Source organism: Physcomitrium patens, chromosome 8 (assembly GCF_059467195.1).
Source record: "Physcomitrium patens ecotype Gransden chromosome 8, ASM5946719v1, whole genome shotgun sequence".
Classification (NCBI taxonomy): domain Eukaryota; kingdom Viridiplantae; phylum Streptophyta; class Bryopsida; order Funariales; family Funariaceae; genus Physcomitrium; species Physcomitrium patens.
Genome location: NC_143417.1, coordinates 18,017,992 through 18,090,080, shown reverse-complemented (window position 1 = coordinate 18,090,080; position 72,089 = coordinate 18,017,992). Strand labels below are relative to the sequence as shown.

Below are 72,089 nucleotides of genomic sequence, written 5' to 3'. Positions count from 1 at the left end.
TAAATAATTATAAAAATAAAAATTTTATTTTAATAATAAAAACCTTTTATATTTTAGAAGGTTTATACACAAGGCTTTTTAAAGCATGTAAAAATGCCATAACGTCTTTTGTAATACCAAACCATAACTAATCATTTACCGATAAGTTCGATTTTCTATAAATTCAAAAAAGATATATTATCTTCTTAAAAAAATCTATCTTTAAATTATAATTTTTTATAGCTTCATATCTCCATCTTTAATATGTATATAAAGTCTTGGCTCCTTAAAATTCCTTTACTTTGCATAAAATGCCCAAATCATAGCAAGATCCTTTCAAAATATTTTTCTCTCACAAAAGATTTTTTTCTTCTAAATTTTAGAATATCATATTTCTTGATCCTATTATTAAATTTTGAATTTTTTTTTAGATAATATAGCATTTATCTTTAAGCTTAAGCTTTATTACAAATAGAAAAAAAAATATAAATTTTCTATAAATTATTTGATATCTTAAAAATCCTAGTAAATATTCTAAATTCTAATTTATAAGCATCCAAATATTATTTTCTTCACATCTCAAAAATCCAAAATCCAAATATTAAAAAATTTGATGTATAATTTAATAACATATTAATACATATTTATAAAATAATTTAGTCAAAGATTCATTGAAATACCTAAGATATGGCTAGAACCAAATCCCTCATAAAATTGATTCATTAAAAAGCCTCAATTTGAAAGTGCTATCTTTAAGTAGTCATTTCTCCTCCAAATCGACTTCAAAACTTCTATTCTTAATATGTAAAATATAGCTCCTTAAACCAAATTTTCAATTTCATAATTCAATCTTCAAGAGTCCTTTAAAAGTGTGCAATATGCTCCAGTAAGTGATAGTAGATACAAAATCAACACCTTAACTTTGAGCACATATATCTTCTTCATAAAACTCCAAATTACACAAAAATAACACTAGAATCATATCCAAAATCCTAAACTTGACAATTCTAATCTTTTATGTTCAAATTTCTTCTAGAAAGTAATGTTAATCTCTAATAAGGCCTCATGTTGCTTCCTTGAATTCCATTAGATATGAATTTCGACCAATAAGAAGAGATTTTCATCATCTATCTCTATTCATCCATATAATTGGCCTAACTACTTCTTTTTGTATAAAAATCCTTCTCTAATCTTTTTTCAAATAGATTTTACATAATATGTATCCTAAACATTAAATAAAAGAAAAAAATAAGATTTTAAAAGTAACCAATGTCTAATAAATTTGGCTCTAAATATATAAAATCTATTATCAATATAAAATCAATCTTAATAATAGACTTTTATATTAACTTCTTCAAAGTAGTAATCTAATCAGATTTTATAACCAATTAAAATCTAATAACATGATTCTCATTATATTATATAATAAATTATATATATATATATATATATATATATATATATATATATAAATTATTTTCACATAATAGTCAAATCACAATACAAAAATAAATCTTCTAGTGTCAAGTTCTTTTGACTCTATATTTGTGATAGTAGATTAATTCACTAAGATGGCAAATTTTTTACTATGTACAAAACCTGTTATAGATGAAGAAACATCTAATCTTTTCTTCAATAATATCTATTGCTATCATGGATTATCAATGGATATTATATTGAATAAGAAGACACAATTTATATCATGATTTTGGAGAATTCTTTTTGAGATTTTGAAGATCAACATAAAACTATCTTTAGCTTTTTATCTTCAAACTGATAGCCAAATAGAACAAGTAAATCAAGTTTTGGAGAAATATTTGAAGTGTACTATCAACTATCAATAAAATGATTGAACGACTCTTTTATTATTGGCAAATTTTACTTGTAATAATATGATATATTCTTCTATTCAATAAACATCTTTCTTTGCCAATTATGATTATCATCTATGATTAGATGCTTTTGACTTTTCAAAAGTTGATAATTTTAAAATAAAAGATTTAGCAAATTTTTTATAAGAGCTATATTTAATAGTAAAGGCACAACTAAAAAAACTCAAGAATGATAAAAAATCAATGTAGATGCTTGATATAAGAAACAATTTCAATTCCATGTTAGTTATAAGATATGGTTACTTTATCATAATATCAAGATTATTCATCTTTATAATAAGTTATATTATTGTAGACTTAGACCATTTTTTATATATAAATAAATTAATCTAGTTGCTTATTAATTACATCTGTTAAGGTTTATACATATCTATTTGTTATTTTATGTATCTCTTCTTGAGCTATATAAGACAATAGATATATGAGAAAGATGAAAAATACCACATCCTCTTATAGAAGTGGATAATAACTAAGAATATGATTGAAGTAGTCTTAGACTTAAGGCAATAATGAAATAGGTTAGAATACCTTGTTCATTGATATGGATATGATATTAGTAAATATACATAGAAGCTAATCAAGAATCTCACAAATATAGTAAAAAAAGTTGATATTTTTTGTCAATATCTATCAATATTAAGATAAAAGATAGCAATACTTTACTATAAAAGAACTGGAATTCATAAAAGATTACATTTGTCCTTTTATCTTTGTTTGTAGTTTTTATATATTTGTGGCTCTAAAGAGATGGAGATTCAATAACTAGAAAATTCAACTTGAAAGCCATTATTTGTTGGTTTATTGGATAAGAGATTATGATTATCAGAACCTTCAAGATGAAATAATCAAGATAAAGATCCTCAAGAACAATATGTTCTTTCTTAAATAAATGACAAGATACAATGTGTTTGATATTACAACTTTGGAATAGATTGCCAATTTTTGGTGATTTCATTGGAGGTAAGAACAACTCTTGATGGTGTTACAAATATTTTATTTGAAAAAAGTTATGAATACCTCAACAATGATCAAATAATAGGATGGTCTTTTACCTTGAAATAAGAAATTATTGATGGTTGGAAGGACCTATCAACTACCTTCAAAAGAAACAAAGATCAAAGTATGTGGCAAATATAATTTTCTGCATCTTAGACCTCTTTAATATATGATCACGACTTCTTATAGAATTCATTCTTAAAAAGAGAGATAATTTTACAAATATACATATTTACTCTAATATTTATTTAAATATTATAAATAAATAAAAATAAGTTAATTTAATAATATCTTATAAAAAAGCTTCTTAGAAGCTTCATAGATGTAGTTTCACTTTTATATGTATCTATAGGTGATTGTTAGGTTAGAAATTTGACCAACAACTTATCCATGTATTGTACATTTTTGTGTTGTGATTTGGCTACTATGTGAAAATAATACACATAAATATTTAATATACAATTTACTAAATGATATGATAAGAGCCATGTTAATGGATTTTAATTCGTTGTAAAATTCAATTAGATTACTACTTTAAAAAGAAGTTGTTTAAAAGAACTATTATTAGAATTTATATAATTTTATTTTCTTTTGATAGTATCTTTTAAGATTAATTTTTATTAATAGTAACTTTTATATATTTAAAGTTATCTTTGTTGGACATTGGTGACCCTTGAAGTCTTATTTAATTTCTTTCATTTGATGTCTAGAGCATATATTATGTAAAAATTATTAGAAAAAGGATTGGAAAGGGGTCTTGGTAGCAAAAAGAAAAGTTAGGACATCCATATCGATAAATGGAGATTGATGATAAAAAACTCTATTCCTATTAGCCAAAAATCATGCCCAATGGACTTCAAGAAGGCTATCTGAGGCTTTACTAGGAATTAGGAGTACTCTTTTGAGGTCATTCTAACTTTGGAGGTTAAGATCAGTAAGTTTAGGTTTTTGAATATGGTTTTTGTATAAATTTTATGTGATTTGGAGTTTATATGAAAGAAATATGGATGCTCAAAGTTAAAGTGATGATTTTATACCTACTATCACTCTTTTGAAAATAATGCATGCATGCAAAAAGCAATGAAGGATCAAAGACCAAATTTAGAGAGAATACTTTCTTAGCTATAATTTCTTGATGAATTCTAAGTTGGTATAAAGGAGATATTAGAAGTTGAAGTTAATGCTTCAAATTTAAGAGTAGTAAGTAACTTAATTAACTAATGGTTGTATTTTGAGCTATATCTTAAGCAATTTGATAAGATTTTGGCTCAAATTTTTTAAAAATGTGTATATCATTTTTTTAACTTTATGCACAAATTTTATGGTGTTTGAATTTTGGATTTTTAAGATATAAAGAAAATAATAAATCTTAAACTTGGCTAAGCTTCACTTTTGTACTAAATTAAAATTAAACTCTCTGCAACTAGATATCTCATGTATTTCTATATTGCAAGTCATGAAACATGATAACATGTTGATAGCTTATAGTAAAAGCTAACAATATGGTGTACACATAGAAAATTTGTCTTGAAAGTTAAGACATGTGTTGGAGGTCTTATAGAATGTTGTTACATAGTTTCTACTTAGATAGTATATATGGAGGTAAAAGTGAAGCCTTCTTCAATCTTCTCAATGCCTTTATAGTCCTTAGTCTTGTTTCAAGACTTTTTGATTCTTTTACCTTTTGCAATAACCATTCCAATTTCAATACTATATTAGTTTAGACTTACATAAGATTATATTAGTTTTAAATATCTATTTTTTTGAGTTGTACAAGAGTGTATTGATTTTTTGGTTCTTTTGGATTTATGTCTTTGGTATTTTTAAAACATTCTAAATTATTTGTAAAATATTAAAAACTTAAAAAAACATATTTTTCTTCTATTCTAAAAATTTAGAAATAAAAAACTATACTTCAAGATGTAAGAATATATATATATATATATATATATATATATATATATATATATATATATATATATGTAATTCAAGTAGAATTTTTTAAATATTTTATTCTAAATGAAAAATTTACAAATATATTCTAAAAAAATAGATAATATTATGAATTTGACATCTTTAAAAATTATATGTGATGTCTAATGTTTTTTAAGATTTATATACTATTATTAAATATTTATTAAAAACTTCTTTCAAGTTATTATTTTATTTATATAATTAATTTCTAAAGATAAGTTAGAATAGATGTAAGATTAAAAAACAATATTTTGAGATTAAAAAATAAATTTCAACTTAATATCTATCTTATGATATTTAGATCTTTTAAGCAATTTTTTTAATAAAAATAGATATATCTAATTTTATATTTGATACAAATTTTTATTATAAATCAATAAAAATTTTAGATTTTTACATACTTATTAGAGCAACATAAAAATTAAGCACAACATATAGATAATATATTAAATTTTCATAAAATTAAAGGTTAAGATATACTTCTTAGATTTGAATTAAGTAAAAATAGTATTAATGGTTAAAATAATTTTATTATTAGATATAAGCGATTAACAATAAATACATGTTTTATTAGAAGTTGAGACTAAAATTACTTCAAAATGTACTCAAAAACTTTAGCCATGATGTTACATCAAAATAAAAATAAAAAAGTCTCAGAAAAAAAAAGCGACTTTTTGTAAAGAATCTTAAGATAATTGAAAATAGAAATGAGTAAGTAGAAGAGGATAGAATTTTTTTTAGCAAAAAAAAATATTAGAATTGAGCTTTGATATACTAAGAATATATATTAGTATTTAATTAAGTAGTAACAACTATTAGAGATTGGCTTCACAAATCTATTTTATAATTTAAATTGTACTTTTTAATAGATGTTAAATTTAAATAACCACTCTATTGATATATATTAAAAAAAGAAGCATAGCTTGATTCAATTAGATATATTTATAATTTAAATTCTTAACTTAATATATTTATTAAAAAAAAAATCATATTTCTCTTAGATTATAAAGTGCATATTTTTTAATTAAAAAATATTAAGATTTAAAAACTTTGTTGAAGTTGGATGTTTGTCTAGGACATATATTATAAAGAATTAAAGAGTAAAACTATTCTTTTATTATTATAAAATTATAGATAATTTCTCAAAGACGGTATATTATTGTGACTAAAATGACCATTGTAAAAGACAAAAAGACTAGAGATTCTTGAAACCACAAAAATAACAAGAAAGATATTAATAAAAGTGAAAAATGCCTAATTTTTGCTTCTATTAATTCTATCTAACTAAGAACTATGTGGCAACTTTCTATAGGTCCTTCAATTTGTATCCAACTTGTAAGACACATGTTTAATTTTTTAAAAATTCTTCTATATATGTGCCACATTTCTAATTTATTGACTAAGTTTTCAACCTACTAATGACCTATAAATACATAAAAGTAAATTTTACATCTATGAAGCTTTTAAGAAAATATTTTACAAGATCTTATCAAACTTATTTACTTCTAATAATTTTTATTCAATTTATTTAATATAAATAAATATATATGTTAGAGACATTATCTTCTTTTCTAATAATAAGTTCCATAAGAAGTGGAAATCACATATTAAAGAAGTCATAAATACAAAAATTTGTATTTACTACATGTTCTAATTTTTATTATTTTTAAGGTATATAATAGGTCTTTATAGCTATTAATAAAGTCTTGTATTAGGGCTAAAAGACTACTTTGTAATTGATTATTATTAAGGCCCTTATAACATTAGTACCAAAAAGTCACATTAGATTTAAGGCATCCATCAATTTTGATGAGTACATTAACATTAACAAGACTTATTTTAAATTCAAGATATTATAGATTTAGATTGTCTAATTGGAAAAAAAAAGTAGAATGCAAAGCGTTAGGTAGAATAGTTAATTAAGATATGGCACTATTTGAAGGCCTCAAGGATAAGTGATATTGATATAAATTTTTTTCATGTATTAGTATTAAAATTTAGAAGAACAAAAGTAAAAATGGCAAAATTTTAGTAGAAAAAATAGTATGATGATGTTGTTGGGACACAAATTACATTACAACAATGGCCTCCCATATCTTGAAATATAGAATGTATCAAAATTAATGGTTATAATGGCCACATTGTCTTACTAAATATATATACATTTCCTAATCATAAGTGATGTAAATATAGATCATTATTATTTGAGATATACAAAGAGATTACAAAGTAGAGTTGAATTATAAAGATAGTATACGATGAAAATACAACTGCATTGCAATAGCAATGCATGAAAAAAATATAATTACATGAATAGATGTTAAATAGCTATTCATGTGAGATAGTATAAATCATGACATATGAGAGAAGGAAAAAAGTGTCTTACTAAAATAAAATAGGAAATTTGATTATAAAGAAATATCTAGACAAAAATAGACATCATTAGAGAAATATAAAAAAATGAGAGAAGAATCCTTTTAAAAATAAGGACATAAGGATTTGATCAAGGATAATTTTATTTATCTTATAATCTACGTAATAATCATCCTATTTCAAGATTGATGAAAAGAAGTTAATATACTTACTAAATATATGCCTAGCATCTAAAATATATCCTTGTAACTTAATAATGTGTATAAAAAGTAATATAAATCTAACTACTAAATCTAAAAATTGAACCTTATTTGAGTATAAATACCACATATCTTTATTTTAATTTTATTGTATATATTCTATTCCTTCAACTTTAATGATTTACCTATAAGTGTAGAATATATGACTTTAAGCATAAATCATTATTAGATTGTAAATTAAAAAAAAAAAAAAAAATATGAAGATAAAAAATTAATAAAATTTTTAAAAGATAATATGAAAATTTTGGAGATAAATTACCTCCAAGATATTTTTTTAAGTTTTTTAAGAGGCAAAAACTATTTTTAAATGAAATATTTAAAATATTTTTATAAATAGATCTTATTTCTAATTATATCACTAATTATCAAAATTCTCTTCTAAAATTATGATACCAAACATATATCTCATTATCTATTTTAAAAAGAACTTATTGTTCTTGAAGCTTTTCATGTCTATTTTGTTGTTTTTTAAGTTATAATTATATCAATTCTTTATTGAGTAATTTAGAAAAAATAACTTTTAAATAAAATTTATAAATTGATGATTTTTAATCTTTTCAATGCTATAAATTATTAATTGGTATTTAATAGAATAGTAAATTAAATCAATAAAAGTGTCACTATGATGTAAATCATGAGTAGTTATTGTATAATTTGTAATAATAGTATTTAATTAGATGGATGATTATTATGATAGGATGATTTTTAATCAAAATAGATGAAAACTTTAATTAAGGCAGAGATTGGAATTAAGATGGCAAATAGGATTTAAAATTAATAAAGACTTTCAACCCTCTTTCTTTTTACTCTCAAAGGTGTTATTATTATTATTATTGTTGTTGTTCTTGTTGTTATTGTTGTTATTATTATTATTATTATTATTATTATAATATAAATTTAGGATGATATAAAAGATTAGAAATATAAATAGAAAGACCAAAAAGAAGACATATGAAGCCAATTTAAGGCTAAAATAAATAATTTTATAATATTATATGATCAATATTAAAATCCATGAAATTGAAAGGATAAAACCATATCATATGTATTAGATCTTATGTTGTATGGATAATTTTGAGTCATTCTAGTAGGTGCATTTAATAAATTGAAGGATTTTAAGTATAGGTATGTATTAGATCTAAGTAAATAAATCAAGTCTAGGTGAAGATTTAATTTTCAAAGATTAAGGACCAAAGACAGTGCTTGAGATAGTAATAATGCAGTAATTTTTTGTTTTGAAGGTTTGATAGACACATAATTGTTATCATCTTTCAAGGAAGTCTAATTTATTTTTATTTTTATTTTTATTTGTACTACATGACTCAAGTATGTCATAACTAGATTTGATTAAGATTTAATTTAAGATTTAGGATTTCATAAGAATTTATACTTTATATATTAAATCTTATATTGTATGGAAAAAATAAGGATTATCAATAAAAATTAAAGATCAATAATAAATATAAGAAATAATAGTAATAATTTTAGATTTATTCATCAAATAAATGATTAAATAATAAAATCATAGGTAAAAAAGATTGGATTAAAAAAACAAAATGTTCATAAATGGTGATAAGAACTTGATAATCAAAGTTAAGAATTTGGCTGAGAAATTAGATAAGTAAATCACAAGATCTGGAAAAAAGAATAAAAATTAGAATATTAAAGAATAAAATAGTGCAAATTTACTAAAAAATCTAAAAAATAATATTAAAAAGACTAAAATTACTTCTAAAAAAAAATTATAAAATTGAATTATCTCATAATTTAATAAAAATTGTAGTCTAGAAACAAAAACTTGAAAATCTTAAGGATGATAAAAAAATTTAAATAGAAGTAATAGCTATTGATAAATAAAAAAAATAACCAAAATATAGTAGAAAATAAATATACAAGCTAAGAATAAAGTACACAAAGGGCTAGTATACAATAGACTCGATGAGAGTTGAAACAAAAGAATCTACAACACCTATCTAAAAAATCACATGAAGAGGCAAATTTAGCTTATTAGTAAATCTAGACAAGTTAATTTAATACTATTAGAAAGTATCAAGAAAGAGAAGCAGGAACTATACTATAATGGAAGGAAGCTACAAAGAATTGAACAAAGATAAAATAGCTAAAAAATAAATAACAAAAAGATTGGCTAGATATGAGCTTAGGAAGTAGTGGGATCAATTAAAGCAAACAAGATACAAAAAGAGCATTGCTAAAGATAAGACCAGTGACTTGATAGATATGGACTTGAAAGAAGAAATTTGAAGCTAAAAAATACTATTTAAAATAAAAATGAAGATTATATTAATAATAAATAATTTTAACATTAATTTTAAAAATTAAAAAAGAAATGAAGAGAGTAAAAAAAAAAAAAAAAGGATTGTTGCAATCATAAAAGACCAAAAACAATAATTCTAAGAAATAAAAAATAAAAAAATCCAAAAATATTAATGTCATAATATAAGATTGGTCACAATCTTAAATTAATACTAAAAAAATATTTAATAAGGACTTAGTGAAGACTTGGACAAGATTTAGGACCTAATTAGAAATTAGTATAAATTTGGTTAAGACTTAGTTAGGATTTGATTAAGATTTAATCTAGGATTTGGTTAGGATATTAATAGGATTTCATCAGGATTTGGTTTGTATTTGATTAGGATTTGATTAAGATATAATTAGGATTTGATTAGAATTTCATTAAGATTTGATCTAAGATTTGGTTTAAGATTCAATTAGTATTTTTTTAAAATTTGGTTAGAATTCAATTAAAATTTTTATTTTTGATATTTTTTAATATTTTTTATTACATATATTTGTTTCAGGTTAATTTATGATTTTTTTTTATTATTTTGTAAGTTCTTTAAGATTCTTTTTTAATTTAATTAAAAATTTATTAATATTTTTATAATTTAATTAGATTTTATTTAAGAATCTATTAGAGCTATTAGAATCTTCTTGTTGCAAGTTCCATTTTACCTTCCATAGCCAAGTGCTTGATGCATTCTTAAGTAAATTTCATGAAATATAATAATATATTATTGTATAATAGTATAGCCATTAAGTAATATATATATATATATATATATATATATATATATATATAGATATATATTATAAAAGAACCTAATTAAAAAGATATAGTAAAAGAACATAGATAAAGGATAGGCAGGTAGTAAAATCTTGTAGTATTAGAATTTTATTTTATAAAAATAGATTCTAATTACTTTGTATGGTCATAAATAAAAAAAATAAAATAGATTAAAAAAATAAAGAATATAAGCATATATAAGAAGGAATTAGAAGTTTATTTTAGTAAAAATTATCTCAAAAAAATAAGAATTGATATCCAAATGGAATTAATTACCAACTAGGATCAAAATTAGATTTTGAGGCACAAAAGCAAGTACCTATGCTATTTTTAGGATTCTTTTATTAATTAAAGAGCAGAATTTGAGAGAGACTTGAGAAAAGATTTTTGAGAGTTGATCTCATGTCATTTAGATTAATATTGGATTTTGAAGGATTTTCAAAGTTAATAATATATTCAATGAGTTTAGATTTTGAGAAATAAAAATAAATTTATAAATTTGAGGATTTTGTGAATTTTGTAGGATATTTATAGATGAAATTTTGGTAGTTTATTATTGTACTTGTTACAAATGTATATGAAAAATTTGAGGTCAATCAATCAATTAGATTGAAAAGTACAAGAGTTTTGTAGATTATAGTCTCAAAAATTGGGGTTTAAAATACCAATGAAGATTTCTAAGATATTTATCAATCTACTAGTTAAATTGGAATAAAATTTTGCTCAAAGGTAGTTAGTTTGACTTCCAACGATTGTACAAAGTTTAAAACCAATTAAATAGTGAAATTAAGAAATTGTAGCTTAGCAATATCAACATCAAAGTTGAAAAAAGAGGCCGGTTGACACTCAAGTGGAGTTTAAGTATTGTCATCTATTTGGTATATACAATCTTTTTCAAAAAAATTGCGCTTGTTACTTACTTAGTTTTTGCAAAGTATGCAAATTTTGAATTAAAATCAATAGTTTAAGCATTAATTATTTAATTTTCAATCTTTTGTAGGATTTATTAAGAATTTATTTAAGATTTAGGATTTGATCAAAGATTAATTAGGATTGATTTAGGATCTAAAATTTTATTAACATTTTTTAAAGATTTGATTTAGTATTTAATTAGAATTTAGGATTTTTCTAGCATTTGATTAAGATTTGATTAAAGTTTTTTTAGGATTATATTAGGATTTAGGATTTTATTAGGATTTGATCTAGGATTAGAGTTTGATTAAAATTTTATTAGAATTTAGGATTTCATTAGAATTTGGTTTAAGATTAGGATTTAAAATTTTATTAGGATTATTTTAGGATTTAATTAGGGTTATTTTAGGATTTAATTAGGATTTAAAACTCCATTGGAATTTAATTAAGTTTTGATTAGGATTTGAAAAAGATTTTATTAGAATTTTATTAAGATTTGGTTTAAAATTTACTTAGGATTGATTTAGAATTTGTTGAAGATTATATTAGAATTTGATAAGAATTCAATTAAAATTTCTATTTTTGATATTTTTAAAAGATTTATTTAATATCTCTTTATGATATTTTTATTATATATTTTTTAATAAGATTAATTTATAATTTTTTTATATTTCTTTTATAAGTTCTTGAAACTTCTTTTGGATTTAATTAAAGATTGATTACCATTTTTATAATTTAATTAGAATTTATTTAAGATTCTATTAGAGTTGTTAAAATCATCTTATTGAAAGTTCTATTTTTCTTCCACAACTAGATGTTTAGTGCATTTTCAAGTAGACTTCATATAATACAATATAATTTGATGAATCCAATATGAAAAGCTTGAAGTGGAAGATATTTGGATTTTTTTGGTTTATTTGAATTGTCAAAAAAGAAGATAAGAGCATAAAAAGAAGAACTTTTGGTGGTACTTCAATTGATGCTTCAAATAGAGTTGAAAGTAGAGCTACAAGTGGAAGGAAAGGTATATATTTTGATCCCAACTCTACAAGTATATTTGAGGCTTTTGCTTTATTTATGCAACAATAAGAATTTAAAGATCACAAAGAAGATATAACAAATAAAGCATTACAAGAAATTGTGGAAAAATTTGATCAATTTAAAGAGAAAGATATTACAAAATATTTAACATGTTATATAAAAGAAATGGAATTGAAGCATATTTCTGAAAAGGAGATAGTTCAATTATTTGAATTAGTCTCTATACCAGAAATAAGAAATCATGTAAAGTCCATTATAGGACATTTTGGAGGTTCATGGGAGAAATTTTTTCAACCACTGAAGGATGAGTTCTTTTTAGAAGATAATGATCAAGTTACAAAGAAGTCTTTTTTGAGTAGATTGAAAGACCTAAGAAAGATCTTCAAACAACAAAATTATTAAGAGTTTGAAAGACAATATTCTTATTAATCAAAGAAATAAAGATAATTATTAGGTCCAAGAAAAGTAGAACTATTTCTTAAAGCTACTAATAGAGAGTTACAAGAAAAGTTGGAAATTTTGCTTAAAAACAAAGAAAAAGAAGAAGAAAAAGAAAAAGAAAAAGAAAAAGAAAGATTGATAATAAATTAGAAGGAAGTGGATGAGGCAATAGGATTGCTTGCAAAGAGAAAAAGGAAAAATGATAGAATGGATATTCAAAGATCATTGCAAATATCAAAGATAAAAATGCCTATTAACCATCCTATTTCTATAATTCAACCTTCAATAGTTACATCAAAGAAAGAAGAAATGGATATTGATGAAATTATATAAGAAATGAAAGATTTACAAATAAAATTTGTAAAACTTAAGGAGAAGAGTGAATCATCAAGAATATCAATAAGACAAAAATTGGAACCAATGGAAGGTGTAGTATATAAATGCATGTGATGTAATAGCATAGATCATTAAAAAAAGGAGTGTGAGGATTTTATAGAGGTACTACATAAAAGAGTTATTTTTCAAAGATGGTATAATATACTTATAAAAAATAAAAATAAAATAAAAAATAAAATTAAAGAATTTTTTTGTTAAAAGAAAAATAAAATTATTTATAATAGATGCTTTTAAAGTACATACAATCTCAAGCAACAAAGTATCAAAATATTAGATAAAAGCATATCTTAGCAAATATTTAAGTATATATCTTGAATTTCTATGAGGATCTAATTCTTTGTGGTCATATATAATGAATTATGCTATATATATATATATATATATATATATATATATATATGTATATATATATTTAAAACATGTTGATAATAATATTTAACAAATTAATAGGTGAAATGAACTAATAGATGGATTATTGATTCATGCTCATATTGCAAAGAGTCAACATGAAGCATTAATAGAAGAAAAACAAAAGAAAAATAAAAATGATGAAGGGCCATCAAAAAGAACCACAAAGAAAGAGAAATCAAGACAGCAAAAGAATCCTATATATGAAGAAGAAACAAAGAATATTTCTAAAAAAAAAAAGGAAGAAATAACAAAGGCTCTTACTTATAAATTACAATCAAATATTGAAGTTTCTACAAATTTAAAGAAGATATTAAAAGACTAGATTTTTAAAAAAAAATGTTGAATTTATAATTAGTGAAATTCTAAGAATTGCAAAGTGTGAATTTTATGAAGTTATTATTAATACAATAAAGAAAAAAATAAAATCTATATGAATCCTAAATTATACATCAAAATTTTATTTAATTAATGTTTGGTTTTTTGATAAGATATAATGTTATTTATTTTCTAGTTATAAAAAAATAAAAAAATGGGCCTAAATTATGAACCAATGCTTTAAATTATTAATTTGATTTTAATAGAATTTAATAATAAAAAATTAGATTCTAAAAAATATTAATTCTTGTTTAAGATGAAATTATTAAGAAATGTGGATATAGTTGTAGTTAGAATATGGTGAAAAATAATAAGAAGTTATTCCACTCTTGAAGCCATAAGAGATGGTGAAGGAAGAAGATAGAGAGTTATTTTTCTCTTGAAGCCTCAAGTAATGGTGAAGGAAGAAGATAGAGAGCTATTCTATCTTTCAATTGTTCTTTCTGTGATAATAAATCAAGTCGACTCCTAAAAAATCTCTTTCAAAATTTAGTAATTTTTTTTATACAAATTTTAATTAAATAAATTATTAGAGACTAAAAACTATCTATTAATTGATATCCATAGTGATTTATCATTATTTTATAATAAATAGATATCAACCATTAGTTTTTTTTGCAAATGGTACTAATTAGAGATTATGGAGGTATAGATTGACCTCTTAATGAATAATGGTACTAAACATATTAATTGGTAGTTAAAATTCCTTATAATAGGATAAAATGACATGCAAGTTATACTACTTGCATGGATTAGTCAATGAAAAGGTTCTTGAATTAGTTCTTATTTACAAATTATTGACAAGATAATTATTGATAAATGGCTTGAGGGCTTGGATTTATAAGGTCCTCTCAAAGCCTTAGTCTTCATCTCTCTCTCTCTTCCACCTTTGGTTTGAACCCTTGGTAAAGGTGGTCCATTGAGGTACCAAAGAGTTGTAGTATTTTTATTTATTGTAAACTTATAAATTGTTTGTTTTATATCCTTGTTGGTCCTCTCAGATCTCACCATAAATAAGATCTTTTTTTTTGTTGGACATATTTATTGTATAGGAGAGAAAAAATTAGTAAAATTAGGCAAAAGAATCATCAAATTTGGAGTTGAATTTAAAAAGTTATAAAGATTTGAAGTTAGAAGGTTTTCTAGTGGTGTTGCTACTCTATCCTAGAAGTTTCTTGCTGTTGCTCTACATTGTTTTCATTCAATGATATTATTTCCATCCAATATTATTATTTTTATCTAACTATGTTGTTTTATCTAGCTGTACTCTTCTCATCTAATAGCACTATTTCCATCCAATAATGTTATTTTCATCTAATAGTACTATTTTTATTCAATTATATTATTTCATCTAATTATGCCTATTTTCATTCAGCTATGTTGTTCCATCCAATTTCTTATTCTCTCTTTTTTTTTCTCATTCAGCTACTTCCATTTTGTTATTTCTATTTCATTCTTTTTATTTTATTTTATTTTTTTATCACTTGTTTTAAATTACATCAAATGGTAACCATTGCTTGGAAGGCATCACTTAGAAATTTGAAACTACAACCACTTAATTAACTACCAAACCATTAAAATAATCAAATAATTAGTTTTTACTATTTTTGAACTTATTGTATACTTATTTTTCTTTTTAAAGTAGATGAAAAGGATTTTTAGCTCATAATCTATAGGAGATATTATGACATCAAATGCACAAGGAGCAAAGGCAATGAGAAACAATGTAGATAAAGAGGACAAAATATAAAATTTTGGAGATGTTTTATAAGTTAGATTTACAAAAGAAGAAGATGTGATTCAAGCCTTTGGACATTATTCTTGAAATCATTGAACAAGGGCTACTATGGAAACTTTAATAAAATTAGGAAAGTTAGAAGAACAAATTATAGTATTAATTGATCATGGTTTTGAAATCAATTTGATGTCAAAAGAATAATATAAAAAAGAAAATTGGCCTATTGATATTGAATATGGATAGATCATAGATCAACAAATAATTCAAAAGGAGATTTATATAAAACTTGTCCAAATATTAAAGTAATGATAAGAGATGTTATTTATGAATAAAATTTCTTTATATAAGATAAGTCTATATATCCTATTATATGTCAAGGACATAAATCTCAAAAAAAATAAAATCCTTAATATACTCTTGTATCACTAAAAGAATTAAAAAGTTATCCAAAGATGATATAATAATGAATTAGAATGGCTATTGCTAAAAATAAGAAAACTAGAAAGTCTTGAAACAAGACTAAGGACTAGAAAGGCATTGACAAGAATGAAGAAGGCTTTATTCTTGTCTCCATATATATTATTAACTAAGAGTTACGTGGCAATGTCCTATAAGACTTTCAAAACGTATTGACTTTATAAGACACATATCATAACTTGTAAGAAAAAAAATTTATATGTACACCACATAATTAGCTTATTTTATAAGCTATCAATACATGATTATCTTATTGATTAAGTTTCCAACCTACCAAACAATTACAAATACATGTAAAGTTAAAATAGTATCTATGAAGCTTTGTGAAGGACGCAAATTGGAAGAAGATAAACTTATAAAATTTGTGTGTTAAGGACACAAACTTGAAGAATATATATAAACTTGTGGAATCTATATCAAAAATAAAGTGACAAAATAGAAGAAAATATGTATATTCAAGGAAGAACTAAAATGGCTATTACCAAAGACTAAAAAATATAAGACTCTCGAAACTAGACTAAAAGCAAGAAAGGAATTGAAAAGAATAAAAAAAGCTTCACTCTTGCTTCTATATATAGTATTTAACTAAGAAATATGTGCCAACATGCTATAAGACCTCTAATACACTTCCAACTTGCAAGTCACATGTCTAATTTGTAAAGCAAGTTTCCTAGGTGTGTACCATATGTCCAACTTGTATTACAAGTGGTCAACATGTCAACACGTGGCTTCTTTATTGGCCAAGTTTTCAACCTATCAATCACCTATAGACATGTACAAAGACAAAGCATCATCTATAAAGCTTCTAAAAGGCTTTTCACAAGATATTATCATATTTATCTACTTTGACTTACTTCTACTTATTCCTATTATTTAGATAATTATTAGGATAAATATGTATGTCCGTGACATTATCTCCCTTTCTAGGGACGAATTCCACAAGGAGCAGTTATTACATATTGATGAAGTCTAAGATGCGTCGAACTATATTTGTTATGTATTCTGATCTTTGTTCCTTTCAAAGGTAGTTGATAGGTCCTTTGAACCATTGATAATGTTCCATACCAAGGTGAAAAGATCACCCTGATATTTGATCATTATTAAGGCCTTCATAACTTTCTTCAAACAAAAAATTTGTAATGCTATTAGGAATGGTTTCTACTTCCAAAAATATCACTAAATACTGAAAATCCCTTCCAAGGTTGTGGTACCAAACGCATTGTAGCTTGCCATCTATTCAAGAAAAAATATGTCATTCTTAAGGATCTTCATCTTGATTTTGCCATCTCAAAGGTTGTAATAGTCACAATGTTTCATTTGGCAATTCGGCAAATGATAGCTCTTGAGTTGAATTTATTGGTTGTTGATTCTTTATCTCCTAAGTACTAAAAAATCCAAAGAAATAATGATATAAGATAGAATGAAATCTCTATTAGGATTTTTTTGCTTTATAATAAATAATTTCTTAATTCTTCATCTTGATTTTGATGGATGTCATTGATAAAAAGCTTTAATTTTGACTAATGCATTTGCTAGATTCCTAGATGGCTCCCATGTACATTCATTAATATCATATCTATGCCAATGTACAAAATATTCTAACCTATTTTGGTACCACCTTGAATCTAAGACTTCTTCCACCTTAAATTCTTCATTATTATCCACTTCTATAGGAAGTGCTGGTATTTGTCTCCTTCCTTGTATATCCATTGTCTTGTATGGTTCAAATAAAGATACATAGAATACAAGATGGATTTTCATAGACTTGGTAGGTGTAATCGATGAGCAATTGGATTGATCTATTTACAAATAGAAAATGGTCCAAGCCTATAATAATCTAGCTTATCATATGAATGAATAGTTTTAATATTATGAAAAAGTAATCATACCTTATCTCCCACATGAAATTGAGATTATTCCTTGTGATAGACATCTACGTTGGCTTTTTGTCGTTCTTAAGCTTTTTTTAATTGTGTCTTCATTGTTGCATGTAGCCCTGACAATCGATTTGCCACATCTTCTGCCACATGATTATCAACTTTTGAAAAGTCAAAAGTATCAAATTATAGATGATAACCGTAATTGGCAAAGAAAGGTGTTTGTTGAATGGAAGAATGTATTGAATTATTATAAGAAAACTCTACCAATGGCAAAAGAGTTGTCCAATTAACTTGTTGATAGTTGATGGTACACCTCAAATACTGCTCTAAAACTTGATTTATTTGTTCTATTTGTGCATCAATTTGAGGGTAGAAAGTCAAAGATATTTTTATATCCATATTCAATATCTTAAAAAAAATTCTCCAAAATCTTGATAAAAATTGTGTTCTATTTGATATAATATCCTTTGATAATCCATGATAGCCATAGATGCTGTCAAAGAAGAGTTTAGCTATTCCTTCACCTGTAATAGATTTTATACATAGTAAAAAATGTGCCATCTTAGTGAAACAATCTACAATCACAAATATGGAATCATATGAATTTGAAATTAGAAGATCTATCATAAAATCCATAGAAATAGAAGACCATGATTGTTCTGGTATAGGTAATAGTTGAAAGAGTCTATAAGGTCAATGACAAGAAATTTTTTTATCTTGAACAAACATCACATGTTTGTACAAATTCTTTAATAGCCTTCCACATTTGAGGCCACCAAAAATCTCTTAATATAAGCTCCAAAGTCTTATCATATCCAAAATATCCTATTATAGGGAAATTTTGACAAGCTTTAAGAGCACATAATCATGCTTCTCCTTTTAGAACATATAAATGTTTTTTAAAATAGAGTAGGTTCTCTTTAAACTCAAACTAAGAAGCATCTTGAGACTTAGAGGAATTATTTTTATTATCATGAATAAGAAGGTTTGAGGACATACTTGCTTAGATCTGCTTGAAAAAAGTCAAATCAACAGTCAATGTTGATTTCATTGCTCGAAGATGAAATTATTTTGACTTCAATGAAATTATCTTTTGTTGGTCAAAAGTTGCTTCTCCTTCTTTTGGTGTAAGATAAGAACGACTAAAAAAAGCATCAAACAAATCTTATTATTTTCTTGGCCAATAAGTGATATTGAATTTGAATCTTGACAAAGATATGCTCCAACGAGCTTGGCGATGATTCAAAACATGTACCAACATGAAATACTTGAGATTCTTATGATCCGCATACACAATGACTGAACTTGAAACACCTTCTAAATAACGATGCCATTCTTGAAAAGAATCTATGATTATAAGAAGTTTCTTATTATAGATCTCATAATTAAACTTGACTATTAAAAAATTTCTTGAATGAAATGCTACTAGATGAAGTTTGTCATTTATTCCTATTTATGATAAGACTACACTTAAAGTAAAATTAGATGCATTTGCCTCCATAAAAAATACTTTAGAAAAGTCAACACAATGCAAATTTAGTGTAGAAATAAAAGCTTTCTTTGAAGCTTCAAATGATGTTTTTGCTTCTTTATTCTACTTGAGCTTATCTTTACAAGTTAAGCATGTAAATGGCACTCCAACTTGAGAAAATTTCTTGATGAAGATTTGATAGTAATTGGCAAATCCCAAAAAGCATTATATATTTTTTATTATTTTTGAAATCTTTCAGTCCATGATTGTGTGAATTTCTTTAGGATCCATTATTAGACCATTGTTTGAAATGATGTATCCTAAGAAGTCAACTTGAGTAGTATAGAATATACACTTTTCTAACTTGGTATACAATCCCTCATTTCTAAGTTTTTGTAACACACGACAAACATAAACTTTATATTTTTTCTGTATCTTTAGAGTAGATTAAAATGTCATCTAAATAACAGACAATAAAATCATTTAGAAACTCACAAAAAACATCATTCACAAGATGTTGAAAAGTAGTTGGTATATTTGTGAGTCCAAAAGATATGACAATATATTCAAAGTGTCCATACCTTGTTCAAAATGCAATCTTTCATTCATCTCCTTCTTTAATACAGACCAAATTATATGTTCTTTATAGATCTATTTTTATATAGATCTTAGCTTGATTTAATTGATCAAAAATTCCAAATATCAAAGATAGAGGATATCTATTCTTGATAATAATCTTATTGAGTCCTCGATAATCTACACACATTTGCAACAATCCATCTTTTTTCTTCATAAATAAGATAGGAGGTTCTATAGGAGATTTTGAATGATATATGGAATTTTTGGCCAAGTTTTCATCAATGTACTCCTTGAGTTCAGTCAACTCATTTTGTGATAAACTATAGATTGGACCAAATGGTGGCTAAGTTCTTTCTTTAAGATCAATTGAGCAATCATATAGATAATGCTTTAAAAGAGTATTTGCATTCTTTTTTTCAAAAATATCTTTAAAATCTTCATATTGACTTAGAATTTTACTTGAAATCTTTCTATTATTTAAAACGGGTGTGGCATAAATAAAAAAAGATGATCCTTCTTTTGCAGCATGCAAAAAAGCTTTTGCACCTACAAATACAAGTTTGGCTATACTAGATTCATGGCTTTCTATTAGATTAGAAAAGCTCTTAATGATTTTTGAAGAAAATTCAAGTTTACAAAAAATCCAATCTATCACAAGATTATATTTTTTTAGCCATGATAAACCTAAAATGATTGGATTAGAAGGAGATTTAATTATATTAAAAACTATGCAACTATTATGACCATTTATTACTACATCTATAGAAAGTGTTTCATGAATAACATCTCCAAAAGATAACTGATGACTGTCTATGACTTCTACGCATATAATTTTAGTTTTTTGTACTAACTGTATATTATGATTTTTAACAAATCCTTCATCTAAAAAACAAGTTGAGGCTCTTGAATCTATTAAGGCAGAGACTTTGTGATTATTAGATCTAAAATGCATATCTATTATAAAACAAGGAGAAGATTGTGAGGAGAGAATAGGAACTTTATTATAAATTTTACAAGATTCTAGTTGCACGGTCTCTATTGTAGTTGGATAAATTTATTTTTCGACATGTTTTTATCTTTGATAGCAATACTCTTCATTTTGTAGTTGCATCATTTCTTTGGATAATATTGAGTAGTGTGCTTAGCTTCTCTATAATATAAATATAGTCTTTCTTGATGACAATGAGTCTTTTCTTATTTGATAAAAGGTTTAAAACGTACTGTATCAATTTTCATGTCTTCTACTTTCAAATATTTAGTTGAGAAGTTGTTGGTATTGACATTGAATTGTAATAACGTTGAAGTTTCTTTGTGTGATTCTCATATCAAAATTCAAAAAGTCGATTATCACATTTTACAGCAAATTCAATGGTTTAACTTAATGTTTGGGGATCAAGTAAATTGAGCATCAATTTCTTTACTTCATATTATAATCCATAGAAAAATTTGCTGATAAATGCTACATTATCCCACTTTATATCTGTTGCTAATTATCAAAATTGTGAAGCATATAATGTCACTAATCGATTGCTTTATCATAAGATGTAAATCTTGTTGGTTACAACACAGATTGCATCATGTTTTCCATACATAAATCAAAACTCCATTAAAAATGCTTCTAAATTATCCAATATTAGATCATGTTGTTCAAGAAATAATAAAAACCATGATAAAGTAGAACTTGAAAGTAGTGCTTCAATAAACCTAACTTGTGATCCTTGAGTTGGATAACTTTGAGGTTGTAGTTCAATCATCAATTATATTTGATTGATGAATCCTCAAAACTTAGATCTTGTGCCATTAAACTTCTTAAGCAATCTAATTTTTGGTTCTTTGAAACTTGAATGATGTTTCATTATATGAGCAGTAGTATGGCTTGGTGTAGATGTTGAAGCAACTCCAATTATCTCTATATCTTTATTGCCTAATAATCTTATTGCTCCTTGTAGTGGTAGACTGAGTTGATACATTGCAAGCATTAACTCTCTCATTTGCTCTAGCATTTGAGCCATTGCACTCTTCATTATAGTAAGCTCTTCTATGCTAGCACAATAAAAAGAAAGGTGTCTATTCTCACATAATATAATATTCAAGAATCAAGAAAAAAAATTCTAGAAATAATATCAATTTAGAAGAGGGTAATTTGCAACTTCTAATATGCTTATGTCTTATAAATAAAAAAGGATAATCCACTTTTAATCAAAAAAAGACAAAGCTTTGATATTGTATATCTACTCTTGTGAATCTGTCAAAGACACAAACTGAAAGAAGATACATAAACTCGTGGAATTTATGTGTTAAGGATACAAGCTTTAAAAAAAGATATATAAACTTGTGGAATCTATATCAAAAAGAAAGTAAAAAAATAGAAAAAAGTATGTATATTCAAAGAAGACTAAAATAGCTATTGCTAAAGACTAGAAAACATAAGACTCTTGAAACTAGACTGAAAGCAAGAAAAGAATTGACAAGAGTAAAAAAGATTCACTCTTATCTCTATATATAATATTTAACTAAGGAATACGTGGCGACATGCTACAGGACCTCTAATACGCATCCAACTTGCAAGATAAATGTCTAATTTGCAAGGCAAGTTTTCTAGGTGTGTACCATATGTCCAATTTGTACTACAAGTGGTCAACATATCAACACATGGCCTCTTTGTTGGCCAAGTTTTCAACCTACCAATCACCTATAGACATGTATAAAGGCAAAGTATTGTCTATGAAGCTTCTAAGAAGCTTTTCATAAGATATTATCATATTTATCTACTTTGACTTACTTTTACCTATTCTTATTATTTAGATAATTATCAAGATAAATATGTATGTCCATGACAAGCTTATAGAAAGCTTCTCTAAAAGGTAATATGAAATTAACATACTTTTATCTACTTTTAGCTACTTCTATCTAATTATATAGATATTTATTAGAGTATTTATGTATATCTATGACATTACTTCCCCTTCTAAGAATTAGTTCTACAAGGAGTGTTCTTCATATATTGAGGAAATCCAAAATGTGGTAAATAATATTTGTTACATACTTTGCTCTTTATTCTCTTCAAAGATGGTTGATAGGTCTTCTTAGCCATCAATAGTATCTCATACCAGGGTAAGAAGACTACCTTGTTATTTAGTCATTGTCAAGGCCTTTGTAACTTCCTTCAAATAAAATATTTAGAACATTATCAAGAGTTGTTCCTACCTCTAATAAAATCACCAAATATTGGAAGTCTCTTCCAATGTTGTGATACCAAACACATTGTATCTCACCATCTATTTGAAGAAAGACATCTTGTTCTTGAGGATCTTCATCTCAATTTTGTTGTCTTGAAGATTGTAACAATTGCAATGTCTCATCTAGTAAGTCTACAAATGAAAGCTCTTAAGTTAAAGCTGCTGGTAGTTAGTTCTCCATTTCTTTAGTATCACAAATATACACAAGCTATAAAGAAGAATAAAAAAATAGAATATTATCTTCTTTTGATCTTGTTTCTTTTATAACAAAAATTTACTATTCTTTATTTTGATTTTAATGGATGTCGTCAATAAAAAGCTTCAACTCTCTTTATTGCATTTGCAAGATTCTTTGTTGGCTCCTATGTGCATTCACTAATATCATATCTATACCAATAAACAAGATATTTCAACCTATTTTGATGTCACCTTGAATCTAAAACTTCTTCTACCTCAAACTCTTAATCATTATTTACTTCTATAGCAAGAGGTGGCATTTTTCTTCTTTTCAAGATATTCATTATCAAATATGGCTTAAGAAAGGATACGTTGTTGAGATGTAATGCGACTATATAGTGAAATTATAATCAAAATTAAATTTCTAATTAATATCTAATTATCTTAGTTCAATTATAATTTGAGGTATCTAAATATGGCTTTTATAAAAGCCTCTTAGGTTATTTTCTTATCTTAATAGTTAGTAAATTGAAAGTTAGTTAGTAATTTTATCTTCTAGGTTGTAGAAATTCTTCTACTACCTTAAAAAGACCATAAATTGATAAAATTAGGTTAGGAGAGATAAATAATTAGTATAGTTGGTACTAGGATTAAGTTGAGAGTAGGGTTGGGCTAAACAATCCTTAGAATAGATTGGATTGATATCCAAGGGTCGGTCATTTGTGAGATAGGATCGAAATCAAACCTTTAGCCACTAAAATGACTGCCTAGGACAAAAATAGGGATTCATTTAAAGATCAAAGGATAGGATTTGAGAGCTAGCTTGAAGTTCTTTTCAAAGGCATAATAACTATTTTTTGAGGATTTTTTAAGACTAAGTAATTATTATTCAAAGTTAGGATTTGTATTGGTAATTTGGATTTTATATAATATAATTAAGATTAGTAATTTTGGCTAATTCATGCAAATGGCATAACATCTACAGTTGAAAATTTGATATTATTTGGATTATTGGATGTAATAAGTGTGTACAAAATTTTGTGATAATCTAATGGCGTGGTTTAGTGATATCTAGTTTTTAACACAAGAGCATTTCAAAAGTTGGTAGTTTGAAGTTGGGAAGAATTTCTGAGATATCTGAAGATCTATTAGTCGGATCAAAGTGAAATTTGGCATGGTGTTGAAAGACTTGAAGATCAAGCTGCACACCAATTTTGAGTCAAAGTTAATGGTTGAAAAGAGAGAAATCACTGCTGGGATTTCTGCTTTACTTTTCAAGTTGACAGTTGAGTGACAATAATGCAATTTTTGGAGGTTTTCTCACAATTTGTAAGTTGGATTGGGCTAAAAATTCTTGAGCATATAAAAGACTTATATTGACAATTGCATGCAAAATTTTAAATCAAGTGGATGGTCAGATTGGATGTTACAACTTGTTAAAGCTCATTGATTATGATTGAGGCTTACAAAAAAAGTCTAAATTGCTTAAATATGAAAGTAACAAGGTAATTGGGATTTATGCATGGTTAAAGCTACTAAAAAGAGTGTTATTAGCACTTTTGAATTGAAATTCAGATTATATTCTTCTTGTATGGATAAAATCCATTAGGATTTCTTGAATACTTGTGAAACACAAACTCATCTTCCACAATTAGGTACTTAGTGTATTCCGCAGCAAGACAACACGTAATATGACAACGTGAAATATGAGGTGGATCCTCATAGATTGTGATAGATGTAATCAATAAGCAACAAGATTGACTTATTCACTTATAGAAAAAGGTCCAAGCTTATGATAATCCAACTTATTACAAAGACGACTAGTCTCGATATTACGACAAAGTAACCATACCTTATCACCTACAATAAATTGTGGTTGTTCCTTACAATAAGCATTTGAATTAATTTTTTATTGTTCTATAGCTTTCTTAAACTATATCTTCATTGTTATATATAGCTCTAATAAAAAAAAATAGTCTTATCATATACTACATGATTATCAACTTTTAAAAAATTAAAAGTATTAATTCGTCGAAGGTAACCATAGTTAGCAAAGAAATATATTTGTTGAGTAGAAGAATATATCAAATTATTGTATGAAAACTTTGCCAATTGTAAAAGAGTTGTTTAAATATCTGAATGATAGTTGATGGTATATCTCAAGTACTGCTCCAAAACTTGATTCATCCATTTTGTTTACCCATTAGTTTAAAGATAAAAAGCCAAAGAAGACTTTATATCTACCTTTAAAATCTTAAAAAAGGTTCTCCAAAATCTTGATATAAATTGAATCCTCTTATCTAATATAATAACTTTAGGCAATCCATGATAGTAATAGATGTTGTTAAAAAAAAGAGCTTAGTCATTTCTTCACTTGTAATAGATTTTTTAGATGACATAAAATGTGATATCTTGGTGCAATGATCTATTATCACGAATATAAAATCATATGAACTTGAGACTAGAAGATCGTTGAAAAAATCCATAGAAATAAAAATCTATGGTTGTTTTGGAATAAGTAATGGCTAAAATAGTCCATAAGGTGGATGGTAAGGAGTTTTTGAATCTTAAACAAATATCACATGATTGTACAAAATCTTTGACTGCCTTCTATATTTGAAGCTACCAAAAATCTCTCAATATTAATTCCAAAGTCTTGTTGTATCTAAAATGTCGAATTGCTAAAAAAATCATGACGAATTTGAAAAACATGTAATCATGCCCCATCTTCTAGAATATATAATCATTCTTTAAAATAGAATAAGTTATTTTTGAACTCAAACTTGGAAGTATCATGAGACTTAAAAGAATTATTTTTGATATCATGAATTTCAAAAAAAGAAAATTTTCAATATACTCTTGTATCATTAAAAAGAACTAGAAAGTCACTCAAACATTATATAATATTGAACTAGAATGGCTTTTGCCAAACACAAGAAGACTAAAAAGTCTTAAAACAAGATTAAGAACTAGAAAGGCATTGACAAGAGTGAAGAAGGCTTCATTCTTGCCTCCATATATAAGCTATATGGCAATGTCCTATAGGACCTCCAAAATATGTTGACTTTGTAAGACACGTATCTTAACTTACAAGGCAAGTTTTCTATATGTGTGTCGCATAGTTAGCTTATTTTATAAGCTGTCAATACGTTATTAATTTGTTGATTAAGTTTCTAATCTACTAATCAATTACAAATACATGTAAAGTCAAATCAATATCTATAAAGCTTCTAAGAAGCTTCTCTAAAAGGTATTATAAAAATAATTACTTTTATTTACTCTTATCTACTTCTATATATATATATATATATATATATATATATATATATATAAAAATACCTATATATATTCATGACATTATTTTTAAAAAAATCATATATTACTATCACATGAATGAAAACAAAGGTTATAGATGATGGTTTGGCCTATACAAGGATAAGAAGTTAAAATGAAAAGAAGGCAATGCAATTTTTAACAATATCATATTACGTGAAGTCTTGCTCGAGAATGCACCAAGTACCTGGCTGTGGAAGATAGAATAAAAATTACAACAAAAAAATCCTAATTCTAATAAAACATTAAATAAATTCTAATTAAATCTTTAAAATGCTAAGAAAGCTTTAATCAAATTCAAAAGAAACCTTAAAAAAATTACAAAAGAAATAATAAAAAATCTTAAAAGAATTCAAAAGAAATCTACAATAAACCTTAAAATAATTCTTAAGAAATCCTAAAGAAATATTATAATAATCACAAATATATCTTAAATAAATCTCAACCAAGTTCTAATTTAAACTTAGTTGAAATCCTAATAGACTTCAATCAAAAATCCTAAACAAATCCTAAATCCTAAATCAAATCCTAAATCCTAGTCCAATCCTAAATCATAATCAAATCCTAGTAAAATCTTTAATCCTAACTTAACCCTAATCTTAAATCAAATCCTAACCAAAACCTAATCAATTTAATCTAATCCTAGTATAATTTAAAACTTCAATATCTATTGATTAAATTATTGATCTTGCTTAAAATTTTACACACTTCTTAATAACTAAGTTGGAAACAAGAATACAAAATTTGAAGAGAATTGAATTTACCAAATAGAAGAAAAATATCAAAATCTGCTCAAGTATTGGCCATCTTCCTTCTTCGACCTTGATATTGGTCTTCTAGCACCAATATCTCCTTCTTACACCATTCAATTGTTTTTAAAATTTACATATGTGTAGAAAATCAATTCTATTATCTTCACACATAATTTTTATTCCAATCCAACTAGTAGATTACTAAAGATCTTAGAAATCTTAACTGTCCTTCAAAGTCCATTTTTTTTGGTCCTTTAGCCTACTTGAAATTCAATAACCTTCAATTAAACCATTCGATCAAGCTCAAACTTACATCATATACTTCAAACAATTATTTATATAAGTCCTTAAATTTTGAACCATAGATCTACTATCAAACTTACAAATTTCTCTAAAATGTAATATCCTTTTTATTTCACAAATTCCAATATCTCCCAAAACAACTGTGACTTTGTTAAGCTCTTACAAAGTCATTACACACTCAAATCAATCAAAATTAATGTTCAAGAAACCTCATCTAGTTTGCTCTCAAATTCCACTCTTTGATCTTCAAAAAAACCTTGGAGTTGCTATAGGTGCTCGATTTTGTGCCTCAAGGTCTGATTTTGACCCAAGTTGATAACTGGTCCTCTCTAGGTATCAAATTTTATCCTTTTGATTTAATTTTTACTAAAATCAATACTTAATTTTTTCTTAAATATACTCATATTCTTTATTTTTTTACTCTATCTTATTTTTCCTTATTTATGGCTTTACAAAGTAAATAGAAGCCTATTTTATAAAAGATAGCATTTACATCTTTAATCTTATTTCTTTTGACTATTGTCTATTTTTTAAGATAATTTGCTATAATATTTGAAGTCAGATATTTTATAATATAATAATTTCTTTATCCATTATATTTATTATTTGTGTTACATCATAACAACAATTTGTCCAAATCATAAAAGAAATTGAAATAATTCAAAAGAGCATATTTTACCAAGAATACACAAAATAAAAATTAAAGATCTTGACAAATCAAAGGATTTTTAATAGAAGCCATTATAAAGAAGGGTTGTAATTATAGAAGAAGTAGTGGTTTCTTTCCTAGTAGAAGAAATTAGGCCTTTATAGGACTATCACATGATAGATATATTTTATTTAAAAATATAAATAATTTTAGAAGAATAGGAAAGAAAAATATCAAAAATATAGAACATGAGTTGAAAAAATGCAAAGTAATTGATAAAGATGAATACATATCAAGGATGTTTGAAGAATCTTACTTTGGTGATACTATGAATAATTTACAAATATTATTGGATTTAGATTTTGAAGGTGGTAATAAAGTAATAAACATGCATTCTAAGCGATTTTATAATGAGATGAAAGAATACGTAGATAAGTATGAAGTAAAAATAAACACAAAATATAAGCTCATTAAAAAGAAGATTAAACTAATGGCATTGCTACTACCATCAAATTTTGAAGAAGGGATTGAAAAGGCTTCTATGCAATCCAATTTAAGGAATCCAAGAAAAATAGGTCATGAATTCAAGGATGAATTGACATTAGATGGTTTGAAAGTTAGATGTAAAAATTTTTTGACAAAAATGAAGAGAAATATTTCAAAAAAATGCTTTCACAACATGGTAAAGTATTTACATTTGAATCACATGAGAAAGGTTGTATTGATCTAAGTATTGTAGCATCCATGGTTATTTTTACAATTCCACATAAACAATGGAATTTAAGGCCAATTCTAATTCCAAAGGCTCATTTGCCAAAACTAGTTGAATTATTCAATGAAAAAATTAAGATGGAAATTTTAAAACCATCTATTGTATCACATTTCAATCAATGGTTTATAATATCTAAAAAAAATAAAATATTGAGGTTTATTTTAGATATGTAACTAATAAATAAAATAATAATTATGAATATGGATTTAAGTCCAATTTTAGATAAATTTGTAGAGAGATTAATTTATTTTATGATAGATCTTTATTCAAGATATGATCAACTCTAATTGACAATGCAAAATAGAGATTTGACAATTATGAAGAGACCACTAAGGTTGATTAGAATGTGTACATTATCATAAGGGGCTACAAATTTTGTGGCATACATGATAAGTAGAATGTATAAGATATTAAGAAATTTTATTCTAAAAATAATAATATCTTTCCTAGATGATGTATCAATTAAAAGATGTGAAGAAAAAAAAAAAAAAAAAAAAATTGGATTCAAAGGGATATAGGAAGTTTGTGGTAGATCATATTTATGATTGTGAAAAGATTTTGACAAGGTTAGAAGAAGTTCATTTAATTTTATCAAGGGCACAATCAATATTTGGAGTAAAAGAAGTTTTAGTAGTAGGACATATGTGTGGATCATATGGATGTAAGTTAAATATGTAAAAGATTGATATTATTAAAAAAAAATGAAAGAATGTACAAAAACAATAGAAGTCAAAAAAAATTTAGGAGCATATATTTTCTATCATATAAAGATACTTTATTTTGCACATATAGCAGACCCATTGTATGAATTGTTAAGAAAGAATAAAAAATTCAATAAAAAGAAGAATAAAAAAAACTATAGAAAAATTAAAAGAACTTCTTTCTTTACCTCTAACTTGGAAGAAAATAAATTATGAATGTGGAAGGCTAGTGATATTAATAATTTATGCAAGCCCAATTGGAATAAATTGAGTAATTAGACAACATAATGAACAAGAAAATAGATATGTAATAAGATTTGTAATAAAGGTTTTGAATGTTAGATAGAGAGTGTATGCACAAATCAAAAGAAAATTATGGGATGTAGTAATAGCTATGAAAAATAAAAAATAATAATTGATTAATACATTGGTAGTTATAAAAATAGATTATCTATCTTTATTAGACATGATTACAAATTATTTAATTCCTAATATTATTACATTAAAGTAGATAGCATATATCAAATCTATGAATCTAAAATTTAAACACATTGTAAGGAAAGAAAATTCAATCATAGATATGTTATCAAGAGTAAGGTATTATGATGAAGAGGATATGATTGATTTGAAAGATGATGTAGATACAAAATTTTATATTAATGCATTATCAAAAGAAGTAGATATATGTTTGAATACACCATTAGAAATATTTTTAAGAAATTTATATAAAAGTAAATGGAATGATGCTGAAAATTATTTAAGCACATTCAAGCAATAAGAGGGTTGAATAGATCAAAAATTTAAGAAAATCCGTAAGAAAGCCTTTGGATATTTTTTTACATAATGGATATTTATGGAAGCATCCAAAGAAGAGAAGAGAAGTACCACAACAAGTGATATGTAGTTTAAAAGCTCAACAAAGATTATTAAGGAATTTCATGAAAGATTATGGGTAGGATATAGAAGAATTTGGACAACATTTATTAAGTTGAAGGAGAAATATTGATATAAAGACATGTACAAAGATGTAGTGGATTTTATAGGATTATGTAAGATTTTTCAACTTTATTCTAACATTTGATATTGAGATGGATTATAGTGTATTGAAAAACCTTATAATGAACAAATTCTTGCTATCTATTGTATTAGGTGCTAAGAAATTAGCAAAAATAACCACAATAAATCATAAAAAAATTCAAAAGTTTCTCTTAGCTTTGGCCATCACCATAAAATATACTTGATTGAAGAGAAGATCAATAATTAAAAAAAAAACTATAAAATAAAACATAAGAGTGTTATTGTCTAAAGCTTAGCTTCTCAACCACCATAAAATCTATTTATACATATCAATTGTTAAAAGAAGTACAACACATTGGAAATTACATATAATCTCAAAACTATCTACAATATAATATTAAGCAAATAATTGAGCACTGATATAAAACTTACTATAATAGTATCAAATTATAATATAATTATATGGTGAAAGATAAAAATATGGATTCTATTATAAAAAAGCCTTGTTAAAAGATATAGTAGCAAAACATGGATAAAAGATAGAGAGGTAGTAAAAACTTTTAGTATTAATATTTCCTATTGTAAAAAGAAAATTCCTACTTACTTCATATAACTATAAATAAGACAAAATAAAATAATTTAGAAAAATAAATAATATATAGATATTTTTAGGACAAATTTAATAATATATAGATATTTTTAGGAAAAAATTAATAATAGTTTGTGGCAAAAATTACCTTAAGAAATATAAAATTGATACCCAAAGAGAATTGGTTGTGAATCAAGGTTGAAATTAGACCTCAAGACACAAAATTACATTTGTATGATAATTTTGGATTTTTTTGCTAATTCAAGACTTGGATTTAAAAACAAACTAGATCAAAGATCTTCAAATGTTAATTTTAAGTAATTTAAATTTGTATTGATTTTGTAAAGGCTTTCCAAAATCAAGGTTGTTTTGGGATGATTTTGGATTTTGATAAATATAAAGAATTAATACTTTGGAGAATTTTGCAAGATTAATAAATAATCTATAATTAAAAAAATTTAATTTTTTATTGTAGTTGTGTTGGATATGTATCTCAAGTTTGAACATGATCAAACAATTTATTATAAGACTATTCAAATTTTTAAATATTAGAATCTCAAATATTGGAGTTTAAAAGACCAATAAGAATTTCTAAGATTTGTAGCAATTTGCCACTTGAATTAAGATAAAATTTTGCTCACTAATAAAAGACTTAATTTTCAATAATTTTATAGAATTTGAAAGCAATTAGATAGTGAAATCAAGAGACATTGGGACTAAGAGACTAACATCAAGATTGGAAAAGAAGGCCAACTAATATCCAAGCAGATTATAAGATTTATCTTCTATTTGATAATTTCAATCTTCTTCAAATTTTTTATACTTATTTTTAACTAAGTAATTGAGAGGTGTACAAATTTTGAATCAAAATCTATAGTTAAATTATTGGTTATAGAGATTTTAATTTGCTATAGGATTTGATTTAAAATTTATGGTTTTATTAAGATTTTATTAGGATTTATTTAGGGCTAAAAGGCCTTGATACCTAAGTATTCCAACTCTAATTTTCAAATTGCCACCACAGCACTTATGTTTCTATACTATACTCACACACTCAAATCAATACACTAAGATTACTGACCTTCCAACATTGTAAATTGTGTCTTTGGTACTTGTTCAAAATTGACACATACAAAGGAACAAGGAGATTAGGACTATTATGACAATTTGCAACAAGTAGTATTTAGCTTCCTATAAGAGAGAATGGTGGAATTTAGATGCACCTCTCCAACAGAAATCTACTAATCAACTTCCTTAGTAATTGACACAAGTGCAACAATAAGCTTGCCTACTTGCTTAGCAACATGTGGTTGCTTCTTAAAGAACCCAAGTTTAATCTAGAGACGAAGACAACAACTGGGAGCCCAACAACCATTGGAAAAGAAGAAACCTCATCAATATGAACAAGAAAAACCAATGACAAGTTGGCCGCAGAACCACTTGATGCTCCATAACTCTAGCTACACGCCACCCTTGAATAGCAATCTAGCAAGGGAAAAAAACGACACTCAAAGATCCACCATAACAGCACCAGAAAAACAAAACTTGAGAAAGAAGCCAAATAACATTGTGTCAATTATTGCTGCAACACAAGAAGCAAGAGAGAAAAAATTAACCAAACAGCTGTCGACGATAGGAGCTGCAGAAGAATAGCACTTGGCATTGCACAAATCCAGTCACCAACTGTTGGAAGTCGTTGCTCCAACCGCCAAGGCGACAGTCCCAACCTCCAGCTGACGTCCTCGTCTTCCAAGTCCAAGGTAACACTGTGCTGAACCTCCGTGCATAATCACTTACTTTAGGTGAAAACAACATCAATATACGGTTGGCGACGACTAGACAAAAGACTACCAAGTCAATGGAGGAACTGCACAAGATAATATCAGGTAGACAACCGTCTCCACCACAGAAACACACGGAAGCAAGAGGGAGGAAAAAAAAATACCAGCAGTAGCTCCGAAGTCCACCGCGACTTCAATGGCGATACCGTCTTAAACTTCACAAGGCTAGTTAAACAATAGAGGGAACAAAAGCCACAGCTCCGACCAATCACAAGTAACCCACGGAGCTCCAATCCACCACACGAACACAACTGTTGCCAGCCGCAATCAGGCCAACGACACGAAAAAATAACAAACAATTAAAAACGGCGCAACTAAACACTGTCATACACTACTATGCAAACCAAGAGAAAATAACACAGCTTCAACCGCAATAACCGCAGAATGCAAAGCTCCAATATGCAAAAAAACAAAACAAAACAAAACAAAATAATATTCAGGAAAGCCAGACCCCTCATGTACGGAGCTTCTTTCTGAGGATTGTGGTTCATCGACGGCTCGTTGAAGATCAACAACCACATCCATCTTGCCTTTGGAACAGCAGCTCTCATTTTACCATTTCCACCAAATCCATCACCTTATCATTTGTTGATATGCGAGCTAAAATGGTTGTGCCATGAAGTGCTTGAGCAATCTCAGGCATAGGCCTGATTTTTTTTTCTTCACTTCATGTATACGATGCCCATGTACAAAATAAAAGATCAAGATGTTGCATTTTATTGCTTGCTTACTCAATTTGTTCAAGATTAGGATTTTCTTTATTGTAAAGTAAGTTATAAAATCAGATGGTGAACAAAAAGCCTAAAACCAACAAGGAATTCTTGCACTATCCAGAACTAGAAATCATAATTATCCAATAATTTCACACTAGTATTCATACAGCAAGACATAATTCTACTACCAATACAATTCTTTCTATTTATCTAAGATTTTCTACACTAATTAATCCTAAATTATATTTTTTTGGCACTAGATTTTTTGTATCTAAATTCACAAGTAAATTTTTTGTCCTAAATTCACAAGTGAGTTATTTTCCTAATTCATAAGATGTAAAAGAGTGAATTTTCCAGTAGGATTAGAAGTACATCTATTAAACAAGCCAATCTATAAGAGGGACCAAGAAAGTTTTGCTATATAAGCAAGAAGCTCACACATAATGACAAGCATTACTGATTTATTTCTAACAACTAGTAGTGAATTCATGTAACTAAAACCTCAAGTGTCTAAGACCACCTAATCTACACAAAGTTACAAATCATGCAAGTGGATTCAGTCTAAGACCAAATGGATAATTCATGTATCATAAACCATGAGATAGATGGTAGAATTTCTCAAAAATGCATTTATATAATCAATTTCTAATCAATATGGAGTAAAAGAACAAAAAATCAAATCACTATGTTAGTAATGTAGAAATCAAATGATTGGATGAGCCTAAAAACCCAATAGACATGGCTGATATAATTTGGGTGCAGTGCCAAAATGCATGACTTTTGTTTAATATAAGAAGAAATTAGGGTGCACAAATCTTACAAGGTCTATATTAAGATTGGAATATAGAAGAGTAGATCAAAAATTTAATGATTGGAGCCCTCAAAAAGGATCAATTGAAGGAAGCTAAAGAATAGAAAGCAAAAGAAAAGGCTCTAAGTCAAGTAAGTTCTATACATGAAAATATTCTTAAAAAAGAACTTTTGAAGAATTACAAGAAATAATTCTCAAACTTGGATGCTTTGAACTATACCATCAAGACAAACCACCCAATATATGAAAAATCTTTAGAAAGAAGTTTTAGTAAACATAAGAAGGAATAATTTATAAAGGTGATAAGAAGACAAATATTAAACAATTCCATTACTATCTTGCTTGCACAACTACTAAATATGGCTTCAAATATTATGGATTATGTCAAGGCTTATATATTTCTAAAATAAAAGACTAATATAAGTTTGAATTTAGACCTAATGCAAACAACAAAGTTTAAAGCAAGTTTGTTAGGTAAGAAAAAACAGTGATTAATTTGGCAATAGATGTTAACCAAGAACTAAATGTATTATCAATGCAGGATGGCAACAAGACCTAGAACAACATGTTGTTTGATGGTGAGTCAAGTGTTAATTTGATCACTAAAAGGATCAATTAAAATGATCTATAATGAAAAGATTTATATACATGATATTTATTACCTAATCACTTTGATTGTAATTAAGAAAAAAGAGGTAAATGAGGCATATAATATGCTATTAGATTATCCTTGGTTGATTGATGTAAAGATTAACCAAAATTGGAACAACAACTTGGTGACCATCTATGGCAACAAAACAATAAAAATTGTCTTAATTAGCCAAAAGAAGAGGCTTGAGCCTAAGTTGTCAGAGATACTCGTGTGTTACAACTTTGTTGTAGGATTCATAGATGAAGAAGAAGAATTTTGTTAACTATCAAATAAGACAAGTTGGTTAGTAGAACAATGACAATGTCCTCAATGGGTAGAAACCAAGAGCCAATGGAGGAAGTAGAATAGACCTATCCAAACCAATTCTATATTTTTACACAAGGAGATATGTGATACTTGAATCCTAATCTTTCTTGTTATTTTACCTCATATTTTTATTTTTGTTGGATTTTTATTTTATTTAAGTAGCAGTGATAAACATTAAGTTGGAAGTTTAATAGAAAAAATAGATTAAATGGTTTATGTAGACTACATTAGGGTGTACTAATAAGAACATAGAATCAATGTGGATTCCATTGATTAGGCATTAGCGATTAAAGAAGGTAACAAGCCTCTATGTAAAAAATGCCAAGAAACAACGTACAATATCTACATAAGCAACATACCTTGAGGGCAACGACCAATAGACAAGATAGATTGCAAAGCAAGAAACCATGATGAACACCTCAAACACATCCATCTTGTTTGAGTGGTTCATCAAAGAGAAAGTGGAGAAGGTAGATTGCTTGATGTCGTCATTTTAATAAGAAAATCGTAAGTCATTCAAATCTTTATTAAAGAGTTGTTCACTTTGAAGGAGATAATTTCAACGCTAATATTATGAATTAATGAACTGCCAAATTAAAGAAGGCAAGGAGAGAAAAAAATTTCAAGGACAAGAAAGTTTTATAGAAGTAAATGAAGATTAAAGCAAAAGAAAAAATAGAAATGTTTCTACTATTGCTGACAAATATTAGCTCGTCACTGATTACAACTACCATCAACATATTGAATTATTGTGACACAACTCTAGAGGTTAAAGAGCCTTGCTTGAGTATGCAAGTTAGGTGTACAATTGGTCTAGAGAATGTGTTGCAAGATGCAAAGTTATCAAATGTTGATCAAAACAAGATGATTCTTGAGGTGGTTTGATAAAAACACTTGCAATGTAGGAATAGAAGAAGGTCACACAAAAGACTCTAAATACAATATTATCCACTATAGCCCATAGTAATATGATTAGAAGGTGAGAGCAACATTGCCCTATAAGATGAAGCTCCCCTACATTTGGGCTCAAAGACGCTATAGCTTATGAAAACAAATAACACTCCAAACAACATAACATCCTCAACATTGGAAACAAAAGTACACTTGATTGTTGCCAATAGCCCAATAAGTATGGAGATCAATGTATTGCAAGGACATACAAGTTCAAAAGAACAACAAAGTTATCAAGAACTCCTAATTGTAAAACAAACCACCAACTTCCAAAGAAATATCATGTTATTATAGTAACAAATATATCATAGAATATAAAAATGTAAGCTAAATTTAATCTATTAGATAGTTCAACATAGAAGAATCCTGTCAAACTTGAATATGCTTCATTTTTTGTTTAATCAATATTCTAATTAACTTACATCTATAGAGTCACAATGCAAAAGACATTGTTTCAAATAAACAATCAACTTTAATTTTTATGCTAATTATAAAGAGGGTCCGACTAAAATAATTACCAATATTTAAAAAATGTGAGTGAAAGAAAATTAAGTAAAAAAAAATAATTACTTTCTTGTTCAAAATCTAGCCATTGTTTTAGAAAGCGCTTAATTCTAACTCTAGCAATAAATGAAAAACCTATTCCAAAATCCAAATATCTATCCTATGAAAATATAAATTTGACTTTGGTACTTACAATAATTTGAACTCAAATATCTAATCTAATGCACTTCAATCAAGCCTTTAAAACTTAGTGGTTTTGTCCAATCTAAAGACTGGTAATTTTTATATAAAAAAATCAAAAAATCAAAAAATAAAACAAACAAAACCGAAATATAAGATCATAACTAAATTAGCACTAAGAAAATAATGTTATTAAAACTAAAACAATCTATCCACAAAACTTGCATTTCTTATCAATTCTTACATGTCCGATTAATAAATTATATCCACATATCATACTTCTCTCATTTTCATATGCGATTGTAGGTGGACACCTATTTCCAACAAGTTTTGTGATACTTTATTGACAAATTCTAAACAAGATAAAGCTTGTGTGTGCATAATGTACATATATACACAATAAATTTTCAATGGCATGTTACAATTTTATATATATATATATATATATATATATATATCTTCTACTTTTCTAACTTTAAATCATTTTATTATGTGGTATTAAGAATATGCTCTATAAATGATATTAATAGCTATATACCTCCTCAATTTTTCCATGCACATATCAAAACAATTAGAAATGTAATGGTGCTAACAATTAGTAGGCTTTTGAGCTCTATTATATGTCTCATAAATATATATATCTATAATTATATTTAATGCACATAAACTTTACTACTTTATCTTGTACAAAAATATTTCAACAACTTCTAACAAGATTCCATTAAAAATCCCAATGCATAACTTTGTAGAATTTTCAATTAAAACTAGATGATCTAATTCACTACAAAATAAAATAAAAAGTTGGATTTAGTTGGGAGCCTTGGAAATAAAACATAGCAGTTTCTTTTAATGAAATGAATCATCCAAGGCTATGCTTGTACTCAACAGACATGCAACAGTACTCCCTCCCTCATATCTACAAGACAAAATGAACAAAGAACACCATACTCCTTCAACAAACATATACAAAACTTTAGAACACATCGCTTGAACATACATACTAGCCAAAAAAAAATGCCAATTATTGTTGAAGAAGTGATGAACTTCAAAATGATCATAAAAATGATGTAGTGGTAAGAGCCTTCAATTACACACTTGACATGTCAACAATACTCCACAACAATCACTTAAACATCCTCCCCCTTCATCTTCATGATTGCAACATCACCTACTGATTTCAATGATATGAATGATATGGAATACCAATATCTTAAACAATTCAATCATTGTGAATAAGGTTCCAAATACACAAGCTAATGTTTGAATGTGGTACAGAACTCCTTTGTAGTAGCATTAACAAGGTGATCCACCGACCACTACAAAAGCGCCAAGTCTAAAGAATAAGATACTATTCTTGTGGTGATAGCCACCTCTCTGGTGAACTGGATACACCTAAAAGAGTGACGAGACTGAGTGGTACCACAGCATTGTTTTGCCGTACCCCCTGACTGACCATACATTTGTATTCTGGCATTTCACAACTGCTTCCACAAACTAAATGTATCGTCTTGTGCACCAAAGATGCGCGACATAGTGGGTGAGGTGCTCTGAGGACTGATTCCTCGGTCTTTCAGGACGACCCAAACTAAACCGCACTCCAACACCTTGAAAACACACCCGACAGCTAGACCATGCGTTCTCAGGCCGCAGCAGATGACACTCTTCTGTCGGACTTCGGAGACGGAGGAAACAGGAAAAACCAGATCATTAGAAGAAAATACCGAAATGTTGCGTTGGCCCTCACGTAGGATGTAGTTGCAATTGGACCGTCCATCCAGATGCTCAAAATACTGCAAATCCGATTTCGACCAATGTTGTCTTCCCCGAACCTGCAGTGCTACGATCCTCGTTACAAATGACCGCCTTGCCAATGTTCCAAACCTAGCTCCTTTCCCAACCAATTGGTTGTATCCCACTAGAGGTTGGGCGTTCGGAGGAACTCACCGCACAGGTCTTCTGTTGTGCAGCAATACGAACCACTTTGAGTAAGACATAAGTGCATAGCTGTGATCCTGAAGATGGCGCACAGCCAATATACTTCTGCCCCGTCCAGCGGTACTGCCATCGCAGTTACCCGCAAGGTGAACACGTGAGGTGAGCTAATTACACGTCCAAACCACCCGCGTAGTGATTGAGTAATGGAAGAAGGACCGAACTCGGGGTGGGATGTTGCAATTACAAGATTTGTCAAATTGCAATCGTACTACCATTCAGAACAAGAAATCCTCACAAATACAATCCCAGCGAAAGGACTATTAGTCTTGGAACCTAGGGAAAGACCTCCAACATCATCCACACCGCAAGATTTTATTATAACCTTCACGAGGCCGATATCCTCGCCAAAGAAAACGTTAAAAAAAATATATAAAAATAATGTAAATTCAAACAGCAATTGTGTGAATGTCGAGCGCACAGACAAACCTCATAACACTGGAAGTGCACATCCGATTCAACCCATTCAAGTTGAATCGCAGATCAACAGGTTCAAAACATGCCCCCACGATCGTCGCACCCAGGATCATGCATGGAAAATGTGGAACCCAGCACACACCGGGCATGCGCCACCAAAATAGACGAACTTCTTAAAAAATTGTGCACAAAGCGCCACCCTGCGAGCTCTAGAACGCCCCTGCTACCCTGCTTGGAATCGGACCGTGCCCACAAATTCATGAATTCGCTCCACTTACTCTCACTAGATAATCTGCAAATCGCGTCTAGCAAGTGCCCTCATCGGCTGCCTGGCCCTGTGGAATACAGTCTGGTTAGGTTCTAAGTAGTCGCCTCGCGGGCAACTCTAGGTACTTGGCACACACACAACAAGCACCACTCTAGCCAGAGCCCACAACTTCCTGCGGGGGAAAATTCGATCCCCACCCTAGTCACACTTGATGTTCCTATATATACGTCGCACAAACATCGACGACCCCAGGTACCCCACAGCTCCTGCCAGCCGCCACAAACAGCACACCCGTCAGACCCTCCACTCCACTCAACCGCCTCACAACCCATCAACCAAATATTACGCACTACCCCAGGATACCCACCCACGCCTGCCCAGTCCCACTTACCACAGAATATGCCCAACCCCAGGCAGAACATCAGCGTGTACCCGAAGTAGAAACTGATCTGGAAAAACCCGGACATCTTCGTCTTCATGTAGAAGTAGTACACCGAGTACAGGTACACGTATCCCGCTGTCGACGCCGCCGACAAAAACGACGTCCACTGCCAGTGATAGTTCTCCGCATTCAGCAAGAAGTACGTCCCCACGATCGTCACGCACACCGTCACGATCGTCAAGATGATGAACACCAGCAGCATGAATCCGTACACGTAGTACACCTACACAAACGCCACACATCAAAACTATCACAAGTTAGAATATCTCCCACACGCAGCAACCAACGCCCTTGCATCGCAACAACCAGTGCCACGCATCCTCCCATCCCATTGCCCTCAAACACGTCTCCATCAACCCAAAGCCCCATGCACTCTGCTCAACCAACACACACTTCCGACCCTGCCACCCGCTCCCTCCAACCTCCACCCACCTTGTACTGCCAGAACGACGTGAACACAAAGTACATCTCGATGAAGATGCTCCCGAACGGCAACAACCCTCCCAGCAGTGCCACCACCGAAGGCTTCAAGTACCACTTCTTCTCTGGAATCGGCCGCGGAATCGTCTTCACCCTGCACGGGTTGTCCGGTTGCCCACTCCAGTTCCGCCCCACCACCGTCCCGAACAGAGCCAGCGGGAATGAAATAAACGCCCAGATCACAAAAACCACCACCTGCCACCCACCACGCTCCCCTCACTCAGAATCCAATTGCATTCCCTAGGCACCACACCAAAGCATCGCTGCTGCCTCTCTGACCAGAAACAATCCTGCCTCGCCTCATCTAACAACGACGCCTCACGCCCATCCCCCTCCCTAAGCTGCAACCGCACCACGATGCAAATGCCTCACCATCGTGCCGAACGGAATGGCCGCCAGCGAATGATAGTAGATCGCCACGAAGTTCAGCAGGAAACCGATGCCGAAGCACAGGAATGGGAACAACGACGCCGTCAGCAGCATCGACTTGATCCAGTGCTTTCCTGCACCAACGTCACATACCCGGCATCAAGCGTACGCAAGCATCCAACGTCCAAACCCATCCATAATTCCAACCATTCCTACCCATACCACACCACCCCCTCCCCAAAACCACCGCCACTTCCTCACATGGGTACAGGTACGCACCATCATTGCGCGAGTAGAACCCTCCACTCACGTATCCCGCGATGAACGACGTCAGCGCGTAGCACACGATGAATGTCGTCACAATAGCTCCACGCCTGCAACCAAGCATGCACACCCCCACCCGCCCGTTCACACCACCATTCTCGCCACCAAAACGAACCCAATCATCCCTCGCATACGACCACCACTGCAACCACTACACCTCCCGAGCCACGACTCGTCTCTCCGACCAATAGAACGGTAACACCCTCTTCAGTGCGGCAACCGCTTCCCGCAGCTCAAAACACCCACATCACATAAGCCCTCAACGGGCCTCCTCACATCAAGTACACCATTTCGTCTCCCTCTCCGTCACCATCTCATCCCCCAAACACCAACACAAACCCGCATCCACTTACCCAACATACAGCATCCCCACGATCGCTAACAGGATCACCAGCAGCATCAACATCGCCAGCTGAGCGCCCGTCCCCACCAATGCCGACAGCAGCACCAGGTTCCGAGGCGCCCGGAAAACGTCTCCATGCACCAGTTTCCATCCCGACTCCTCGCTCACGTCCCGCTCCTGCCCAACCACCACCACAACACCCCCTCGTTCCATTATCCAATACCGCCTACCCCAACGTCCACCAGCATCATCATCATCATCATCATCATCATCGACTCCCTGCACTCACCAGCGTCTCCAAGTCGTCCTCCTCGCGTGCATACTTCGCATAATCGTTGCGGAGGGTGCGCATCAGAATCATCGATACCAGCCCCGTCAGAAATATCACCATCATGAACGAGTTGAAGATAGAGAACCAATGTATCTGTCATCGCGGCCGCCACCCAACATCAACCACAAACCAAACACCCCCACACGTCAAACTCGCGACTCGTCCCATTCACCATCCCATGAACCTCCAACACACCACTAACTCGCATGTAGCTTCAAGCTCCCGTCTCCACCCACACTCGCTACACAAATCTTGCAACTCAGCCCTCCGCTCCCTCCTCACACCCACCTGGTGCTCAAAGAACGGGTAATCCAGGTACGCGTCGAATCGTCGGATGAACGATATGTTGGTCTCCACCCACTGCACTGCGTACGTCAGGTCGATCTTTTTCCCAGAAATCAGGGGCTGCAGGTTGTCTTGGGTCAGGTTCACTTGAATGATCTGCCCCCGCCCACCCCACCGCACGCCACCTTAGTCCATGCCACCCCCGCGCAACCACTCACCAACCCTCGTAACCAAACACCCCCACCCTGCAAACCCGTACTCAAAAACTCATACCTGGTCGTTGTTATACTTAATCAACAGGTCCTTGTGTGTGTAGATCGTGTACTTCTCGTCGTCATTCTTGTCCGCATGCTGCTCTCCCACGAACCCTGCACTCCCCCACAAACACCCCAACCATGACATCTCATTTCTCGCCCCCACACCCACACCCCCTCCCGCTCACTGCCATACACGCATGAAATTCCAACGTTTCTTGCCCCAACATACAGCACACGTATAGCACTTCGAAACCACGTCAGACACACAACTCCCGTATGAATTGCAAATCCCGCATATGATACCAACATCCACACACCCTGCCAGGCACTGTCCAACACCAAACCACAACCAACTGTGCCAAAAGGATCGGCCATCACGCACCCCAAAGTGGAAGATCGTCTGCAAAACCCACCCACAACACGAAACGAACACACATTCCACTGTCAGAAACCATTCCAACAATGCCATTGCAGCATCCTATCCACCTCAACGGTCGCCTCGCAACTCAGAACTCCACTTCGCAATCAACTAATTCACACCTAGCTCTCTCTCCCTCCCTCCATCCACATTCCAAGAGCCACTCCATGCTCTACTCGAGACTCACAAACACACTACTGCCAGTCACCTCATCAACACCTTCACGTTACATCCAAGCGTCTGCATCCCCACACATTCTGGACTTCACAACTTACCCATGAAGAACTCGAACCAGTAAGCTTGTGCCACAGCAGATCTGAATGCAGCTACCGACGTGCCGTCCAATGTGAAGCTGCATATCGTCCTCTTCTCCACGGGTGCTGCATCGCGAAACCCACGTCAGTCATCGAGTGACATCACTGCAGCACTAATTACCTCCGCCCATCACTGGTTTTGGCACCCCCAACCAAAAACCCTGCCGGACCATGCACTAAATTTCACACTTCATCGTCCGCCCGAACAGGTGCACAAACTACAACCTTCTGCCCACCCCCGTCCCACTCCACACCTCAGCCCACGCAGCTCAAAGCAACACACTCACTCTTGAACTTGATCTCGACCTCGCTGTCGATCAGCTCGTTCCCTTCCAGCACTTCGCCCAGCCCTCCCCATTTGTGTCGAGCATTGCCAGCCGCACCCGGACTGCAAAACGGCAGACTGTAGTAGTTGTACGTCTCTTGCGGATTGTTGTAAGGCCCCACTTTGTTCACCCACAGCATCACCGGATCCCCTTTGCCATACTGCACACTCACAACACACGGACCTCACCCATCACAACCGCGGCCCAGTTCGTCATCACAAAGCCATGTGCAGGTGCTGACATGGCACCCCGATCGTTCCCCAGCCCTCTGCTCGCAAGGGTCACGATCCAGGCACCCGCCCTGCCACAGTGACAACCGCGATGAATGTGTCCAATAAGGCATGCACCGCGGATTTCGACGCCACCCTTACCCTTGCTCCTCGACCTACATTTTGCGCTTCGAGCTTCCTAGGGCGATCGACGCCCTAAATGCCAACATTCTTCACGGCAATCATGACACCAACATGAACACAGTAGCGTTCTCATCAATACCGAGTTCTGCCAGGCGACGATCCGTGAAGAGCACGTGTAAGCAGCGAACACACCTTTTCCGTTCCTATACCGGAGCTCTGGCCAAAGCAGACGCATACATTACGGATCACGGGGCACGCCAACCCACCCTTGTGGACCTACTGCCCTCCATCCCAAAACTAAAATGCCGTGCAGTCCATCGCTTCCTCGAAACTAAAATCGGAGGCCACTCAGCACATCACTCTCTCGTCCGAAGTGCGCCTAGTCCGCGCCGGAGAGGACGAGGACGACGCCTCACATAATTGAGCAGGGTTCGACGCTTCTCGTGCTCATGCTACCGACACTGGATCACGTCCGCAAACAACTGTGCCGACCTAATTCACAGTGGTCCTCGCACCTGGACACGCTGATGCGTCGTGAAGCACACAGCCCACGGACCCTTGATGGGGGAAGTGAAATTATAACTCCCCCAAAAAACGGGGAAGTTGAAATCATGAGGGGGAGCGAGCTCATGGCGGCGAAGAGCAAGCAACCTACGGGGCAGACATGTGGAGAGAGATGGGACATACCCTGTGGTCGTACTCGTTGGCACTGCACAGCTGAAGCAAAACCAGCGCACACGCAACCCCCAACAGGCCAACCCTATTGAGGGTCCACATTTTGCACCCTCCTCCCCTCTCCCAGGTCGCCTCAACCCCGAGTGGCTCCGGTGCCAAAATTCCTCCCCCTGCGTCGTTCCTTTCCGGCGGTAGTACCCGCCACCACTGATGTTGCTCCCGATCTCAAAGAGCACCACTTGTGCCAGCCTCTCGTTCTTGTTCTGCGCTGTCAAAAATGTGAACGATTTCCGGCAGAGCGAACCCGCAATGCCAGAGCTCAAGAGCGCAGCGCCCCACAGCCTCGACGCTGCCTCCCGCAACGCGTCGTCCACATCAGATCGTCGGACTACCAAAACCCTGAACGAGGCTCGTGAAATCGACCAGTCTGAGTGGCAGCAGCAGATTCAACTGCACCGCTCGCACCTTCACTTTTTTACCTTCAGATCTGATATCTACAAGGAAGCTGTCTTCGAGAGACAAACTCGTCGATCGCGAGACCTCGGGGTCATGAGCTCGCAGACGACCCTAAACATGGGCAAACTTGGGTTGGGGTCGTGGGGCATTGCCATAATTCTCCGGTCATCCCGCTGCCCTCTCACCTGCTGTGCCGGTGGTGATCATCGCAAGACCGCCTTGTTTGATGCTCTCATCCCTGCTGTTCTCCCCCATTTCCAAGGAACGACTAGGAAATTCTACTTAATAGCTTTTTATTCTAAGAAATTTTTGGCAATTGAGATCAACTTACAAGATCCACAATAAATAGCTTCTTGCAATTGTGGATTTATTTTAAGAATAGAGTTATTACTTAGAGGGCACTTTTAATCTAATCACTATAGATATGGATGATAAGAATCTTGAATATTTCATAGCAATACGTTTTTTGAATCATTGTTAGGCCTGTTGGAGCATGTCTTTATAAAGATTTGATTTTAAGATTACTTATCGAATAAAAATACAACAAGATTTATTAGATGTTCAAATCTTGCATCTAAAGGAGGAGATGTAGCTTTTGATCAACAAAGAACAACTTTCTTGAAGTTTTTAGTCTTATGATACTTCTAAATTTGTAATCAAGTTTTAGGGTTTAGGGTTTACAACTTAAATTCTTGGCTTATATGAGAGATGTTAGTTTAGGATTCAAATATCACCAAGATTCTTCCTTATTTGATTTAAGAGTTTTAGCTTGATTATTAAATCAAAAGTTTGTTCAAAGACAAAACAATCTCTTATAAAGAAAACTAGTATTATTCATGTAGAAGTCATAGATAGTTGTCTATTGGCTTCTAGAGATGTTATTAATGAAATCCATCCTACAATTGTTATAATTAATGGTTATAGTTATTTTGTGATATTTAATTTGATTAGAAATCTTTGTAATCTTGTCATTTTAGATTTATCATTTTGAAATAAGTATAATCTTTGAGTAAATTGGATTCCTTGTAGTCTTGATTTTATTTAGACTATAACTATGAGTTTTGTCAATTAAGTAGATAGTCAAAAGTCTTGTACAATCAAATCAATATTTGTAGGCACATGAACTTTTTTTGCATATTGCAATGGAAGAATCACCTTGTGTTATTTGTCCCACATGTGTTTCTAATGGTGGAAAGACTTTTAGTTGCATTCTAAGCTAATATCAAAATTATCAAGATATTTTTGAGAAGGAAGATGCAAATATTCTTATAGAGCATTGTTTATATGATTGCTAAATTGATCTTCAAGAAAGAATTCAAATATCATTTAGATCAATCTATAATTTATTGCAAAATGAGTTGACTAACTCAAGAAGTACATTGATGAAAATGAAACCAAGAATTTCATATGCCATTGAAATATTTTAGTTAGAATTCATATTATAATTGTAAAGATAATAGATATATCATTTGAATGTGCATAGATTATTGAAGATTCAAGCAAATCACCATTAAAAATAAATACCTTCTATCTTTAATATTAAGATTTTTTGATTAATTTAATTAAGTTAAGATTTATATTATAATAGATTTTCATATGATTCAAATAAGGAAGAATCTTGGTGATATTTGAATCCTAAACTAACATCTCTCATGAAATAAGCAAACGAGTTTGATGAAACAAAAAGACATTTACTAATTGTAGAACAAGGCTCTTAAAAAAAGAAAGCCATATTAATTTAAAAAAATAGATATAGCATAGTTCTATTATTTTTTAACTTCAAATCATTTAGTAAAACAAAAATATAAAGTTAAATTAAAATTCAATCTTTAACACCAACCAATTTCATCAAAAGTAGGATTAATCAAAACAAAGATGGAATGACATTATAGAAACATTTCGGAATACATTACCTCAAATAAATAATAAAAAAAGAATTTCTTCATTGTGATAAATTTTGTATGGTAAAAAATATGGTATTATAAATTTGTAATAAAATCCATAGTAAAATTTGTAAAAACAATTAACTGTGGTTGTAATAAAATAGGTAATAGTTAAAGAAGTCCTTAAGGTCGATGATGAGGAGTTTTTGATTTTAAACAAACATCACATGATTGTAAAAAATCTTTAATCATCCTCCATATTTGAAACCACAAAAAATCTCTAAAGAATAGTTCCAAAGTCTTATTAAATCTGAAATATTTTATTATTGGAAAATCATGATGAGTTCTAAAAATACGTAATTATGCTTTATTTTTAAAATATATAAGTGTTTCTTGAAATAAAATAAATTATTTTTAAGTTCAAATTTAGAAGTATCATAAGACTAAAAACTTCAAGAAAGTTGTTCTTTGTTGATCAAAAGCTACATCTCCTCCTTTAGATGCAAGATTTGAACATCTAATAAATCTTGTTGTATTTTTATTCGATAAGTAATCTTAAAATCAAATCTTTATAAAGACATGCTCCAACAGGCCTAACAATGATTCAAAAAACGTATTGCTATGAAATATTCAAGATTCTTATCATCCATATCTATAGTGATTAGATTAAAAGTGCCCTCTAAGTAATAACTCTATTCTTAAAATAAATCCACAATTGCAAGAAGCTATTTATTGTGGATCTTGTAAGTTGATCTCAATTGCCAAAAATTTCTTAGAATAAAAAGCTATTAAGTAGAATTTCCTAGTCGTTCCTTGGAAATGGGGGAGAACAGCAGGGATGAGAGCATCAAACAAGGCGGTCTTGCGATGATCACCACCGGCACAGCAGGTGAGAGGGCAGCGGGATGACCGGAGAATTATGGCAATGCCCCACGACCCCAACCCAAGTTTGCCCATGTTTAGGGTCGTCTGCGAGCTCATGACCCCGAGGTCTCGCGATCGACGAGTTTGTCTCTCGAAGACAGCTTCCTTGTAGATATCAGATCTGAAGGTAAAAAAGTGAAGGTGCGAGCGGTGCAGTTGAATCTGCTGCTGCCACTCAGACTGGTCGATTTCACGAGCCTCGTTCAGGGTTTTGGTAGTCCGACGATCTGATGTGGACGACGCGTTGCGGGAGGCAGCGTCGAGGCTGTGGGGCGCTGCGCTCTTGAGCTCTGGCATTGCGGGTTCGCTCTGCCGGAAATCGTTCACATTTTTGACAGCGCAGAACAAGAACGAGAGGCTGGCACAAGTGGTGCTCTTTGAGATCGGGAGCAACATCAGTGGTGGCGGGTACTACCGCCGGAAAGGAACGACGCAGGGGGAGGAATTTTGGCACCGGAGCCACTCGGGGTTGAGGCGACCTGGGAGAGGGGAGGAGGGTGCAAAATGTGGACCCTCAATAGGGTTGGCCTGTTGGGGGTTGCGTGTGCGCTGGTTTTGCTTCAGCTGTGCAGTGCCAACGAGTACGACCACAGGGTATGTCCCATCTCTCTCCACATGTCTGCCCCGTAGGTTGCTTGCTCTTCGCCGCCATGAGCTCGCTCCCCCTCATGATTTCAACTTCCCCGTTTTTTGGGGGAGTTATAATTTCACTTCCCCCATCAAGGGTCCGTGGGCTGTGTGCTTCACGACGCATCAGCGTGTCCAGGTGCGAGGACCACTGTGAATTAGGTCGGCACAGTTGTTTGCGGACGTGATCCAGTGTCGGTAGCATGAGCACGAGAAGCGTCGAACCCTGCTCAATTATGTGAGGCGTCGTCCTCGTCCTCTCCGGCGCGGACTAGGCGCACTTCGGACGAGAGAGTGATGTGCTGAGTGGCCTCCGATTTTAGTTTCGAGGAAGCGATGGACTGCACGGCATTTTAGTTTTGGGATGGAGGGCAGTAGGTCCACAAGGGTGGGTTGGCGTGCCCCGTGATCCGTAATGTATGCGTCTGCTTTGGCCAGAGCTCCGGTATAGGAACGGAAAAGGTGTGTTCGCTGCTTACACGTGCTCTTCACGGATCGTCGCCTGGCAGAACTCGGTATTGATGAGAACGCTACTGTGTTCATGTTGGTGTCATGATTGCCGTGAAGAATGTTGGCATTTAGGGCGTCGATCGCCCTAGGAAGCTCGAAGCGCAAAATGTAGGTCGAGGAGCAAGGGTAAGGGTGGCGTCGAAATCCGCGGTGCATGCCTTATTGGACACATTCATCGCGGTTGTCACTGTGGCAGGGCGGGTGCCTGGATCGTGACCCTTGCGAGCAGAGGGCTGGGGAACGATCGGGGTGCCATGTCAGCACCTGCACATGGCTTTGTGATGACGAACTGGGCCGCGGTTGTGATGGGTGAGGTCCGTGTGTTGTGAGTGTGCAGTATGGCAAAGGGGATCCGGTGATGCTGTGGGTGAACAAAGTGGGGCCTTACAACAATCCGCAAGAGACGTACAACTACTACAGTCTGCCGTTTTGCAGTCCGGGTGCGGCTGGCAATGCTCGACACAAATGGGGAGGGCTGGGCGAAGTGCTGGAAGGGAACGAGCTGATCGACAGCGAGGTCGAGATCAAGTTCAAGAGTGAGTGTGTTGCTTTGAGCTGCGTGGGCTGAGGTGTGGAGTGGGACGGGGGTGGGCAGAAGGTTGTAGTTTGTGCACCTGTTCGGGCGGACGATGAAGTGTGAAATTTAGTGCATGGTCCGGCAGGGTTTTTGGTTGGGGGTGCCAAAACCAGTGATGGGCGGAGGTAATTAGTGCTGCAGTGATGTCACTCGATGACTGACGTGGGTTTCGCGATGCAGCACCCGTGGAGAAGAGGACGATATGCAGCTTCACATTGGACGGCACGTCGGTAGCTGCATTCAGATCTGCTGTGGCACAAGCTTACTGGTTCGAGTTCTTCATGGGTAAGTTGTGAAGTCCAGAATGTGTGGGGATGCAGACGCTTGGATGTAACGTGAAGGTGTTGATGAGGTGACTGGCAGTAGTGTGTTTGTGAGTCTCGAGTAGAGCATGGAGTGGCTCTTGGAATGTGGATGGAGGGAGGGAGAGAGAGCTAGGTGTGAATTAGTTGATTGCGAAGTGGAGTTCTGAGTTGCGAGGCGACCGTTGAGGTGGATAGGATGCTGCAATGGCATTGTTGGAATGGTTTCTGACAGTGGAATGTGTGTTCGTTTCGTGTTGTGGGTGGGTTTTGCAGACGATCTTCCACTTTGGGGTGCGTGATGGCCGATCCTTTTGGCACAGTTGGTTGTGGTTTGGTGTTGGACAGTGCCTGGCAGGGTGTGTGGATGTTGGTATCATATGCGGGATTTGCAATTCATACGGGAGTTGTGTGTCTGACGTGGTTTCGAAGTGCTATACGTGTGCTGTATGTTGGGGCAAGAAACGTTGGAATTTCATGCGTGTATGGCAGTGAGCGGGAGGGGGTGTGGGTGTGGGGGCGAGAAATGAGATGTCATGGTTGGGGTGTTTGTGGGGGAGTGCAGGGTTCGTGGGAGAGCAGCATGCGGACAAGAATGACGACGAGAAGTACACGATCTACACACACAAGGACCTGTTGATTAAGTATAACAACGACCAGGTATGAGTTTTTGAGTACGGGTTTGCAGGGTGGGGGTGTTTGGTTACGAGGGTTGGTGAGTGGTTGCGCGGGGGTGGCATGGACTAAGGTGGCGTGCGGTGGGGTGGGCGGGGGCAGATCATTCAAGTGAACCTGACCCAAGACAACCTGCAGCCCCTGATTTCTGGGAAAAAGATCGACCTGACGTACGCAGTGCAGTGGGTGGAGACCAACATATCGTTCATCCGACGATTCGACGCGTACCTGGATTACCCGTTCTTTGAGCACCAGGTGGGTGTGAGGAGGGAGCGGAGGGCTGAGTTGCAAGATTTGTGTAGCGAGTGTGGGTGGAGACGGGAGCTTGAAGCTACATGCGAGTTAGTGGTGTGTTGGAGGTTCATGGGATGGTGAATGGGACGAGTCGCGAGTTTGACGTGTGGGGGTGTTTGGTTTGTGGTTGATGTTGGGTGGCGGCCGCGATGACAGATACATTGGTTCTCTATCTTCAACTCGTTCATGATGGTGATATTTCTGACGGGGCTGGTATCGATGATTCTGATGCGCACCCTCCGCAACGATTATGCGAAGTATGCACGCGAGGAGGACGACTTGGAGACGCTGGTGAGTGCAGGGAGTCGATGATGATGATGATGATGATGATGATGCTGGTGGACGTTGGGGTAGGCGGTATTGGATAATGGAACGAGGGGGTGTTGTGGTGGTGGTTGGGCAGGAGCGGGACGTGAGCGAGGAGTCGGGATGGAAACTGGTGCATGGAGACGTTTTCCGGGCGCCTCGGAACCTGGTGCTGCTGTCGGCATTGGTGGGGACGGGCGCTCAGCTGGCGATGTTGATGCTGCTGGTGATCCTGTTAGCGATCGTGGGGATGCTGTATGTTGGGTAAGTGGATGCGGGTTTGTGTTGGTGTTTGGGGGATGAGATGGTGACGGAGAGGGAGACGAAATGGTGTACTTGATGTGAGGAGGCCCGTTGAGGGCTTATGTGATGTGGGTGTTTTGAGCTGCGGGAAGCGGTTGCCGCACTGAAGAGGGTGTTACCGTTCTATTGGTCGGAGAGACGAGTCGTGGCTCGGGAGGTGTAGTGGTTGCAGTGGTGGTCGTATGCGAGGGATGATTGGGTTCGTTTTGGTGGCGAGAATGGTGGTGTGAACGGGCGGGTGGGGGTGTGCATGCTTGGTTGCAGGCGTGGAGCTATTGTGACGACATTCATCGTGTGCTACGCGCTGACGTCGTTCATCGCGGGATACGTGAGTGGAGGGTTCTACTCGCGCAATGATGGTGCGTACCTGTACCCATGTGAGGAAGTGGCGGTGGTTTTGGGGAGGGGGTGGTGTGGTATGGGTAGGAATGGTTGGAATTATGGATGGGTTTGGACGTTGGATGCTTGCGTACGCTTGATGCCGGGTATGTGACGTTGGTGCAGGAAAGCACTGGATCAAGTCGATGCTGCTGACGGCGTCGTTGTTCCCATTCCTGTGCTTCGGCATCGGTTTCCTGCTGAACTTCGTGGCGATCTACTATCATTCGCTGGCGGCCATTCCGTTCGGCACGATGGTGAGGCATTTGCATCGTGGTGCGGTTGCAGCTTAGGGAGGGGGATGGGCGTGAGGCGTCGTTGTTAGATGAGGCGAGGCAGGATTGTTTCTGGTCAGAGAGGCAGCAGCGATGCTTTGGTGTGGTGCCTAGGGAATGCAATTGGATTCTGAGTGAGGGGAGCGTGGTGGGTGGCAGGTGGTGGTTTTTGTGATCTGGGCGTTTATTTCATTCCCGCTGGCTCTGTTCGGGACGGTGGTGGGGCGGAACTGGAGTGGGCAACCGGACAACCCGTGCAGGGTGAAGACGATTCCGCGGCCGATTCCAGAGAAGAAGTGGTACTTGAAGCCTTCGGTGGTGGCACTGCTGGGAGGGTTGTTGCCGTTCGGGAGCATCTTCATCGAGATGTACTTTGTGTTCACGTCGTTCTGGCAGTACAAGGTGGGTGGAGGTTGGAGGGAGCGGGTGGCAGGGTCGGAAGTGTGTGTTGGTTGAGCAGAGTGCATGGGGCTTTGGGTTGATGGAGACGTGTTTGAGGGCAATGGGATGGGAGGATGCGTGGCACTGGTTGTTGCGATGCAAGGGCGTTGGTTGCTGCGTGTGGGAGATATTCTAACTTGTGATAGTTTTGATGTGTGGCGTTTGTGTAGGTGTACTACGTGTACGGATTCATGCTGCTGGTGTTCATCATCTTGACGATCGTGACGGTGTGCGTGACGATCGTGGGGACGTACTTCTTGCTGAATGCGGAGAACTATCACTGGCAGTGGACGTCGTTTTTGTCGGCGGCGTCGACAGCGGGATACGTGTACCTGTACTCGGTGTACTACTTCTACATGAAGACGAAGATGTCCGGGTTTTTCCAGATCAGTTTCTACTTCGGGTACACGCTGATGTTCTGCCTGGGGTTGGGCATATTCTGTGGTAAGTGGGACTGGGCAGGCGTGGGTGGGTATCCTGGGGTAGTGCGTAATATTTGGTTGATGGGTTGTGAGGCGGTTGAGTGGAGTGGAGGGTCTGACGGGTGTGCTGTTTGTGGCGGCTGGCAGGAGCTGTGGGGTACCTGGGGTCGTCGATGTTTGTGCGACGTATATATAGGAACATCAAGTGTGACTAGGGTGGGGATCGAATTTTCCCCCGCAGGAAGTTGTGGGCTCTGGCTAGAGTGGTGCTTGTTGTGTGTGTGCCAAGTACCTAGAGTTGCCCGCGAGGCGACTACTTAGAACCTAACCAGACTGTATTCCACAGGGCCAGGCAGCCGATGAGGGCACTTGCTAGACGCGATTTGCAGATTATCTAGTGAGAGTAAGTGGAGCGAATTCATGAATTTGTGGGCACGGTCCGATTCCAAGCAGGGTAGCAGGGGCGTTCTAGAGCTCGCAGGGTGGCGCTTTGTGCACAATTTTTTAAGAAGTTCGTCTATTTTGGTGGCGCATGCCCGGTGTGTGCTGGGTTCCACATTTTCCATGCATGATCCTGGGTGCGACGATCGTGGGGGCATGTTTTGAACCTGTTGATCTGCGATTCAACTTGAATGGGTTGAATCGGATGTGCACTTCCAGTGTTATGAGGTTTGTCTGTGCGCTCGACATTCACACAATTGCTGTTTGAATTTACATTATTTTTATATATTTTTTTTAACGTTTTCTTTGGCGAGGATATCGGCCTCGTGAAGGTTATAATAAAATCTTGCGGTGTGGATGATGTTGGAGGTCTTTCCCTAGGTTCCAAGACTAATAGTCCTTTCGCTGGGATTGTATTTGTGAGGATTTCTTGTTCTGAATGGTAGTACGATTGCAATTTGACAAATCTTGTAATTGCAACATCCCACCCCGAGTTCGGTCCTTCTTCCATTACTCAATCACTACGCGGGTGGTTTGGACGTGTAATTAGCTCACCTCACGTGTTCACCTTGCGGGTAACTGCGATGGCAGTACCGCTGGACGGGGCAGAAGTATATTGGCTGTGCGCCATCTTCAGGATCACAGCTATGCACTTATGTCTTACTCAAAGTGGTTCGTATTGCTGCACAACAGAAGACCTGTGCGGTGAGTTCCTCCGAACGCCCAACCTCTAGTGGGATACAACCAATTGGTTGGGAAAGGAGCTAGGTTTGGAACATTGGCAAGGCGGTCATTTGTAACGAGGATCGTAGCACTGCAGGTTCGGGGAAGACAACATTGGTCGAAATCGGATTTGCAGTATTTTGAGCATCTGGATGGACGGTCCAATTGCAACTACATCCTACGTGAGGGCCAACGCAACATTTCGGTATTTTCTTCTAATGATCTGGTTTTTCCTGTTTCCTCCGTCTCCGAAGTCCGACAGAAGAGTGTCATCTGCTGCGGCCTGAGAACGCATGGTCTAGCTGTCGGGTGTGTTTTCAAGGTGTTGGAGTGCGGTTTAGTTTGGGTCGTCCTGAAAGACCGAGGAATCAGTCCTCAGAGCACCTCACCCACTATGTCGCGCATCTTTGGTGCACAAGACGATACATTTAGTTTGTGGAAGCAGTTGTGAAATGCCAGAATACAAATGTATGGTCAGTCAGGGGGTACGGCAAAACAATGCTGTGGTACCACTCAGTCTCGTCACTCTTTTAGGTGTATCCAGTTCACCAGAGAGGTGGCTATCACCACAAGAATAGTATCTTATTCTTTAGACTTGGCGCTTTTGTAGTGGTCGGTGGATCACCTTGTTAATGCTACTACAAAGGAGTTCTGTACCACATTCAAACATTAGCTTGTGTATTTGGAACCTTATTCACAATGATTGAATTGTTTAAGATATTGGTATTCCATATCATTCATATCATTGAAATCAGTAGGTGATGTTGCAATCATGAAGATGAAGGGGGAGGATGTTTAAGTGATTGTTGTGGAGTATTGTTGACATGTCAAGTGTGTAATTGAAGGCTCTTACCACTACATCATTTTTATGATCATTTTGAAGTTCATCACTTCTTCAACAATAATTGGCATTTTTTTTTGGCTAGTATGTATGTTCAAGCGATGTGTTCTAAAGTTTTGTATATGTTTGTTGAAGGAGTATGGTGTTCTTTGTTCATTTTGTCTTGTAGATATGAGGGAGGGAGTACTGTTGCATGTCTGTTGAGTACAAGCATAGCCTTGGATGATTCATTTCATTAAAAGAAACTGCTATGTTTTATTTCCAAGGCTCCCAACTAAATCCAACTTTTTATTTTATTTTGTAGTGAATTAGATCATCTAGTTTTAATTGAAAATTCTACAAAGTTATGCATTGGGATTTTTAATGGAATCTTGTTAGAAGTTGTTGAAATATTTTTGTACAAGATAAAGTAGTAAAGTTTATGTGCATTAAATATAATTATAGATATATATATTTATGAGACATATAATAGAGCTCAAAAGCCTACTAATTGTTAGCACCATTACATTTCTAATTGTTTTGATATGTGCATGGAAAAATTGAGGAGGTATATAGCTATTAATATCATTTATAGAGCATATTCTTAATACCACATAATAAAATGATTTAAAGTTAGAAAAGTAGAAGATATATATATATATATATATATATATAAAATTGTAACATGCCATTGAAAATTTATTGTGTATATATGTACATTATGCACACACAAGCTTTATCTTGTTTAGAATTTGTCAATAAAGTATCACAAAACTTGTTGGAAATAGGTGTCCACCTACAATCGCATATGAAAATGAGAGAAGTATGATATGTGGATATAATTTATTAATCGGACATGTAAGAATTGATAAGAAATGCAAGTTTTGTGGATAGATTGTTTTAGTTTTAATAACATTATTTTCTTAGTGCTAATTTAGTTATGATCTTATATTTCGGTTTTGTTTGTTTTATTTTTTGATTTTTTGATTTTTTTATATAAAAATTACCAGTCTTTAGATTGGACAAAACCACTAAGTTTTAAAGGCTTGATTGAAGTGCATTAGATTAGATATTTGAGTTCAAATTATTGTAAGTACCAAAGTCAAATTTATATTTTCATAGGATAGATATTTGGATTTTGGAATAGGTTTTTCATTTATTGCTAGAGTTAGAATTAAGCGCTTTCTAAAACAATGGCTAGATTTTGAACAAGAAAGTAATTATTTTTTTTTACTTAATTTTCTTTCACTCACATTTTTTAAATATTGGTAATTATTTTAGTCGGACCCTCTTTATAATTAGCATAAAAATTAAAGTTGATTGTTTATTTGAAACAATGTCTTTTGCATTGTGACTCTATAGATGTAAGTTAATTAGAATATTGATTAAACAAAAAATGAAGCATATTCAAGTTTGACAGGATTCTTCTATGTTGAACTATCTAATAGATTAAATTTAGCTTACATTTTTATATTCTATGATATATTTGTTACTATAATAACATGATATTTCTTTGGAAGTTGGTGGTTTGTTTTACAATTAGGAGTTCTTGATAACTTTGTTGTTCTTTTGAACTTGTATGTCCTTGCAATACATTGATCTCCATACTTATTGGGCTATTGGCAACAATCAAGTGTACTTTTGTTTCCAATGTTGAGGATGTTATGTTGTTTGGAGTGTTATTTGTTTTCATAAGCTATAGCGTCTTTGAGCCCAAATGTAGGGGAGCTTCATCTTATAGGGCAATGTTGCTCTCACCTTCTAATCATATTACTATGGGCTATAGTGGATAATATTGTATTTAGAGTCTTTTGTGTGACCTTCTTCTATTCCTACATTGCAAGTGTTTTTATCAAACCACCTCAAGAATCATCTTGTTTTGATCAACATTTGATAACTTTGCATCTTGCAACACATTCTCTAGACCAATTGTACACCTAACTTGCATACTCAAGCAAGGCTCTTTAACCTCTAGAGTTGTGTCACAATAATTCAGTATGTTGATGGTAGTTGTAATCAGTGACGAGCTAATATTTGTCAGCAATAGTAGAAACATTTCTATTTTTTCTTTTGCTTTAATCTTCATTTACTTCTATAAAACTTTCTTGTCCTTGAAATTTTTTTCTCTCCTTGCCTTCTTTAATTTGGCAGTTCATTAATTCATAATATTAGCGTTGAAATTATCTCCTTCAAAGTGAACAACTCTTTAATAAAGATTTGAATGACTTACGATTTTCTTATTAAAATGGCGACATCAAGCAATCTACCTTCTCCACTTTCTCTTTGATGAACCACTCAAACAAGATGGATGTGTTTGAGGTGTTCATCATGGTTTCTTGCTTTGCAATCTATCTTGTCTATTGGTCGTTGTCCTCAAGGTATGTTGCTTATGTAGATATTGTACGTTGTTTCTTGGCATTTTTTACATAGAGGCTTGTTACCTTCTTTAATCGCTAATGCCTAATCAATGGAATCCACATTGATTCTATGTTCTTATTAGTACACCCTAATGTAGTCTACATAAACCATTTAATCTATTTTTTCTATTAAACTTCCAACTTAATGTTTATCACTGCTACTTAAATAAAATAAAAATACAACAAAAATAAAAATATGAGGTAAAATAACAAGAAAGATTAGGATTCAAGTATCACATATCTCCTTGTGTAAAAATATAGAATTGGTTTGGATAGGTCTATTCTACTTCCTCCATTGGCTCTTGGTTTCTACCCATTGAGGACATTGTTATTGTTCCACTAACCAACTTGTCTTATTTGATAGTTAACAAAATTCTTCTTCTTCATCTATGAATCCTACAACAAAGTTGTAACACACGAGTATCTCTGATAACTTAGGCTCAAGCCTCTTCTTTTGGCTAATTAAGACAATTTTTATTGTTTTGTTGCCATAGATGGTCACCAAGTTGTTGTTCCAATTTTGGTTAATCTTTACATCAATCAACCAAGGATAATCTAATAGCATATTATATGCCTCATTTACCTCTTTTTTCTTAATTACAATCAAAGTGATTAGGTAATAAATATCATGTATATAAATCTTTTCATTATAGATCATTTTAATTGATCCTTTTAGTGATCAAATTAACACTTGACTCACCATCAAACAACATGTTGTTCTAGGTCTTGTTGCCATCCTGCATTGATAATACATTTAGTTCTTGGTTAACATCTATTGCCAAATTAATCACTATTTTTTCTTACCTAACAAACTTGCTTTAAACTTTGTTGTTTGCATTAGGTCTAAATTCAAACTTATATTAGTCTTTTATTTTGGAAATATATAAGCCTTGACATAATCCATAATGTTTGAAGCCATATTTAGTAGTTGTATAAGCAAGCTAGTAATGGAATTGTTTAATATTTGTCTTCTTATCACCTTTATAAATTATTCCTTATGTTTACTAAAACTTCTTTCTAAAGATTTTTCATATATTGGGTGGTTTGTCTTGATGGTATAGTTCAAAGCATCCAAGTTTGAGAATTATTTCTTGTAATTCTTCAAAAGTTCTTTTTTAAGAATATTTTCATGTATAGAACTTACTTGACTTAGAGCCTTTTCTTTTGCTTTCTATTCTTTAGCTTCCTTCAATTGATCCTTTTTGAGGGCTCCAATCATTAAATTTTTGATCTACTCTTCTATATTCCAATCTTAATATAGACCTTGTAAGATTTGTGCACCCTAATTTCTTCTTATATTAAACAAAAGTCATGTATTTTGGCACTGCACCCAAATTATATCAGCCATGTCTATTGGGTTTTTAGGCTCATCCAATCATTTGATTTCTACATTACTAACATAGTGATTTGATTTTTTGTTCTTTTACTCCATATTGATTAGAAATTGATTATATAAATGCATTTTTGAGAAATTCTACCATCTATCTCATGGTTTATGATACATGAATTATTCATTTGGTCTTAGACTGAATCCACTTGCATGATTTGTAACTTTGTGTAGATTAGGTGGTCTTAGACACTTGAGGTTTTAGTTACATGAATTCACTACTAGTTGTTAGAAATAAATCAGTAATGCTTGTCATTATGTGTGAGCTTCTTGCTTATATAGCAAAACTTTCTTGGTCCCTCTTATAGATTGGCTTGTTTAATAGATGTACTTCTAATCCTACTGGAAAATTCACTCTTTTACATCTTATGAATTAGGAAAATAACTCACTTGTGAATTTAGGACAAAAAATTTACTTGTGAATTTAGATACAAAAAATCTAGTGCCAAAAAAATATAATTTAGGATTAATTAGTGTAGAAAATCTTAGATAAATAGAAAGAATTGTATTGGTAGTAGAATTATGTCTTGCTGTATGAATACTAGTGTGAAATTATTGGATAATTATGATTTCTAGTTCTGGATAGTGCAAGAATTCCTTGTTGGTTTTAGGCTTTGAACGTGTGCAGGAGGACATGGTGGGTAGGAATGTGTGGATTGAAGGGGAGCCATCAGATCAGGAGGAAGGGAGAGAGGGAAGGGCTGTGTGGAGAGTGAGGGAAGTGAAGGGAAACGGGGGAGAGTGTGTTGGGTGGGAATCGTTAATGGACGGGGTCTGCTCCCCTTCAACGGCACTTACATGCAAGGAAGAGTAAGGAGACGGAGGGAGAGCGTGAGCGAGAAAGGAGGGTTGGGTTCACAAGGGAGAGGAGAGAAACCGACTCCGACACAGACTTTCTAAAGTGGCAGCCAGCCAACAGAGAAAGCACCACCGGAATTCGACCCCGAACTAAGTCCCCCATTAGGGCTTAGGAGTCTCGATGTTGGTTTCTCCCTGTTTGTTAGGGTGAGTGACGCCTGGCCTTGCTCCCACCGCATTCCCGCTCTTCTCTCGGCCATGACTATGTCGGTGCCTCTCTCTCTCCTTCCCTTGTTGCTTCCACGGGATGCCGCCTCCGTGTCTAGATCATGGTTCTCCTTTTAATACCCTTCTTTTTTCACTCGCGTTTCGATCGGCCTCTCGGAAAAGCTTTCCTGCCTAGCATTCGAGTGTTGGGGCAGTGTTTTGCTCAAGTCTCACAGCCGGGTAGGGTTTCAGCTTCTTAAGGTTAGAGTATGATTTGAGAGTCACGGGTTACGTAGGCGGACCTTTGTTTACATGGGAGGAACGAAGGAACGCGGGGCTATTGTTGACTCGAGGCGTTGATTTGGATAGAAGAATTTTCTAGGTGAGGAACTCAGGGTGAAGTTATCATGATGGACCCGCAGGCGCCACCGATGGCGCCACCACCGCCGGCATCCGCTTCAACTGCAGCTGATGCTGAGGCGCGGTTGGATGAGAAGGCCAGGAAGTGGCACCAGTTGAATGCTAAGCGATACGGCGAGAAGCGCAAGTTTGGTTTTGTGGAGACGCAGAAGGAAGATATGCCTCCAGAGCACGTACGCAAGATTATCAGGTGTGGTATTGAAATTGGTCAGGGATTTGAGCTGAAATATTGTGGGGGTTTATATCGTTATGAATTCATTTATTTGATTATCATGAGTATAGATTGCTCTTATTTCGAGATGTTACAGTCGATATCGATTCGGTTAGGGTTTGATCATGCTTTGTTTATTTTTGTATTTTTTTGTATTTTTTTTTGTCGAGGATGCTTCTTCTTCAGAGAAGCAGGATCTTATACATTAATGTTATACTAGATGGTTTCTTTTCTTGGTTGCATAGACAGATAAATTAATGTCTCTTTGAGCAGAACGATATTATTTGCACCGTTCCTAGTTTTTTTTCGCAAACTTACGGTGTGTTCCTTCACGTGATCATAGGGACCATGGTGACATGTCTTCGAAGAAGTACCGTCATGATAAGCGGGTGTATTTGGGAGCTTTAAAGTTTGTGCCTCATGCCGTGTATAAGCTGTTGGAGAACATGCCAATGCCATGGGAGCAGGTTCGAGATGTTAGGGTGCTCTATCACATTACTGGTGCCATCACATTCGTTGATGAGATTCCGTGGGTAGTGGAACCTATTTTTCTTGCTCAAGTAAGACTCTCCTCCGAGAAAATTCTACTGTCTTTTCCATATATTGCCTGTGTCTAGGACGTCTTTAGACACTATAATGATTGAAGGCGTTATTTATTTATTCACTTATTGTTGGGTTGGTATGGGAGTTTTTCCAAAGCATGTTTTTGGCATTTTGTGGATTAGTATTCTTGGAGATGATTTTAGCTGGCTGAAGTTTATTTTTATTTTGTAGTGGGGTACTATGTGGATCATGATGAGGCGAGAGAAGAGGGACAGACGCCACTTTAAGCGTATGCGTTTCCCTCCTTTCGACGATGAGGAACCCCCTTTGGATTACGCTGATAACCTGCTGGATGTTGAGCCCCTCGAACCTATTCAGCTAGAGCTTGACGAAGAAGAAGACTCCGCTGTATATGAATGGTTCTATGATTACAAGCCTCTTGTGAAGACAAAGTTGATCAATGGACCCAGTTACAGGCGTTGGCATCTGTCATTACCTATCATGGCCGCTCTTCACCGTCTTGCTGGGCAGCTGCTGAGTGACTTGATAGATAGAAACTACTTCTATCTGTTTGATATGGAGTCATTTTTCACTGCCAAGGCACTCAATCTGTGCATCCCAGGTGGTCCCAAGTTCGAGCCTTTATACCGGGATATGGAGAAGGGAGATGAAGATTGGAATGAGTTCAATGATATCAATAAGCTTATTATTCGCTCTCCATTGCGTACGGAATACAGGATTGCGTTTCCTCACTTATATAATAATCGCCCTCGCAAAGTGAAGCTGGGCGTATATCACACTCCTATGGTTATGTACATCAAGTCGGAAGATCCAGATTTGCCTGCATTTTATTTTGATCCATTGATCCATCCAATTGCTTTCTACAAAACAGACAAGCGTGGCGAGAGGAAAGGATTTCAGGAAGAAGAAGATGAAGACGATTTCGTCTTGCCAGAAGGAGTGGAGCCTTTGATTCAGGATATTCCACAATACACTGACACTACTGCTGCAGGAATTGCTTTGTTATTTGCTCCCCGCCCTTTCAACATGCGGTCAGGTCGGATGAGGCGTGCTGAGGACATCCCCCTAGTGTCTGATTGGTACAAAGAGCACTGTCCTCCGACCTACCCAGTGAAGGTTCGTGTAAGTTATCAAAAGCTCTTAAAGTGTTATGTGCTGAATGAGCTTCATCATCGGCCGCCGAAGGGTCAAAAGAAGAAATATTTATTCCGTTCGTTGCGTGCAACCAAGTTCTTCCAGACGACAGAATTGGACTGGGCCGAAGCAGGTTTACAAGTATGTAAGCAAGGTTATAATATGTTGAATCTTCTGATTCACAGAAAGAATCTCAACTATCTGCATTTAGATTACAATTTTAATCTCAAGCCTGTGAAGACTCTAACAACTAAGGAGAGGAAGAAGTCCCGTTTTGGAAATGCATTCCATCTTTGCCGGGAGATTTTACGCCTCACCAAGCTGGTTGTGGACGCAAATATCCAATTTCGATTAGGAAATGTTGACGCTTACCAACTTGCAGATGGCCTACAATATACATTCTCGCATGTTGGTCAATTGACTGGTATGTATCGTTACAAATATAGGCTAATGAGACAGATTCGAATGTGCAAGGATTTGAAGCATTTGATCTATTACCGGTTCAATACCGGACCTGTTGGTAAGGGCCCTGGCTGTGGATTCTGGGCACCCATGTGGCGCGTTTGGTTGTTCTTCCTTAGAGGTGTCGTCCCTCTCTTGGAGAGATGGTTGGGAAATCTCCTTGCCCGACAATTTGAAGGTCGTCATTCCAAAGGAGTTGCTAAGACTGTTACTAAGCAACGGGTGGAGAGCCATTTTGACTTGGAACTTAGGGCAGCAGTCATGCACGATGTCTTAGATGCTATGCCAGAAGGTATCAAGCAGAATAAGGCTCGTACCATTCTTCAGCATCTGAGTGAAGCTTGGCGTTGCTGGAAGGCCAACATTCCCTGGAAAGTTCCTGGGCTCCCAGTGCCAATTGAGAACATGATTCTGCGCTACGTGAAGTCGAAGGCGGATTGGTGGACTAATGTCGCTCATTACAACCGAGAGCGAATTCGGCGAGGTGCCACAGTGGACAAAACTGTTTGCCGGAAGAATCTCGGTCGTCTAACTCGTCTTTGGTTGAAGGCAGAACAAGAGCGTCAGCATAATTATCTGAAGGATGGGCCTTATGTCACACCTGAGGAAGCGGTGGCTATTTATACCACAACCGTACATTGGCTTGAATCCCGCAAGTTTTCTCCCATTCCTTTTCCTCCCCTTTCATACAAGCATGACACGAAGCTCCTTATCCTTGCCTTGGAGCGTCTTAAAGAGTCTTACAGTGTAGCAGTTCGTTTGAATCAGCAGCAAAGGGAGGAGCTTGGGCTGATAGAGCAGGCTTATGATAATCCACATGAGGCCCTGTCTCGTATTAAGCGGCACTTGCTTACACAAAGAGCCTTCAAGGAGGTCGGAATCGAGTTCATGGATCTCTATAGCCATCTCATTCCTGTATATGAGATTGAGCCATTGGAAAAGATCACTGATGCCTACCTTGATCAGTATTTATGGTATGAGGGAGATAAAAGACACTTGTTCCCCAATTGGATCAAGCCTGCTGACTCGGAACCTCCTCCCTTGCTGGTTTACAAGTGGTGCCAAGGTATCAACAATTTGCAGGACATATGGGACACCAGTGAAGGGCAGTGCGTTGTTATGTTGCAGACCAAGTTCGAGAAGTTCTTCGACAAAATTGATTTGACGATGCTGAACAGACTTCTACGGTTGGTCCTTGACCATAACATTGCTGACTATGTAACGGCAAAGAACAACGTGGTTCTATCTTACAAGGACATGAGTCATACGAATTCCTACGGGCTACTTCAGGGGCTTCAGTTTGCCTCCTTTGTTGTCCAGTATTATGGGCTGGTGCTGGATCTGCTAGTGTTGGGTCTCACACGTGCTAGTGAAATAGCGGGACCTCCGCAAATGCCAAACGAGTTCATAACTTTCTGGGACGTGAAGGTGGAGACTCGTCATCCCATCCGCCTATATTCGCGTTACATAGACAAAGTTCACATACTCTTCCGTTTCACTCATGAAGAAGCCAGAGACCTTATTCAGCGTTACCTGACTGAACATCCAGATCCGAACAATGAGAACATTGTGGGTTATAACAATAAGAAGTGCTGGCCCAGAGATGCTCGTATGCGTCTCATGAAGCACGATGTAAACCTTGGAAGAAGTGTGTTCTGGGACATTAAGAACCGGCTTCCTCGCAGCATCACTACTTTGGAATGGGAGAACTCTTTTGTTTCAGTCTATAGCAAAGACAATCCGAACTTGCTGTTTAGCATGTGTGGGTTTGAAGTTCGCATCTTGCCAAAGATCCGGATGACTCAAGAAGCTTTCGGCAGCAAAGATGGTGTATGGAACTTGCAGAACGAGCAAACCAAGGAGCGAACTGCTATGGCTTATCTTCGCGTGGACGATGAACACTTGAAAGTCTTTGAGAATCGAGTCAGACAGATTCTTATGTCATCTGGCTCTACCACATTCACCAAGATTGTGAACAAGTGGAACACTGCTCTTATTGGTCTGATGACGTACTTCAGGGAAGCTACAGTTCATACCCAAGAGCTTCTCGATCTTCTTGTCAAATGTGAAAACAAGATCCAAACTCGTATCAAGATTGGATTGAATTCTAAAATGCCTAGTAGATTTCCTCCAGTGATCTTTTACACTCCTAAGGAGATTGGTGGTCTTGGAATGCTGTCAATGGGGCATATTTTGATTCCCCAGAGTGACTTGAGATACAGTCAGCAGACAGACGTTGGAGTCACTCACTTTCGAAGTGGTATGAGTCATGAAGATGAGCAATTGATTCCCAATCTTTACCGGTACATTCAACCTTGGGAAAGTGAGTTCATCGACTCGCAGCGTGTGTGGGCGGAGTACGCTTTGAAGAGACAAGAGGCTCAGGCTCAGAACAGGAGACTGACTTTGGAGGATCTTGAGGATTCTTGGGACAGGGGTATACCACGTATCAACACTTTGTTTCAGAAGGATCGTCATACTTTGGCTTACGATAAGGGTTGGCGTGTGCGTACCGACTTCAAGCAGTACCAAGTATTGAAGCAGAATCCTTTCTGGTGGACTCATCAACGGCACGATGGTAAGTTGTGGAACTTAAACAACTACCGTACGGATGTTATTCAGGCTCTTGGTGGTGTTGAAGGCATTTTGGAGCACACTTTGTTTAAGGGAACATATTTCCCTACGTGGGAAGGTCTTTTCTGGGAAAAGGCATCAGGTTTCGAAGAATCCATGAAGTACAAGAAGCTCACAAATGCTCAGCGCTCTGGTTTGAACCAAATTCCAAACCGTCGTTTTACACTTTGGTGGTCCCCTACCATTAATCGAGCCAACGTGTATGTTGGTTTCCAAGTGCAGCTTGATCTTACAGGTATTTTCATGCATGGAAAGATTCCGACCTTGAAGATTTCCCTCATTCAGATCTTTAGAGCTCATTTGTGGCAAAAGGTGCACGAAAGTGTGGTGATGGATCTTTGCCAGGTCCTGGATCAAGAGCTCGATGCTTTGGAGATTGAAACAGTGCAAAAGGAAACTATTCACCCGCGTAAGAGTTATAAAATGAACAGCTCTTGTGCGGATATTCTGTTGTTCGCTGCTTACAAGTGGCCCATGAGCAAGCCAAGTCTTGTTGCAGAGCCGAAGGATGTTTTTGATCAGAAGGCTAGTAACAAGTACTGGATTGATGTGCAATTGCGGTGGGGTGATTACGATTCTCATGATATTGAACGTTACACCCGAGCCAAATTCTTGGATTATACAACTGATAACATGTCAATATATCCAGCTCCTACAGGCGTGATGATCGGGCTGGACTTAGCGTACAATCTACACGCTGCGTTTGGCAATTGGTTCCCTGGTTCTAAGCCTCTTTTTGCACAGGCTATCAACAAAATCATGAAGGCTAATCCCGCACTTTATGTGTTAAGGGAGCGTGTAAGGAAGGGGTTGCAGCTGTATTCATCTGAGCCCACTGAGCCTTATTTATCTTCCCAGAATTACGGAGAGCTTTTCAGCAACCAGATCATCTGGTTTGTAGACGATACTAATGTGTATCGCGTGACAATTCACAAGACTTTCGAAGGAAACTTGACCACAAAACCTATTAATGGTGCCATTTTTATCTTCAATCCAAGAACAGGACAACTGTTTTTGAAGGTCATTCATACTAGTGTGTGGGCAGGACAGAAACGTTTGGGACAATTGGCGAAGTGGAAGACTGCTGAAGAAGTAGCTGCTTTGGTCCGTTCTCTCCCAGTTGAAGAACAGCCTAAGCAGATTATTGTTACGCGGAAAGGAATGCTTGATCCTTTGGAGGTTCACCTTCTTGATTTCCCGAATATCGTCATCAAGGGCAGTGAATTGCAGTTGCCATTCCAAGCTTGTCTGAAGATTGAGAAATTTGGAGATTTAATTCTGAAAGCAACGGAGCCGCAAATGGTTTTGTTCAACATCTATGATGACTGGCTGAAGACTATATCATCTTATACCGCATTCTCTAGGCTCATCTTGATTCTTCGAGCTCTTCACGTCAACAATGAGAAGGCTAAGATGTTGCTGAAGCCTGACAAGACTGTAGTGACAGAGCCACACCACATCTGGCCTAATCTGAGTGATGATCAGTGGATGAAGGTCGAAGTTGCTTTGAGAGATCTGATATTATCGGACTACGCGAAGAAGAATAACGTTAATACGTCTGCATTGACACAGTCAGAGATTCGGGACATCATTTTGGGTGCTGAAATTACGCCTCCCTCACAACAACGGCAGCAGATTGCTGAGATCGAGAAACAGGTTAGTATTTTGTTCCTTGAGTATGCAATTTTAATGGTAACGGGCTCCTTGAAATTCTAGGATTTGTTTCAGTGGAGCATTTTTAAATGTTGGATACATGTACAATGTTAAGGAAGCCACATAACAACTTGTTTTGCTTTACTTTACAGGCGAAGGAGGCTAGTCAATTGACCGCAGTTACAACAAAGACAACTAACGTACACGGAGATGATTTGATTGTAACAACTACCAGTCCTTATGAACAAGCAGCCTTTGGTTCCAAGACAGACTGGCGAGTGAGAGCTATCTCTGCTACCAATCTCCATCTGCGTGTCAACCACATTTATGTGAACTCAGATGACATCAAGGAGTCGGGATACACATACATTATGCCGAAGAATGTATTGAAGAAGTTTATATGTATTGCTGATTTGAGGACTCAAATTGCTGGGTATTTGTACGGAGTGAGTCCTCCTGATAATCCACAGGTTAAGGAGATTCGGTGCATTGTAATGCCTCCTCAATGGGGCACACATCAGCAGGTCCACCTTCCTAGTAGTCTACCTGAGCATGAGTTCTTAAATGAGCTTGAACCTCTTGGTTGGCTTCATACCCAGCCGAATGAGCTTCCGCAGCTCTCACCTCAGGACTTGACCAGTCATGCTCGTGTTCTGGAGAACAACAAGCAGTGGGATGGTGAAAAGTGCATCATCTTAACCTGCAGTTTCACTCCTGGTTCTTGCTCATTAACAGCTTATAAGCTGACACCAACTGGGTATGAATGGGGTCGGGCTAATAAGGACAGTGGCAGCAATCCCCACGGTTATCTGCCAACTCACTACGAGAAAGTGCAGATGCTGCTGAGTGACCGATTCCTTGGATTCTACATGGTAAGTTGCGTTCGATCATGTTTTAAACCTGAAGTCTCGGCTGTACGTTTTGTTGGATTTTACATTGAAGTGATTTTAACTTTCTTGAATGGTGATTGAACAGGTCCCAGATAACGGTCCGTGGAATTATAATTTCATGGGTGTGAAACATTCTGTTGGTATGAAGTATGGAATCAAGCTCTCCATTCCAAGAGAATTTTATCATGAAGATCACAGGCCGACACACTTTTTGGAGTTCAGCAATCTGGAGGAAAACGATGTTGCGGAGGGGGATCGTGAAGATGTGTTTCAGTAGATTTTGAAGGTCTCATTTCGTCTGGAGGTTTCGTTTAAACCCAGAGAACCTCGTTTGTATTAACGTATGGCAGTTGTCTTTCTTAGTTGAGCTAAACCTGAAATGATCAAGTAAATGTTCATGCTAACAAAGCCTACATGTTAGTGGCTGGGGTTGTGAAGAGAAGAGGATTATGAGCTAGGTGCGAGAATGCTTATGTGCGTTGTAGTCACCAGTATATCCTATGAACTTCTTTGCACACGTGAACATCTTAGACTGTCCGGATAGTCTAGGACGATTCAAAATAGACAATTTCTCTTCTTCTGAAGATGTAAACATTTTTGTAAAGGTAAACATCGATCATGTCAAAGAATTTGATTCTGTATTGCATTAGTTTTCAATATTTCGTGATTTCCTGGTGAATGTTTTGTAGTCTCATTGGCTTTTTAAAAGTGGAAACCTATGGTATTAATGACCCGTAAGTAGAATAAGTATTTGCAATTTTAATTTGATGAATTCACATGTATTGGTTACATTTTATTAATTAAAAATTATGAAAATGATTTCTTGATACTTTATACAAAGCACAAAGAAATCTTTCAATGTAATCTTTTATCATTTTTATTAAATTATATAGCCATTTTCAATCTGTACAATTTGATAGTATATCCTTTAATAGACATGTCTTTTAATTTACATAAATTTAATATTCAAAAGTGAATTTTTATCAAAATAGTTGTCAATTTTACATAATTATCAAAACCTCTTTAAAGACATAAAAACTAAAAGTATAACCTATTTTGAATATGTGCATTATTTTTTTATATAGAATTAATGCTTTATAACAGCAACAAAGAAGATAACAAAAATCATATTGATTTTTTATTCCATTTCAATAAAACCAGTCTTGTAACAATAATTTTGTTAAGATTTTTTGATAGAGTTATTCATATAGATATTAAAAGTTTAGTTTTTTAACATACTTATTGATTAGCATTAGATGTCCATGATAAAATAAAGTTTTCATTGTAATTAAGTATCTTATTTAGAAAACTTCCACAAGTATATATTTCATAAAAATAAATTAAAATAGTTAAAAATAAATATAAAAAAATGTTATTTAATCACTAACAAATTTTAAATTGATCTTTGTTCTTAGTTAGATGAAAGACACATGGTTTTTGTTACCTTGCCAATATTTTTTTCTCTTCTTATTTATTAGTTGTATTGTACAAATTTTCTAAATGTACTATTGAAGTTTCTATTTCTTCTTCATGCATCTTATAAATATAGTATTTTGATCAAAATCAATTTTTACTAAGAAAGTAATTCTTATTTTTTCTATTTATAATGCTTTTCATAATATTTCTACTAACTTGCTGAAAATGATTTCAAAAAAGAACTTAGATTTTTTTGGATACATGTTTCTACAAATACTAGTCTGAATAGATTTTTGTAATATATTCAACATTGTCTCTTATTATTTTTTTAGTACTTGACGTATATTATAGACTATTCATATTCCTTTTCTTCCCCTTAAACTTGTTTAGACTTAGTAGAGGTACTCCATGAGTTTTCCTAATTATATTAAACACATGAATAAAAGATTTGAATTAAAAAAAAACAAAACAAAACAAAACAAAAAAACAAAAAAACAAAAAAATAAGGCCCTACAAGTATAAGATTTATTATATTTTGAAATAAATTGCATATAAATCCAATTGAAAAAATGTGTATTATATTTTTAATTTTTTTATTAAAAAAATTATATATATTATTTTTAAAAAAAAAAAAAAATTATTAAAAAATTATTTTTGTTATCTAAAACAAAACAAAAAAAAAAACAAAAACAAAAAAAAAAAAAAAAAAAAAAAAAAAAAAAAAACTAACTCCATTAATTTTCCATCAATAATTATTATCTAGAATGTAAATAAAGTATTTTCCAAGGCTTATATACAACCTATTTAGATATCATCTATTAGATGCAAAACCTTCTTTCAACTTAATTTAACTCAACTATTGTATTTCTACAATTGGCATTATAAATTATGTAAAACTATATATATAGTTTTTTTACTATTTTTCCTTGATTATTTTTATTTTTGGTAATAGAAAAAATATCTACATCCACATAAATATTCTTTATTTATTCTTATTTATGTGTCATTTTAATCATAGCATTAATTTATTTATTCTTAATAATTAATAATTTCAAAGCTTATTGAAGAATTAATCTTCAAATTTTTGTTTTTCTATTTCGAGTAATGGTTCTAAAATAAAAAAATTTATTATGCTATTTTAATATATTAATATTTAATATTACAGGTATTCAATATAAGTGAAGGTTGTATTAATAGAAGTTTAATATGAGACTCAAGTTACAAGCACACTCCGAGTTGCTATACATACATCTCAAATTGCTATAAATGCATCCAAAAAAATAAAGACATTTAATTGGCTACTTGTTTTGAGGAGGCTAAAAACTGCCATTATTGTAGAGATCTTGTTGTCATCCCCTTCACAATTTCATTGTCCAATCAATAGACATGGTGAAGACACAGTGCCCATGCCCAGGTTTTAATTTAACTTTGTCTCCCTAGTCTCCCAATGACTCTTGGTCTCAAAGCAAGTCCTTGACTTCTTTCCCAACTCCCTAGTCTTGCATGGTTTCATGCTTATAGAACTTTGGTAGTTCCTCTTTAAGCCTCAATGTAATATCTATAGTTGCTTTGGCAAGATTTCTTGAATTTATTTGGTTATATTTGGTTTTTTTTTATTTTATATATATATATATATATATATATATATATATTAGCTTCAACTTAAGCAAACAAATGAGTATACAATTACTACTTATGATACATGGCTATCAACATTCTATCACATATATACATAATTATTTATATAAGAAGTATTAGGTAGAATGTAAATATAAGTAAATTTGATAATATCTTATGGAAAAGCTTCTTAGAAGCTTTATAGATGTAAATTTTATTTTATATGTGTTTGTAGTTGATTGGTTGATTGAAAACTAGGCCAACAAGCTAGCCACGTATTGCATATGTTGGCAATTTGTAGTACAAGTTGGCCTTGTAGCACACATGCAAAAAAATTGTCTTCCAAGTTAGACATGTGTCTTACAAGTTGGACACATGTCAAAGATTTTATAGAATGTTGATATGTAACTCTTAATTAGATATTATATATGGAGGCAAGAGTGAAGCCTTTTTCACTCTTATTATCACCTCTCTTATTCTTAATGTTGTTTCAAGAGTCTCTAGTCTTCTTGTTTTTGGCAATAGCCATTCAAGTTTTAATATTGTAATACTTCC

At 33.8% G+C, this 72,089-nt stretch overlaps 3 protein-coding genes and 1 long non-coding RNA gene across 5 annotated transcripts; 2 read left to right on the top strand and 2 right to left on the bottom strand.

The window, feature by feature from the left end:
- Nucleotides 1-39,030: 39,030 nt before the first annotated feature.
- On the bottom strand, nt 39,031-39,905 carry LOC149988498 (uncharacterized). Its single transcript, XR_016504621.1, has 2 exons — nt 39,718-39,905; nt 39,031-39,602 (listed from the first exon to the last, which is right to left on the bottom strand). It is a non-coding gene; the product is annotated as an uncharacterized LOC149988498 (long non-coding RNA).
- A 389-nt stretch (nt 39,906-40,294) lies between these two features.
- LOC112285788 (transmembrane 9 superfamily member 1) lies at nt 40,295-45,936 on the bottom strand. The gene is made up of 13 exons (XM_024526939.3): nt 45,380-45,936; nt 44,301-44,499; nt 43,975-44,079; nt 43,664-43,681; nt 43,298-43,392; nt 43,028-43,180; nt 42,698-42,832; nt 42,419-42,585; nt 42,021-42,115; nt 41,745-41,875; nt 41,325-41,567; nt 40,842-41,115; nt 40,295-40,716 (listed from the first exon to the last, which is right to left on the bottom strand). The coding sequence occupies exons 1-13, from the start codon at nt 45,467-45,469 to the stop codon at nt 40,649-40,651; spliced, it is 1,773 nt and encodes a 590-aa protein (XP_024382707.1). The 5' UTR covers nt 45,470-45,936; the 3' UTR covers nt 40,295-40,648.
- Nucleotides 45,937-48,667: 2,731 nt separating this feature from the next.
- Nucleotides 48,668-54,309, top strand: LOC112285784 (transmembrane 9 superfamily member 1). Of its 2 annotated transcripts, none has more exons than XM_024526924.2 (13): nt 48,668-49,224; nt 50,105-50,303; nt 50,525-50,629; nt 50,923-50,940; nt 51,212-51,306; nt 51,424-51,576; nt 51,772-51,906; nt 52,019-52,185; nt 52,489-52,583; nt 52,729-52,859; nt 53,037-53,279; nt 53,489-53,762; nt 53,888-54,309. In XM_024526924.2, the coding sequence occupies exons 1-13, from the start codon at nt 49,135-49,137 to the stop codon at nt 53,953-53,955; spliced, it is 1,773 nt and encodes a 590-aa protein (XP_024382692.1). In that variant the 5' UTR covers nt 48,668-49,134; the 3' UTR covers nt 53,956-54,309. The 2 variants fall into 2 exon arrangements, with proteins under 2 accessions (XP_024382692.1, XP_090108884.1); XM_090252758.1 differs by lacking the exon at nt 48,668-49,224 and adding an exon at nt 49,368-49,719.
- A 6,211-nt stretch (nt 54,310-60,520) lies between these two features.
- On the top strand, nt 60,521-69,130 carry LOC112285974 (pre-mRNA-processing-splicing factor 8A). The gene is made up of 5 exons (XM_024527405.3): nt 60,521-61,143; nt 61,508-61,724; nt 61,939-67,614; nt 67,764-68,483; nt 68,587-69,130. Exons 1-5 carry the CDS (start codon nt 60,941-60,943, stop codon nt 68,776-68,778), a joined length of 7,008 nt encoding a protein of 2,335 aa, XP_024383173.1. The 5' UTR covers nt 60,521-60,940; the 3' UTR covers nt 68,779-69,130.
- Nucleotides 69,131-72,089: the final 2,959 nt, after the last annotated feature.

What these genes read in the sequence shown, in the direction of transcription:
- LOC112285784 (XM_024526924.2), top strand. Translation starts at nt 49,135, where the DNA reads ATGTGGACCCTCAATAGGGTTGGCCTGTTGGGGGTTGCGTGTGCGCTG. An exon ending in ACCCGTTCTTTGAGCACCAG is followed by an intron (nt 51,577 to 51,771) that starts GTGGGTGTGAGG and finishes CCGCGATGACAG; the next exon opens with ATACATTGGTTCTCTATCTT. An exon ending in GTGGGGATGCTGTATGTTGG is followed by an intron (nt 52,186 to 52,488) that starts GTAAGTGGATGC and finishes GCTTGGTTGCAG; the next exon opens with GCGTGGAGCTATTGTGACGA.
- LOC112285974 (XM_024527405.3), top strand. Translation starts at nt 60,941, where the DNA reads ATGATGGACCCGCAGGCGCCACCGATGGCGCCACCACCGCCGGCATCC. An exon ending in CACGTACGCAAGATTATCAG is followed by an intron (nt 61,144 to 61,507) that starts GTGTGGTATTGA and finishes ACGTGATCATAG; the next exon opens with GGACCATGGTGACATGTCTT. An exon ending in AACCTATTTTTCTTGCTCAA is followed by an intron (nt 61,725 to 61,938) that starts GTAAGACTCTCC and finishes TTTATTTTGTAG; the next exon opens with TGGGGTACTATGTGGATCAT.
- LOC112285788 (XM_024526939.3), bottom strand. Translation starts at nt 45,469, where the DNA reads ATGTGGACCCTCAATAGGGTTGGCCTGTTGGGGGTTGCGTGTGCGCTG. An exon ending in GTGGGGATGCTGTATGTTGG is followed by an intron (nt 42,116 to 42,418) that starts GTAAGTGGATGC and finishes GCTTGGTTGCAG; the next exon opens with GCGTGGAGCTATTGTGACGA. An exon ending in GTTCTACTCGCGCAATGATG is followed by an intron (nt 41,876 to 42,020) that starts GTGCGTACCTGT and finishes ACGTTGGTGCAG; the next exon opens with GAAAGCACTGGATCAAGTCG.